Consider the following 72089-nt stretch of genomic DNA (forward strand, 5'->3'; position numbering starts at 1 on the left):
CAGTAATTTGGAAGAAGGTCATTATATTTTTTTGAAGTTCCTGCTCCGCCTTTTTTTTCTGGCAATGTGTTGGGATCTACGGGGTTGTGGTGGGGAGGTGGGGCATTGAAGCGCGCAGGAAGCAGCAGGTGGTTTCACACCCTCCCTCCCACCTCGTGTCTCTCTTGTGGTCAAGCTGCACTTTTTGAAATGTAAACGGTTGCCTGTTCCTCTCCGACAGAGAGCGAGGGAGGGGCGTTGTCGACATATGGGTGGGGAACGAGAGAAAGGCAGGCAGCATCAGAGAGCCAGAAGGGAGTCAGAGGGATAGAGACGCGCGCACTCAGAGATAGAGCAAGATGGAGAGGCGCACTTACAGATAAGAAGAGAAAGAAGGTAGGAAGACGGGAAGAGAGACGGGGGCACAGAGTAAGAGGGAAGCGGAGACAGACGGAGTGAGACAGAGGGAGGCAGGGAAAGGAGGGACGGACGCAGATAGACGTCGATAGAAAGGAGACTGCGGGAGGTAAAACAGGGGTTTGGACAGGTACAGGTAGAGAGGAGGATACAAGGGTGTATATGAAGAGGGACAGATACAGCAGGGCATTTAGACAGTCAGGAGTGATATCAAGCCATACCTCCGCACACTGTACTCAGGAAAAGTTGACCGTCTGCAGGAATGCTCAAAGGCTCAAGGAGGGCCAAAGATGCCTCTGAATTGAATAGGCAGAAGGGACAGTCTCTGTCATCTGGATTGAAGGGCCCTGTGTGAAATGGTGATCAGGGGCGCCAGTCTACGCTAGCCAAACATCAGCACCAGAAACCTGAGCTGGGGCTTCTCTGGACAGGACTGAAAACCGACCCCACATCACTTGTCAACCGACTGGGGAGAGACGGAGGCAGAGGCTGGTATGTGGAGAAGAGCTGTAAATGGGTGGCACTCAGCGTAACCAGAGTTGTAAAGGTAAGAGATGGAACCTGCTTTAACTCTTTGGGCGGAAAGGAGAAAAGTGGGCCCTACTAGGTGGTAGGGGTTTAGAAGGTGTTGTCGAAGGAGCCTTGGCGAGTTTTTGCAGTACATCTTGTCGATGGTACACACAATGCTGCCCCTGTGCGTCGGTGGTGGAGGGTGTAAATGTTGAAGGTGGTGGATGGGGTGCCAATCGAGGGGGCCGCTTTGCCTTGGATGGTGTCAAGCTTCTTGAGTGTTGTTGGAGCTGCACTCATCCAGACAAGCAGAGAGTATTCCATCACACTCCTGACTTGTGCCCTGTAGATGGTGGACAGGCTTTTGGGAGTCAGGGGGTGAGTTACTCATCGCAGAGTTCCCAGCCTCTGACCTGCTCTTGTTGCCACAACATTTATATGGCTGGTCCAGTTCCGTTTCTGGTCAATGGTAACCCCCCACCCTTAGGATGTTAATATTGGGGGATTCAGTATTGGTAATGACATCGAATATGGTCATTGCCTGGCACTAGTGCGGCATGAATGTAACTGGCACCATGAGAGTGGGACTCATAGGGGTGAATTCAGGGCAATATTTCAGACCAATCCATGGCAGGACAAGTGGACGTGGGGCCGCAAGAGCAGGACATCTCTTCGGGAGGGGAATTGGTGGAGCGGAGATAAATATCCCTGTAAGGGGAGAGGAAGAATGGCTGGGTCTTTGGGGTAGGTGTTAAGAAGTGACCACCTCTCCTGTGCCTGTTTAACTCTGTGAACTGTGTTGACCTGGCAGGATTACAGGATCTGTGCTGCAGTTCCCTGATGTGGACCATCTTTGGGGCCACAGGATTTTTCCTGTTCCTCTCTGTGACTTGTAACATTCTCTGCTGTGCTCGGAGCTACAGAAAAGGTAACATGTCTTGCCAAACAGCTTCTGCTATAGGTGGCTTTGGGGGAGTTGAGGAGGGCTAGGTGTGGTTAGGTTGGTTTGGTCACAGGACAAGCAGGAGTGGCTCAGTCACTGGGGCTGAAATGCTTCCCACTCGCATCTAGATTGCGCAGTCACTCAATGTCCTGCTGGGCAAACAGCATGTGGCCTCCCAGTATCAGCTACAGCTCAGTGTGTCAAAGGGTAGTGGGGTCAAGCCCCACCCAACACACAAAATCCAGGCTGACTCTTCTGTTGCAGTACTGTCGGATGGTCAGTGCTGAGGGAGAGCCGCACTGTCGGATGGTCAGTGCTGAGGGAGAGCCGCACTGTCGGATGGTCAGTGCTGAGGGAGCGCCGCACTGTCGGATGGTCAGTGCTGAGGGAGCGCTGCACTGTCGGAGGGTCAGTGCTGAGGGAGTGCCGCACTGTCGGAGGGTCAGTGCTGAGGGAGCGCTGCACTGTCGGATGGTCAGGAATGAGGGAGTGCTGCACTGTCGGAGGGTCAGTGCTGAGGGAGCGCCGCACTGTCGGATGGTCAGTGCTGAGGGAGAGCCGCACTGTCGGATGGTCAGTGCTGAGGGAGAGCCGCACTGTCGGATGGTCAGTGCTGAGGGAGAGCCGCACTGTCGGATGGTCAGGACTGAGGGAGTGCCGCACTGTCGGAGAGTCAGTACTGAGGGAACACCACACTGTCAGAGGGTCAGTACTGAGGGAGCGCCACACTGTCAGAGGGCCAGTACTGAGGGAGCTCCGCCCTGTCGGTGGGCCAGTGGTCAGTACTGAGGGAGTGCCCTACTGTCGGATGGTCAGTGCTGAGGGAGCGCCGCATTGTCGGAGGGTTAGTGCTGAGGGAGTGACGCACTGTCAGAGGGTCAGGACTGAGGGAGTGCTGCACTGTCGGAGGGTCAGTGCTGAGGGAGTGCCGCATTGTCAGAGGTGTGTACCAGAGTAAAGAGTTAGTTTATCTTGCAGCTGCTTGCCTGACACAGTTAACCCTTACAAATGCAGGCATGTATCTGGAATCTCTCGCCTGTAACAGACTTTATGCCCAGGGCTTACTTCTGCGCTGCTCAACCGCTGCAAGTGTGGGTGGGCTCAGGAAATGCTGCAACCAATCCTGGGTGTGTCTGAAAACTGGCCAGGTGGGAGGAGGGAAACCCGGGCTGCCGTTGCCTTGGAATTTGGCCTCGCTCCATGGCCGGAGTCAAACACGGCGAGGGGGAGAGTCTGTGCCCTCTTGAGGTGAGGTGTCTCCAGAGCTGAGCTTACCTTGGACCTGCTGGGGGGGGCCTGCAGTCAGCACCGCTTTCTACTGACAACCCACAAAGCCCACGGTGACCCCAGGCATGTCCAGTGAGGGCGGACAGGGGACATGGAGCAACTAACAGGAGACAAACAGCAGAGTATGGGGAAGGTGGTGAGGGGGAGGGGACAGTGTAGAGGGAGCTTTACTCTGTATCTAACCCCGTGCTGTACCTGTCCCGAGAATGTTTGATGGGGACAGTGTAGAGGCAATTTTATGCCTGTATACTTTGGACTGTGTCAGTATTTACAGGCGGTCTCTAGGGAGTGTGTCAATATTTACAGGGTGTCTATGGGGATGTGTGAGTATTTACAGGGGGTCCCAGGGGAATGAGTCAGTAGTTAGACGGGTCCCCGTGAGTATATCAGCATTTAGAGCGGTCCCAGGGAGTGTGTCAATGTCTACAGGGGTTTGCTGGGGAGGGTGTCAGTATTTACAGGGGGCCCCCGGAGAGTGTGTCAGTATTTACAGGGGGTACAGGGGAGTGTGTCAGTATTTACAGGGGTTCCCCGGGGAGTGTGTCAGTACTTACAGGGGGCCCCCGGAAAGTGTGTCAGTATTTACAGGGGGTACCGGGGAGTGTGTCAGTATTTACAGGGGGTACCGGGGAGTGCGTCAGTATTTACAGGGGTTCCCCGGGGAGTGTGTCAGTATTTACAGGGGGTCCCTGGAGAGTGTGTCAGTATTTACAGGGGGTACCGGGGAGTGTGTCAGTATTTACAGGGGGTACCGGGGAGTGTGTCAGTATTTACAGGGGGTACCGGGGAATGTGTCAGTATTTACAGGGGGTCCCCGGGGAGTGTGTCATTATTTGCAAGGGGTTCTGGTGAGTGTGTCAATATTTACAGGGGGTACTGGGGAGTGTGTCAGTATTTACAGGGGACCCCTGGAGAGTGTGTCAGTATTTGCAGGGGTACCGGGGCGTGTGTCAGTATTTACAGGGGGTCCCCGGAAGTGCGTCAATATTTACAAGGGATCCCCGGGGAGTGTGTCAGTATTTACAGGGTGTCCCCGGGGTGTGTGTCAGTGTTTACAGGGGGTCCCCGGGGACTGTGTTAGTATTTACGGGGGTCCCCAGGGAGTGAACTAAAAGGGTTCTGAAGAAGAGTCATACGGACTCAAAACGTTCACTCTGTTTTACTCTTCACAGAAACTGCTGATTTTTCCAGCACTTTTTGTTTTTGTTTCAGATTTCCAGCATCAGCAGTATTATGCCTTTATCAAATGAGGACATATGGGTAGAAGTAAAACACAAAAGGAGCAAACACACTTTTGGGTGTGTACTATAGGCGCACAAAGAGTCAGGCCAAGATAGAGGATCAAATATGCAATCAAATTTCAGAGAAGTGTAAGAATAATAAGGCAGTAATAGTGGGGGATTTTAACTACCCAAATATTAACCAGGATAGTTTTAGTGTGCAAGGTAAGGAGGGAGCAAAATTCTTAAGTTGCATCCAGGAGAAACTTTTTAGCCAGTACATAGAAAGCCCAACAAGGAAGGGAGTAGTTCTGGACCTAATATTCGGAAATTAGCCTGGGCAGATGGAAGGCATATCAGTAATGGAGCATTTTGGAGATAATGACCATAACTCAGTTAGATTTAGGATAGTCATGGAAAAGGATAAGGTTGGGCCTGGAATAAAAGTTCTAAATTAGGGAAATGCTAATTTTAATAAGATGAGATACAATTTGGCACAAGTGGACTGGGAGCAGCTACTGGCAGATAAAACTGTGTCAGAGTAGTGGGAGGCATTCAAGGAGAAAATAGTGAGAGTACAAGGCAAATATGTTCCCGTAAAGATAAAGAGGGGCTCTAAGTCCGAAGAACCCTGGATGTCAAGGGACATAAAGGTTAGGATTAAGAGAAAAAGAGAAGCTTATGGCAGATACTGAGGGCTCAATATGGCAGAGTCCCAAGAGGAGTATAAAAAGTGCAAGGGGAACTTAATGGTAACTACGAAAGCTAAGAGAGTGCATGAGAAAGCATTGATGGGTAGAATAAAGGAAAACCCAAAGGGGCTTTTTAAATAAATAAAGAGCAATAGAATAACTAGGGGAAGAGTAGGGTTAATTAGGGACCATGGAGGTAATCTATGTGTGGACCCAGAAGATGCGGGTACAGTCCTCAATGAATACTTTGCGTCGGTCTTCACAATGGAAAAGGACGATACAGGTATAGACATCAGGGTGGAGGAATGTGAAATATTAGAGGAAATTAACTTAGAGAGAGGAGGTACTTGTGGGTTTAGCGGCCTTAAAAGTGGATATATCCACAGGCCCGGATGAGATGTATCCCAGGCTGCTGAGGGAGGCAAGGGAAGAGATATCAGGGGCCCTGGCAGTAATTTTCAAATACTCTCTGGCCACAGGTAAGGTGCCAGAGGATTGGAGGATTGCTCATGTTATCCCATTATTGAAAAAGGGAGGAAGGGATAGACCAGGAAATTACAGGCCAGCCAGTCTAACCTCTGTGGTGGAGAAGTTACTAGAAAGGATTCTGAGGGACAAAATATATCTGCACTTGGAGAGAGGCGGATTAATCAGGGATAGTCAGCATGGATTTGTTAAGGAAGGTCATGTTTGACAAATTTGATCTAATTTTTTGAGGAGGTAACCAGGAGTGTTGATGAGGGTAATGCATTTGATGTGGTCTACATGGACTTTAGCAAGGCTTTTGATAAGGTCCCTCATGGCACACTGGTCAAGAGCCCATGGGATCCAAGGCAAAGTGGCACATTGGATCCAAAATTGGCTGAGAGGCAGGAAGCAGAGGGTGATGTTAGAGAGATGTTTCTGTTACTTGAAGTCTGTTTCCAGTGGGATTCTGCAGGGCTCGGTGCTGGGGCCCTTGCTGTTTGTGATGTACGTAAATGATTTGGACTTAAATGTAGGGGCTATGATGAAGAAGTTCATGGATGACATGAAAATTGGTAGGGTGGTAAATAGTGAGGAGGATAGCCATAAACTGCAGGAGGATATCAATGGATGGGTCAGGTGGGCAGAGCAGTGACAAATGGAATTCAACCCGGAAAAGTGTGAACTAATGCACATGGGGAGGGCTAACAAGGCAAGGGATTACACTATGAATGGTAGGACCCTGGAAAGTACTGAAGATCAGAGGGATCTTGATGTGCATATCCAGGGATTCCTGAAGTAGCAGGGCAGGTAGATAAGGTGGTTAAGAAGGCATATGGGATACTTGCAATTATTAGTCGAGGCGTAGAAGAGCCAGGAGGTTATGCTGGAACTGTACGAAATGCTGGTCAGGCCACAATTGAGTACTGTGTGCAGTTCTGGCCACCACATTATAGGAAGGATGTGATTGCACTTGAGAGGGTGCAGAGGAGATTTACCGGGATGCCACCTGGGCTGGAGGGTCTGAGCTATGAGGAAAGATTGTATAGGCTGGTGCTGTTTCCCTTGGAGCAGCGATGTTTTAGGGGGGACCTGATAGAGGTGTATAAGATTATGAGGGGCATAGATAGGGGGGACAGGAAAGCACTTTTTCCATTAGTAGAGGGGTCAATAACCAGGGGGCATAGATATAAGGTAAGAGGTAGAAGAGTAAGAGGCGAGCTGAGGAGAAATTTTTTCACCCAGAGGTTGGAGGAAGTCTGGAACTCACTGCCTGAAAGGGTGGTTGACTCAGAAATGCTCATAACATTTAAGAAGTATTTAGATATTCACTTGCATTGCCATAGCCTGCAGGGTCATGGGCCAAGCACTGGAAAATGGAATTAGTGTAGTCAGATCTTTGTTGACCAGCATGGACACGATGGGCCAAATGGCTTCCTTCTGTGCTGTAAAAGTCTATGAGTCTATGGGGGTGAGAGAAACTGTCATTTACTTGGAATATTTTTGGCTGTATAAGAATATTTCGGGGGGTTGTGGATATATTTAACCCAGCCGTACAATTTGGTGTCTTTCTGTTTCCAGCAAAGTTCACTAACCGGGCAGGACCATGTCGGATGAATCCATGCAATTGCAGTATGCGGTCCAGTAGCTCAAACACTTCTAACTCCTCCAACACCAGCTGCTCTTCAGGTAACTGTGGTTCTATATATCTGTCAACCTGTTTTCAGTGATAGGGCAGGATTTTTCCTATGGCGGGCGGGCTGGTCGGGGGTAGGCATGGAGCCAATCGCCTCCCGCGATCTGCTCCGCACTGCCATTTTACACGGGCAGACCAATTAAGGCCCGCCCAGCATAACACGTGACCAGTAGTGCTCAGTGCTACTTGTGCGGGCAGGGGGAGGAGAGAGAGTCAGGGCCAGTGCTCCTTTGCGCATGTGCGCAAAAGAGCGCAGCAATCTCCCTGAGGCACCGAGCTGCCTCAAGGAGATTGAATGGATATTAAAACAATTGAATAAATGATTTAAAAATGTATTTAAACATGTCCCCTCATGTGACTGAGTAATGCTGCATTCTGTAAATAACTCGAATATTAAGTAAAAATATTGGTGTCTGGTTTCCTGTTTCACCGTCTGGCTTTGGAGTCAGTTGCCATCTAACTCTTACTGTGAGATTTTGTTAAATACAAAATGGCTTCCACAAGGCCATATTCAACCAATTCATTATCAAGTACTTTGGGCTGTTCCTCAGAAAGATGATCAGAGTGTTATATAAACTCCAGCTTTTCCTCCTTAATCTCATTCTCTTTTCCTTCCTAGAGTGCAAAGTCAGATATGAAAGATTGTGGGAAAATTTGAAGAATTTTAATTCCATGTTTCTATCTGTATTCAAAGCAGTTTTCTGATCAAACTTTATGTTATCATTGTCGTTCAGTCTCTCAGTGTCCTGTTTGTGTGTGAGCTTTCATTGGGATTTGTCATCCCTGTGCGTGCTGGAAACTGTCAATAGATTTACTGATCACTCTCACCATTTCCCCAAAACATGTTCAGTAAATAATGGGGTCTGTTTATTTGATGCATTAAAATACATTGGAATGAAAGCTGTCCCATTGTGTTGTGAATGTCTTATCTTACAATGTATTTGTGCTACAACTGGTTAAAATTAAAGTATTCAGGAACTCTGGCATTTTAGCAATAATAGAGAGGTAAAGGAGTTAGATTGCTCCTGAAACGGGGTTGAGATATGGGCGCCAGGCGATGTGTACAGAGCTAAAGAGAGACCGGTGCCAGGACTATTGGAAATCAGTCCGCTGGCCTCCTTCATGTCGGTCCATGAATGATGGGCTTTATCATGACCCCAGAGGCAGCTGACTACCCTTGTTGGAAATAATGATCATAACTGTGCTCAATCTGTACACAGGTTAATGAGCCAATCCTCTGCTATGTTGGGTGCCCCTCAATCCCTCACCTGCTATCTTGCTGTTGCGTCTGCAGCTGAAGGTGGGCAGAAGAGAGGGTCTGTGGTGGTTTACGCCCCCACCCTCCATTGATCGCATGCAACACCATTGGGTCATCTTCAAGATGGCAGTAGAGGCAGGTTTTCAATGGATGAGTGTTTTGGAGGACTTTCAGTAAATTCGCCCCTTTACAGGTGGCTTACACTGAAGGAGCTGCTCTTTCTCCAAACAGTTGGCAGGTCTTTTGTCATTTCTGGTGCCAACTCTGACCAGGAGTCTGCCACCTGCACCCAAAATGTTCATCAGGGTGACAATGCGCCCTGCTTTCCAGAGGCAGCCCCTGGCTCACCACCTAGGCTCGACCTCTCATCCTGAAAGGCAGCCTGCAGCATGTACTCACCTCTTGGACTGGGACTTGAATCCATGGCCATCGGACTCAGAGGTGGGAGTGCTACCGCTGTGGGAAAGAGCAAGAATGGGCCCTTGCAGCTTTAACATGGAATACGTTTCGAAGGCATTTTAGAAAAACGGCGACGGGAGAAGAATGAAGAGAATCTTTGCCAAGCCCCAGCAGAAGAATTGAAGAGGAATGACTGAACGTTTCGTTAGAGAAATCGGTTTCAGATCTTGAAAGGTGGGTTTTGAGGGAGGTTCCATAGCATGTGGGCCGAGGAGGCTGAAGGCAAGGCTGCTAATAGTGGGGGCAAGGGGTTTTCCCTCGATCTTCCCCTCCAGTAACTGTTTCTGTCTACCATCTGCTCTAGTCATGTGACTGAAGTGTCTTATTTTTCTTGCTCTGATGTTCTGTACTAACTTCCTCTCTTCTGCCGCCATTTCCAGCGCTTCCTCATTAGCCTTTCTGTGTTGGGGTCATGCCGAGCATTCTCCCATAAGTCCCCATCTCTAACGCATTCAGTTTATCAATAGTCTCTTGGTTTGTTGTAAATGTCTCTGAGTGATATAACATTGGTGTATAAGAAGCAAGATTCACACTGTTGCTGTATTCTTGAGCAGGAGTTTACTAGTGCGGCTTGCTGAAAGAAACAAAGTTCCGATGCCAGTTACCCAAGGCATGTACTGCCAACCTCCCGATGTCCTGCAACACGAACAGATCCCAGGGATGTGTAATACAGAGTCTTTGGGAATTATGGCCAGGCACACCTCAAAGAAAGATGTCATGATGCAACCCTAATTTCTCAGATATAGTTATACAATAATAGTCCTCTTGTATGTAAGCGTGGACTACAGGACAATATAGATGGGCTGGTCAGATGGGCAGAGCAGTGGCACATGGAATTTAATCCTGGGATGTGTGAGGTGATATATTTTGGGAGGACTAATAATGCAAGGAAGTACACGACGAATGGTAGGACCCTAGGAAGTACAGAGGATCAGAGGCACCTTGGTGTGTATGTTCATAGATCCCTGAAGGCAACAGGACAGGTAGATAAAGTGGCTAGGAAGGCATATGGAATACTTGCCTTTATTAGTCGAGGCATAGAATATAAGAGCAGAGAGGTTTTGATGGACCTGTAGAAAGCATTAGTTAGGCCACAGCTGGAGCACTATGTGCAGTTCTGGTTGCCGCCCTATAGGAAGGATGTGATTGCACTGGAGAAGATGCAGAGGAGATTCACCAGGATGTTGCCTGGGCTGGAGCTTTTCAGCTATGAAGAAAGACTGGATAGGCTGGGATTGTTTTCCTTAGAGGAGAGAAGGCTGAGGGGTGACCTGATTGAGGTGCACAAATTATGAAGGGCCTAGATAGAGGAGATAGGAAGAAACTTTTCCCCTTAGTAGAGGGGTCAATATACAGGGGGCATAGATTTAAGGTAAGGAGCAGGAGGTTTAGAGAGGGTTTTAGGAATGATTTTTCACCCAGAGGGTGGTGGTGTATCTGGAACTCGCTGCCTAAAAGGGTGGAAGAGGCAGGAACCCTCACAACATTTAAGAAGTATTTGGATGAACACTTGAAACACTACAACATACAGGGCTATGGGCCAAGTGCTGGAAAATGGGATTAGAATAGATAGGAATTTGATGGCCAGCACAGACACGATGTGCCGAAGGGCTTAGAACAAAGAAGGCTGAGAGGTGACTTGATTGGTGTGTATAAAATTATGAGGGGAATAGATAGAGTGGACAGGATAAAATTGTTTCCCTTGGTGTAGAATTCTAGAACCAGGGGACATAGATTCAAGAAAAGTGGCAGAGGGTGTTGTGGGGACATGAGGAAGAACTTTTTTACGCAGAGGGTAGTGGAAGTCTGGAATTCGCTGCCAAGTTGGTGGTAGAGGCAGAAACTCTAAACTCTTTTAAAAAGTACCTGGATCTGCACCTTAAGTGCTGTAAGCTGCAGGGCTTTGGGCCCGGTGCAGGAAGGTGGGATTAGAAAGGGCACCTGGGTGTCCTCGGGCTGGCATGGACAAGATGGGCCGAATGGCTTCCTTCTGTGCTGTAACTTTTCTATGGCTTCCTTCCATGCTGCAGAACTCTATGACTCTATGCAGCACCTCAGCATTCTGATGCTAAGATTCAGCTCCAGTTTCTTTGATGTTAAAACATCCTTCATTTTGACAAAGCCGATCTTGGTTCTCTCAATTTTCCTTCAGACCTCACAATCTCATCTCCCAACGCCTGTGATAATCTGCTCAAGATGCATGAACCTTTTCCCTTTTTAAAAATTCTTTCATGGTGTCACTGGCTAGCCCAGCATTTATTGCCCATCCCTAATTGCCCCTTGAGAAGGTGGTGGTGAGCTGACTCTTAAGCCGCTGCAGTCCATGTTGTGTAAGTACACTCACCATGCTGTTAGGGAGAGGGTTCCAGGATTTTGACCCAGCGATATGAACAAAGGGCCAATGTATTTCCAAGTCAGGATGGTGTGTGTTGCTCGGAGGAGAACTTCCAGGCGCCGCTGTTCCCATGCGTTTGCTGCTCTTGTCCTTCGAGGTGATGGAGGTTGTGGGTTTGGAAGATTCTGGGGGAGGAGAGTGAGCGGGGCAAGTGGGGAACTTCACACATGCGTGCAAATGCACACTGGAAAAGCTCCCTGAGGCACAGAGATAAAAACAAAAAACTGCGGATGCTGGAAATCCAAAACAAAAACAGAATTACCTGGAAAAACTCAGCAGGTCTGGCAGCATCGGCAGAGAAGAAAAGAGTTGACATTTCGAATCCTCATGACCCTTCAACAGAACTGAGTGAATCTAAGCAGAGGGGTGAAATATAAGCTGGTTTAAGGTGGGGGCTGGGGGGGTTGGGACATGTTACAAATGAGATGTAAATTTTTGAATTTTATTTTTAATTGCTGTTAGAAACCTCATCACGCCCGTGGATGAGGTTTCCTAAAAAGTGCAAAGGCTGCTTGACCTTTTCGCCTGCTCACCAACCGTAACTTGGACAGGCACTGAAAAATTTAAGTTAATTAATACTTTAATGGCCTTAATAGGCCTTCTAATTGTCAGCGGGCGCACTGCCGATTCCCGCGCGGACCCACCGACCTATCGTTCGAATGCGCATTGGTGTCAGGACATTCGCCTGACGTCATCGCGCGTCATTTCACGCTCGAGCAGGTCAGGCATGTACCCACTCGGGGAGGTGAAAATTCTGCCCTCAGTAAGGGTGACCATGAAATTATCATCGATTGCTGTAAAAATCCATCTGGTTCACTAAAGTCCAAATCTGCCGTCCTTACCCGATCTGGCCTACACGTGACTATTAACTGCCCTCTGAAATGGCCCTAGCAAGTCACTCAGTTCAAGAGGCAATTAGGGATGGGAACAAATACTGGCCTGACCAGCGATGCCTGCATCCCATGAAGGAATACATATTTTTAAAAAAAGTTTATATAACATCTTTCACATCCTCAAGACATTCCAAAACCTTTCACAGCCGGGAGGTTACATTAGAAATGCAGTTCCTGCCGTGACACGGACAAAAGTGGCAATTCATTTTGCACAGCAGGATCCCAGGAAAGGGGAGTGAATGAACCACCAGTCAGTCCTCCTTTCTCTTGAAGGAGGAATGTTGGCCTGGAGATTGAGGACACCTTTCATAGACAACCCACGGAGAATCTTTCCCTCCTCCTCAGACTGCCAGACCTGGCGTCAGCTTAATGTCTGGTCCACAAGGCCACCCTCCGACAATACGGCACTCTCTGGGCATTGTAGTCGAGCCTCAGCCCCCTCCGGGTATATATTCAATGGGATTTGGAACAGTCGGATTGAGAGGTGACAGACCTAACAATTGAACCAGGCACACTCGCCAAAAAAGATCAAGGGAAAAAGAGAAGGAAAATCAGCTCAGAGGAAATGTGCAGTTTTCCTGTAAGTGAGGGGATAAGACGATTCAAGGATTCAATAGGGACAGTAGAGAGAAACTATTTCCCCTGGTGACAAGAGACCAGAACAAGGGGGCAAAATCTTAAACTGGGAGCCAGGCCGTTGAGGGGTGATGTCAGGAAGTGCATCTTCGCACAAAGGGGAGTGGAAATCTGGAACTCTCTCTCCTCCACCCCACCTCTCCACCACAAAAAGCTGTCAAGGCCGCAGGGTTAACTGGAAATTTCTAAACTGAATTTAATAGATTTTTTGTTGGGTAAGGGGATTAAGGGTCACCGAGGCAGGGTGGGCAAATGGAGTTAAGATGTAGATCAGGCATGATCTTATCGGATATCTGAACAGTCTTGTGGGGCTGAAGGGCCTCATCCTGTTCCTGTATAACAGGCTCTAGGGGATGAAAAGCCTCCTCCTGTTCCTGTGTAACAGGCTTCTAGGGGGCTGAAGGGCCTCATTCTGTTCCTGTGTAACAAGCTCCAGAGACTGAATAGTCTCCTCCCGCTCCTGTGTAACAGACTTGTGGGGGGCTGATGGGCCTCGTCCTGTTCCTGTGTAACAGGCTCAACAAAGGGCTTAAGGGCCTAGTCCTGTTCCTGTGTAACAGACTCAAGAGGGGCTGAATGACCTCCTCTTGTTCCTGTGTAACAGGCTCGAGAGGGGCTGAATGGGCATCCTCCTGTTCCTGTGTCACAGGCTCGAGAGGGGCTGAAAGGGCTCCTCTTTAACCTCATTCTGTGCCCATCTGGACCACTTCCCCACAGGCAGTTCCCGTACCCTCCAGCTACCCCACAGAGATCAGATAGGCTGCCAAAAAAACCCTCAGATATGCAGCATTAGATATAGGGAACTTGACAGCCCTTCCAGGAATTGTACAGCGTTGCACAGAGTATCATATTCGCTAAGAGGCATTAGCATCATGAAATCAAAGGCATAGTTAATCCCAAACAAGCGTTACCAGAAACTCTTAGTTCTGTGAGAAATGCAAAAAGCATAAATCAAATCAACTGTGACTGAAACTATGGGGATGACGATCATAAAATAATTCACTGCGCTGGGCCATGGGAGAGGGAATCTGTTCACAGCGAAGCAGGCTTTACCATGGCTCTTTAATTCAGTATCTCGCTTCGTTCTCAGGATGCAGGATCATCATCTCCATTCACCCCAGTGAATCATCGGAACAGCTCTTAGCCACTCGGCCCCTTGAGTCTGCTCCCCCATTCAATAAGGTCGTGGCTGATCTGATTGTGGCCTCAACTCCACTTTCCTGCCTGTCCCTCATAACCCATGACTAGATTGTTGATCAAAAATCTGTCTAACTTGGCCTTGAATATATTCAATGAGCCAGCCTCCACTGCTGTCTGGGGAGAGAATTCTACAGACTGACGACCCCGAGAGAAGAAATTCCTCCTCAACTCCATCTTCAATGGGAGACACCTTATCCTTAAATTGTGTCTGATGAGGGGAAACGTCCTCTCAGCATCCACCCTGTCAATCCCCATTTAAGAATCTGACATGTTTCAATAAGATTGCCTCTCATTCTTCTAAACTCCAATGGGTAGAGGCCCGACCTGCTCAACCTTCCTTCATAAGACAAACTCCTTCATCCCAGAATGAGACGAGTGAACCTTCTCTGAACTACTTCTAACACAATTATATCTTTTTCCAAATAAGGAGACCAAAACTGTACACAGCACTCCAGATGCGCTCTCACCAAGGCCCTGTACAACTGCAGCAAAACTTCCCGACTTTTCTATATTGCATTCCCGTTGCAATAAACACCAACTTGCCACTTGCCTTCCTAATCACTTGCTGCATCTGCATACTAACTTTTTGTGATTCATGCACCAGGACACCCAGATCCCTCTGTGCCTCAGAGTTCCACAGTCTCTTCCCATTTAACTAATATGCTGCTTTTCTATTCTTCCTGCCAAAGTGGACATTTTCCCACATATCCACAAATCTTTGCCCATTTGCTTAACCCTCTGCCTTTGTAGAATATACCTCAACTTACCCTCCTACCCATCTATTCCCCTCACTTGAATGGCTTCCTGTAGCACGGTGTCATGATCAGTTTGCTCATCCATCTTGCAGCCCCCAGAGAATTGAATAGTTACAGCACGGCCAAAGACCATTCAGCCCATCGAGCCCAGGTCAGTTCTTTGCGAAAACAACTCATCTAATCCCACTTCCCTGTAGCCTTGAAATTTTTACTCTTCAGTTGGTTATGCAATTCACTTTAGATAGCCTCGATTGACCCTGCCTGCGCCAATCTCAGGCAGAGCATTCCAGATCCTAACCACTCGCTATATGAAAAAGTTTTTCTCCGAGTCTCCGTTGCTTCTTTTGCCAATTGTCTTGAATCTGAAAACCGAATAACTACTGCTGTAGAGAGGGCTTTAAACTAAATAGGGGGTTGGGGAGGGGTAGGGTTCTGGAGAGGGGATACTTAGGCTTGCAAAGCAAAAGGATATGGCAGCATTGCAGAGCAGCTATTTAGGTAATGACATCCAGAGTGTGACAGGAAGGGACAGTGTGTGCAAACACAAAAAAAAGCAGCAAATAGGGTCAAGGGGAGGGGTGCGGGGGAATGGTTAAAAGGCAAAATTAATGGATTTTTGTTTAACTGCACATAGTATTCCAAACAAAAATAAATGAATTAATGGTACAAATAGAGGTTAGTGTGTATGATCTTATAGCCATGATGGACACATGGTTACAAGGAGATCAAAGCTGGGAACTAAATATTCAGGGGCATGTGACTTTTCGAAAGGACAAGCAGGAAGGAAAGGGTGGCAGGTAGTTTTGTTAGCTTGAGGTGGAATAAGTAAGTTAGCAAGAAATGATCTTGGATCGGGAGATGTGGAACCCATATGGGTGGAGGTAAGAAATAATAAGGGGAAGAAGACATTGGTGGGAGTAGTCTATAGGCCCCTAACAGTAGCTAATCTGTAGGACAGAGAATAAATCAGGAGATAATGAGGGCATGTAAAAAAGGCAGTATATTAATCATGGGTGACTTTAATCTTCATGTAAGTTGGGTGAATCAAATTGGCAGAGGTAGCCATGAGCAAGAATTCATAGAGTGTATTTGGGACAGTTTCCTAGCACAATATGTTATGGATCTAAGCAGGGATCAGGCTATTTTGGATCTGGTAATGTGTAATGAGGTGAGTTGCTGCAGTGCATCTTGTAGATGGTACACACACTGCTGCCACTGTGCGTCAGTGGTGGAGGATGTGAATGTTTGTGGATGTGGTGTCAAACAAGCGGGGTTGCTTTGTCCTGGAAGGTGTCAAGCTTCTTGAGTGTTGTTGGAGCTGCACTCATCCAGGCAAGTGGAGAGTATTCCATCACACTGCTGACTTGTGCCTTGTAGATGGTGGACAGACTTTGGGTGATCAGGAGATGAGTTACTCGCCACAGGATTCCCAGCCTCTAACCTGGTCTTGTAGCTATAGTATTTATGTGTCTGGCCCAGTTCAGTTTCGGGTCAGGATGTTGATAGTGGGGCAATTCAGCAATAATAATGCCATTGATTGTCAAGGGGCAATGGTTAGATTCTCCCTTGTTGGAGATAGCCATTGACTGGCACTTAGGTGGCACGAACATTAGTTGCCACTTATCAGCCCATTCTATGGTGTTTAGGAGAATGAGAAGTGATCTCATGGAAATGTATGAAATTCTGGGAGTGTTTGACAGGGTCGATGCTGAGAGGCTGTTCCCCATCTTTCACCCCCCATTCCCACCTCCAGCTGGAGAGCCTAGACCACTAGAACAGGCGGGGGTGGGGGGGGGGTCAGCCATTTCAGACTGCGATGAGGGGAAAATTCTTCACTCCGAGGGTTGTGAATCTTTGGAATTCTCAACCCCAGAGGATTGTCAGTCACATTTGATATGGAGATCGAGAGATTTCCCGGCATTGAGGGAATTAAGGGATACGGGGGTGGACAGAGAGTAGAGATAAATTTTTGATTGGGGGATTAAGGGATATGGGGAGTGGGAGAAGGAGCGGAGGTAGATTTTTGATTGGGGGGATTAAGGGATACAGGCAGTGGGCGGTGGGTGAAGATAGATTTTTGATTGGGGGATTAAGGGATACGGGGAGTTGGCGGAAGGTGAAGATAGATTTTTGACTGGGGGATTAAGGGATGCGGGGAGTGGGTGGGAAAGTGGAGATAGGTTTTTGATTGGGGGATTAAGGGATGCGGGGGAGCGGGCGGGAAAGCGGAGATAGATTTTTGATTGGGGGATCAAGGGGGACGGGGATTGGGCAGAGGGTGGAGATAAATTCAATAGGAGGTCTCAAAATGGAAATTGGATAAATATTTAAGGGGGAAAAATTTGCAGGATTATGGTGGGGAGAGCATGGGCTGGGGTGGGGATTAATTGGACAGATCTGTCAAAGAGCCAGCACAGGCACAATGGGCTGAATGGCCTCTTTCTGTGCTATGTAGTTCTATGGTTCAACCTCCTTAATCTGGGGGCACTGAGGTCAATGGAATTAGCCATGAAACCTGAATAAAACACTGATTCAGCCTCAACTGGAGTATTGTGTTCAGTTTTGGGCACTGGAGTTTAGGAATGATGTGAAGGCTTTAGAGAGAGAGAGAGAGTGCAGAAAAGATTCACAAGAATGGTTCCAGGGATGAGGGACTTCAGTTCCTTGGATAGATTGGTGTAGTTGTGAGTGTTCTCCTTGGAGAAGAGAAGGTTAAGAGGAGATTTGATCGAGGTGTTCAAAATCATGAGGGTCTCTGGGACAGAGTAGACAGGGAGAAACTGTTCCCATTGGCGGAATGGTCAAGAACCAGAAGGACACAAATTTAATGCGGTTGGCAAAAGAAGCGACGGAGACACAAGGGGAAACTTTTTCACACAGCGAGTGGTTGGGATCTGGAATGCACTGCCTGAGAGTGTCGAGGAGGCAGATTCAATTGAGGCTTTCAAGAGGGAATTGGGTCATTATCTGAAGAGGAAGAATGCGCAGGGTTATGGGGAGAAGACTGGGGGAGTGGGGCTGGATGCATTGCTCATTCGGAGAGTCAGTACAGGCCTCTTCCTGCGCTGTGGCAGTTCTGTAGTTCTGAGAGCTCATGAGTATGAGTCAGTCATCTCCTGTGTTGCTGTGGACGAGGGGGTGACGCGGAGGGAGAGAAGGATAAGGTGAGTGAGGGATGAGTTATTGAACATAGAGAAGGGAAGGAAATTGCTTGGGGGTGGGTGTGGTGTGGTGGTGGTGTGCGGAGGGAGGCTGCGGGAGTGAGGAAGGATCAATTTGACCCAGTTTGCTTCGGAATGGGCGGTTGTCAGTCTTACGTTAATGCATTAAGTGTCTGCTTTCTCTTCCTTCCAGGGGCACACATGTTGCAGGCACAGTTCTCCATCGAAAAATCTCATCACGCAGCAGTTAGCCTGAGGTTTGCTTATGACGGAACAGAAGTAATCCAGTTCAACTACACCACCAATCAGTTCATGGCCACCGAGCCGCTGGCAAAGTCTTTCGCTGAGCAACTTAACAGCGACCAGAAGAAGGTCAGAAGGTACATTCGCTATGGCTCCTTCGCAAATCTGGTGTCAGATGTGGTTTTACGGGCCGCTCACCAACTGATCAGTAAGTGCGGAAAAGAGCGGGTAGGGTGGGGGTGGGAGTGAGAAGTGAGGTTAATTGGTTAGAACTTTCAAAGAGCTAGCACGGGCATGGTGGGCAGAATGGCATCATCCTGGGCTGTGGGGTGCGGTGTGTTACCGCATCAAGCATGTACACACGTCAGGAGGTCCCAGCTGACTGAACTCTATTATGAAGTTATTAATGTATACAATATTTTGGAAAATATTTTTCCTTTGAAATAGAAGTTTAGTCTGCTGGTGTGTCTTAATTGGATTACAGTCAGCTAGTCTGGGTGCTTGGATATGTACTAGTTTGAGATGTAAACAGAGGGGTAGAGTGTATTTGCATTTTTTGAAAAGAGCATTCAAGAAGTGGGGTGAAACCTTGATGCCTTTCTAGCATATACCAAGCAATATGTTTTTATTGCTAATAAAATTGGTACAATGAATGGGGTTTTATTGTTAAAAGGTAAAGTTCAAAGAGTCTGGTGAGACAATGAGAATTTGAATTCAATCAGTGGCGGTAGGTATAACTTCAGTAGTTTTCAGGTGTGAAAGCAGAGGCAATGTGAGATCAAAAGGCAGCTACAAGCCTCCAGCTGGCTCCACAGTGAAAGGAGCCTCATTTTGAATTTGTAAGGTGAAAATGCTTTGCCTGGTGTTTGGTTAAGTCTATGGGTTGCTGTTGCCCTAATGGAGATTAGTTTGGGAATTTGTTAAAAGATGTGATAGTAGTAATTTGTCGCCATGTGTATATATATATATATTCTAAACCTGTGCAAATTAATAAAATGTTTCAATTAGTTTAATGTAAACCCTGAAGAACTGATGGTCTGATTCCTGAATTTAGAGTCGCATCTCGAACATAACACTTAAAATTATAGGTTATGACAGTTGTTTAAAGTTTCCCTCTGAGATTTTTTAAATAACTCCACTTTACCAACTGCATTGGTCATAACAACTCTGCGCATGTAAAGAGTTGTGAGCACTTGGCCGGCCGGCGACGGTGGTGGGGGGAGTCATTGATGTTGTTCACAGCTTGAGCTAATCGAGCAACTTTCTGAACCTTTCTGCGTGTCCCTGCAGAGAGTGTCTTTTGCAGTCTACCTCGCTTCAGGTCCTTCCTATCAAAACTACAACATTTTAACTGTTTGTATATAATGTCTTTAACACAAGAAAAGCATCCCTGAGGCACAACGTGCCAGGATTATGAAGCAACCTTTGACCCTGAGACACGCCAGGAGATATAAGGGATGGGTGACCAAAAGCTTGCTCATAGAGGTCAATTTTTAAGGAGCATCTTAAAGGAGGAGAGAGAGGGAGAGGGAGAAGTTTAGGGAGGAAACTTAGGGCCCCAGGCAGCTGAAGGCACGGCCGTCAATAGTGGAGCGATAGAAATCGGGGGATGCTCAAAAAAACAGGGCTGGAGGGACGCAGAGATCTCGAAGGGTTATAGGAGGTTACAGAGATAGGGTGGGTTGTTGGGGCTGGAAGAGGTCACAGAGGTAGGGAGGGTTGTAAGGGCTGGAGGAGGTTACAGAAATAGGGAGGGGTGTAGGGGCTGGAGGAGGTTACAGAGATAGGGAGGGTTGTAGGGGCTGGAGGAGGTTACGGAGATAGGGAGGGTTGTAGGGGCTGGAGGAGGTTACAGAGATAGGGAGGGTTGTAGGGGCTGGAGGAGGTTACAAAGATAGGGAGGGTTGTAGGGACTGGAGGAGGTTACAAAGGTAGGGAGGGTTGTAAGGCTTGGAGGAGGTTAAAGAGGTTAAATTGGCTGTCTGGCAGGAGGCAGAGAGTGGGGATAAGGGGGTCCTTCTCAGGATGGTGGTCGGTGACTAGTGGAGTTCTGCAGGGCTCAGTGTTGGGAGCACAACTTTTCACGTTATACATTAATGATCTAGATGAAGGAACTGAGGGCATTCTGGCTAAGTTTGCAGATGATACAAAGATAGGTGGAGGGACAGGTAGTATTGAGGAGGCAGGGAGGCTGCAGAAGGATTTATACAGGTTAGGAGAATGGGCAAAGAAGTGGCAGATGGAATACAACGTGGGGAAGTGTGAGGTCATGTACTTTGGTAGGAAGAATAGAGGCATAGACTATTTTCTAAATAGGGAGAGAATTCAGAAGTCTGGAGTGCAAAGGGACTTGGAATCCTAGTCCAGGATTTTCTTAAGGTTAACTTGCAGGTTGACGCGGGTAGTTAGGAAGGCAAATGCAATGTTGGCATTTATTTCGAGAGGACTAGAATATAAAAATAGAGATGTGCTGCTGAGGCTTTATAAGGCTCTGGTCAGACACATTTAGAATATTGTGAGCAATTTTGGGCCCCGTATCTCAGGAAGGATGTGCTGGCCCTGGAGAAGATCCAGAGGAAGTTCATGAGAATGATCTCAGGAATGAAAGGCTTAACATATGACGACTCTGGGTCTATACTCGATGGAGTTTAGAAGGATGAGGTGGGGGGGGATCTGATTGAAACTTACAGAATACTGAAAGGCCTGGATAGAGTGGACGTGGGGAAGATGTTTCCCTTAGTAGGAGAGACTAGGACCTGAGGGCACAGCCTCAGAGTAAAGGGAAGACCTTTTAGAACAGAGATGAGGAGAAACTTCTTTAGCCAGAGAGTGGTGAATCGATGGAATTCATTGCCAAAGAAGGCTGTGGAGGCCAGGTCATTGAGTGTATTGAAGACCAAGATAGATAGGTTCTTGATTGGTAAGGGGATCAAAGGTTACGAGGAGAGATGGGAGAATGAAGTTGAGAAACATTTTATGCCATGATTGAATGGCGGAGCAGACTCGATGGGCCGATTGGCCTAATTTCTGCTTCTATGTCTTATGGTCTTATGGTCTAAGAGATAGGGAGGGTTGTAGGAGCTGCAGGAGGTTACCATAAGATGTAGAAGCACAAGTAGGTCATTCGGCCCATCCAATCTGCTCCGCCATTCAATGAGATTATGGCTGATCTGATAAACCTCAAATCCGCTTCCCTGCCTTTTCCCCATAACCCTTGATTCCCTTATTGGTTAAAAGTCTGACACCTTCCCTCCATGTCCAGCCACACACCAAAGATGCTCTCAGGCGGTGTACTTGAATGATAGAATTTTGCAGCACCAAAGGAGGCCATTCAGCCATTGACTCTGTGCTATAAATCTGCTGAGGCCACTGGAATTTTCACCAATCTGGATTGAGGAAATCTGGGTGATTTTATCTGAAGTCTTTTCTGCTCTGCCGCATTTTCTGAGGAGTTTTAAATCCATTGGCCTTCATCTTCTGTAGCCAAGCCTTCCATCAACATAACCACCCACCGCTTGCACCCTTACTTCTGATCTGCCGTGTGGATGTATTTTATCCAAGAGGCACAAATGTAACCTGGCTGCACAATGGTGATGCGTCAAGCAGGTGGTGTTGAGTAGCAGGATTTTACCAAACACGGTCGGGACATTCCAGGTTTTGTTCCAGATCAGCATTGCTCCCAGGAGCAGTGATACCTACACCTGTCAAGTGGAGCATAGTAGCAGCCCCCGACAAACTAACGGCAGTTTGGGGTAAGTCCTCCCTTGCAATATTTCAAGGCACATATGTACATCACCTGGTACCATACTGATGCAAATGGGCCAGGAAAATTAGCCTCTTGAGATGCTTGTATTGATTTCTTGCTCAGTATAGTTTTCTTATTTGTAAATAAATCTAGCCATTAGTTTTAGCCTGAACGGAATGATTTACTTATGGTATCTACAATGTTTAATGTCAGGAGGAGGATTATTTTGGAACTAAAGGGTGATTGTTAATGTACGAGCTTTCAGGGTGTGAGCAAAGGCGTAGGCTTTGACTCACAGGGCGCTCAAACTTCATTTAAATAAAATGTCATTCTGTCTCACAAGAGGCTCTTCAGTGCCTTTGGTCTACAAAGGGAGGATGGTGATCACTGCCTGCTCTCAGTGCAATTCCAGGTTCTAACTAAGACCCAGGACAGCTCTATAAAGATTTCTCTACTCTGATACTCCAACCCCTCGTAATAAAGGCCAACATTCCATTTGCCTTCCCAACCACTTGCTGCATCTACGTACCAACATTTTGTGGCTGAATTAGTTTCAGTCAGAGAAATCCTTCCGGATTTTTCGCCCCAGTTAGCCTGGGGTGCCACCTGGCTCCTCACCTCACCCAGGTGATGTGTCTGTCAGGGAGAGAGGTGACTGCAGATCCTGGGATGCACAAGCATCAGTGTCCATGGTGATCTGATGTGACACGCTCATTCCAGCAAAATCCTTTTTTTAGGTTTTGTGGAGATTCTCGAGTCTCAGGTAGTTTGCAATTCACTGTGAACGTCCTTGGACCTCGACTTGGCACAGGCAGGAACATCAATGTTCCAGTGCCCTTGGAAAAGAGCAGAATGATTTCAGCAGCCATGCGGCCCCGTACCTTGACGTTTCATTCGAAAAACAGCTCCAGTTACGGCAGTCAGGATGCCACCAATTGTGAACAATATTTTAACAATGGCCGCAGCAGACAGTGAGCTCTTCCTTGGGGGACTTCCAGGGAAAGATCAAGGACACAAAGGGCAGAAAGATTGAAAAAGAATGAAAATAAAACAGTAAATGTCATCCACTTCAGCACAAGGAAATTCCACTTTCCCAAACACTGTTTTTGCACAACTTTCCGATTGTCAGTCAGTGCTTTTCCAGGATAGACCATTGCGCAATCCTGACCCCTTCAAGCACTCCAGGACAGGGTACAGCTCGGGGTTAGATACAGAGTAAAGCTCCCTCTACACTGTCCCCCATCAAACACTCCCCAGGGACAGGTACAGCACGGGGTTAGATACAGCGTAAAATTCTCTCTTCACTGTCCCCATCAAACACTCCCAGGGACAGGTACAGCATGAGGTTAGATACAGCGTAAAGCTGTGTTTACACTTTCACCCAGGGTTGATTGGTCAGTTTTATGAGGCATTGTTTGTCTCCCACCCTCTTTTTACTGGACACATCGAGCTAAGTGCTTAATGCATATATCGAGGGTGATCAGGACCTACCCCAGTTGGTGCGGTGTCCGTCTGGAAAAGTTGACATGCTCCACAAAGCACGTGTATGTGTCCTCTGTCTGGGGTCAATGTTCGTGAATGCAGCCGTCTGGAAGGCCTTCTCACTGTTGGGAAGGATCTGAGTCTGTACAACTTGCTCGTCAATGTTCCCATCATTTTCAGCCAGGTCACATTGAGGGCGCTGGATAGAAGCGCGGACTGTACACTGAAGTTGGCTGGAATGGTCAAGTCTTCCAGGTCGTGGAAGGAGATGGTCACTGAAGGGGACACTGAGAATGGACAGGGTTATTTTCAATTCAGCACTCCCTCCCACACCTGCTCCCAATATTTCCTCCAAGCCCGTCTCCCACTCTCACTGGGCTACTGCCTCCAAGGACGGTGACTGTTCTCTGCTACTTACCTTCATTAGGAACACGAACATGAGGAGGTCCATCAGCCCCTCCTCGAGCTTGTAACACAAGAACAGGAGGAGGCTCCATTCAGCCCTCCTCAAGCCGGTTACACAGGAACCAGAGGGGGCCCATTCAGCCCCTCGAGCCTGTTACACAGGAACAGGACGAGGCCCATTCAGCCCGTCCTCAAGCCTGTTACACAGGAACAGGAGGACACCCATTCAGCCCCACCTTAAGCCTGTTACACAGGAACCAGAGGAGGCCCATTCAAACCTGTTACATAGGTACAGGAGGAGACCCATTCACCCCCTCCTTAAGCCTGTTACACAGGAACAGGAGGAGGCCATTCAGCCTCCACTTCGAGCCTGTTACACAGGAATAGGAGGAGGCCATTTCAGCCTCCTGAAGCCTGTTATGCAGGAACCGGACAAGGCCTATTCAGGACCCCTCTTGAGCCTCTAACACAGTAAGGAAAAGGAATCCATTCTGCATCCTCATGCCTATTGCGCCATTCAATGAGGTCATAGCTCTTCTGTGACCTAATTTCACATACCCCGACTTTGCCCCATATCCCTTAACACCTCTGGCTTGAAAAAACTCTCAATCTCTCTTTTTAGAATTAAGAATCGGTTGCAGCATTAAATCGCCATTTATGAGAGAGTCCCAAGCTCTCTATCACACTTTACATGTGGAATTCCCAGGTCTAGAGACACGTGAGGCAGTCGAAGCACAAGCTTCGGTCGGTTTCCATAGCCAGTTTCTCCTGCAACAGGTTGCAGGAGGCTATAGCTCGAGGACTGCCTCTCCACATCAAGCACTCCTCACCAGGAGACCCTCGTGCCTGCCAAAGGCATAGTGGAAGGATTGACAGGTCATTAATCAACTAGCCTGGCCTTGTTATTGTTTATTGCAAGGGAATTGAATACAAAGGAAGGAGGTTATGCTTCAGTTGTGCAGGGCACTGGTGAGACCACATTTGGAGTACTGTGTACAGTATTGGTCACCTTATTTAAGGAAGGATGTAAATACATCAGAAGTGGTTCAGAGAAGGGTTACCCAGACTAATACCAGGAATGGGCGGATTGTCTTATGAGGAAAGGTTGGCTAGGCTTGTATCCGCTGGAGTTTAGAAGAGGAAGAGGTGACTTGATTGAATCCTTTAAGATCCTGAGGGGTCTTGACAGGCTGGATGTGGAGAGAACGTTTCCTCTTGTGGGAGAATCTAGAAGCGGGGGGGGTCACTGTTTAAAAATAAGGGGTCACCCATTTAAGAAAGAGATAAGGAGAAATTTATTCTATCAGAGGGTGTGAGTCTTTGGAACTCTCTTCCTCCATAGGTGGTGGAAGCAGAGTCTTTGAATATTTTTTAAGCAGAGGTGTATAGATTTCTTGATAAGCAAGGGGGTGAAAGGTTATTGGGGGGGGTTGGTGGGAATGTGGGGTTGAGGTTACAATCGGATCAGCCATGATCTTATTGAATGGCAGAGCAGGTTTGAGGGGCTGATTGGCCTACACCTGCCCTGAATTTGTACGTTCATTACCAGCGTACCTTCGTTGGCCATCAAGTCCTGTGGTGGGACAGGAACTGGGAGCTTTCAGCTCGGTATGGACACTACACGCTTCACCACTGGACCTGCTCTAATGTGTATAGGAATCTTTCCTCATTTCACTCCTGAAAGATCTGCCTCTCACTTTTTAGACTCTGCCCCATCATCCCAGACTCCCCCAACTTCGATTAAATCACCCCCCTGAACCTTGTAGCATTGGAGGCGGTACAGTGAAGGTTCTCGAGATTGGCCCCTGGGATGAGGGGGGTTGAGCTATGGTGAGAGGCTGAGTAAATTGGTCCGATATCTCTAGGGTTTTGAAGAAATGAGAGGCAATCTCATTGAGACATACAAGATTCTGAAGGGGTTTGGCAGGGTGGACACAGAGAGATCGTTTCCACTGCTCGGGGGAATCTAAAACACGGGGCACAGTCTCAGGACAAGGGGCTGATCGTTTCAGACTGAGATGAGGAGAAGTTTCTTCACTCAAACGGTTGTGAATCTTTGGAACTCTCTCCCCCAGAGGGTTGTGAATGCTCCATTGTTGAAGACATTAAAGGCTGGGATGGACGGATGTTTGGTCTCTCAGGGAACTGAGGGAGCAGGTGGGATAGTGGAGTTGAAGCCCAAGATCAGCCATGATCATATTGAATGGGGGGGCCAGGCTTAATGGGCCAAATTGGTCCACTCCTGCTCCCATTTTTTGTGTTTTTGTGAATAATTATTCTAGAGCAGGAACTGTCATTGAATGCCCAGCCTCCCACAGGCCATGAATGCTGAAGGGAGTTCCAGTAATAGTTCACACCACCCAATTTGGGGTCCGCTAACACAGTGCAGTCCTAGAATCAGGGACGCTTCACCAGCAATGCTTTTAACCGCAGGTACTTTAAGAGAATTAAATAGCGCTAAGAAAGTGCAAAGACTTCATTTGCATTGACAAGCTCTTCACATCCATATATCCCTACTGTGGCTACAAGCGCAGGTCAGAGGCTGGGAATCCCACGGTGACTAACTCACCTCCTGACTCCCCAAAACCTGTCCACCATCTACAAGTCAGGAGTGTGATGGAATACTCCCCCACTTGCCTGGATGAGTCTAGCTCCAACAACACTCAAGAAGCTCGACACCGTCCAGGGCAAAGCGGCCCCACTTGATCAGCGCTCTATCCACCAACATTCACTCCCTCCCACCACTGACGCACAGTAATAGCAGTGCGTATCATCTCTTGCTCCAACTGACAGGGCGTTAGTGAGGCTGCATCTGGGAGTACTGTGTACACAGTTCTGGTCACCTTACTTAAGGAGGGATAGACTCACATTGGAGGTCCTTCAGAGAAGGTTCACACAGCTGATTCCTGGGATGAAGGGGGTTTGTATCTTATGGGGAAAGGTTCAGCAGGTTGGGCCTGTACCCATTGGAGTTTAGAAGAATGAGAGGTGATCTTATTGAAACATATCAGATCTGAGGGGAGGGGGTTTGACAGGGTGGATGCTGAGAGGATGTTTCCCCCTTGTGAGGGAATCTAGAACGAGGGCACAAGATCGGGGGGAGCAAGCAGCAGATTGGGATTAAAGTCATGGGGAAGAGATGATCACAGACTCCAGGGGCCAGTGATTTTCTAATCAAGCAGGATTCCTGCTCCTTGTCCCCAACAAGGGAGAGATGCCTCCTGTGTAAAGTCCACTTCTCACTTATCATCCTTAGGACTTCGATTGAAGGCAGAAGCTGGTACTCCTTGTGCAGAATGTGAGCCAGGAGACTATCGCAGGATCGCAGCATTGTAACAGTGCAAAAGGAGGCCTTTCAGCCCATCCTATCTGCATCAGCTCTCCAAATGAGCAATTCACCTAATGCCACTCCCCCGTCCTCTCCCTGTAACCCTGCACATTCTTCCTTTTCCAAATAATGACCCAACTGCCTTTTGAAAGCTCTGATTCACCTTGACCTCCCCCACACTCTCAAGCAGCGCATTCCAGACTAAGCTCTTGCTGCGTGAAAAAGTTCCTTTCTCATGTCTGTCTTGCTTCTTTTACATTTTACCGCATGGCCCCTCCTGCTCCTGTTTCTGAATCATCTTATATTATATTGATATATAGAACATGCACTACAGCAACTTGCTGCGACTCCTTTGACTGCACCTCGGAAATGCACGAGCTCTATCGCTTAAACAAGACTCTAGCACCCTGAATATATGAAAAAGGACCAGGGATGAAAATGCGTGGATCAACAAAATCGAGGAGCCCCAATGTGAGGGCCGCCGATAACCTTACCTTCCCGATCGAGAGTGTCAGCTCCGGCCTCCAGAAGCAGGCTGAGAAAATTGACAGTGTCCTGGATCCCATCCTGGATAATCTTCAGGGCTCTCGGATCCTTGTTCAGGCTGTCCACCTCGTTTTTTCACCGTCAAGTTCTCCGCTGTCAGCCGGCCCGCCTTCGTGTCGAAGCGGGTCAGTATGTTCTTGTTGTAAGCCACAATGCAGAAGCAACCAGTTACGTCCTTCTGAGACACAGCGGCTCGGTCGCAGTCTAGCACTTCTACCACGGCGGTGGGGGGAAGGGACAACAGAAGATAGTTAGTTGCGTCTGATGAGGGAACTGACAGAGTGCAGCAAGGCAAACAGGCACAAAACCATGCTTCAGGCACCAACTACATGAAATTAGCTCACCAAGGCTCTTTTGACAGCATCTTCCAAACCCGCGATCACTACAACCTAGAAGGACAAGGTCAGCAGATGCATGGGAACACAACCACCTGCAAGTCCCCTCCCAGCCGCTCGCCATTCGACTTGGAAATATATCGGCCATTCGTTCACTGTCGCTGGGTCAAAATCCTGGAAACCCCCCTCCCTAACAGCACAGTAGGTGTACCTACACCACACAGACTGCAGCAGCTCAAGAAGGCAGCTCCCCACCACCTTCTCAAGGGGCAAATTAGGGATGGGCAACAAATGCTGCGCTTGGCCAGCGATGCCCACATCCCGTGAATGAGTGAAAATAAAGACATTAAATGACCTGCATTTTACAAGCTACCTAATCTGACCTCGCCAAAAAAAATATACCCCGGCACACTACAAAACTGTTCTTGGCTTGCAATTGTTAAACTTCCCACAGCCAGTGGAACAGAAGTCAGTCTTAGATTTCTTCACAAAGTGAGACACTTAAATGTACAGCTTCAGGCTCGACTATCCAGTGTCTCTTTTGAGCAGAATAAACAACTAATTAAACAAATTAACTAATCAACAGCCCCTGAAAGGGGCACTGTAACAGAAAAATCCCCAAAAATTTAGGTTAACACTCCTGGGGCTGATGACACACTCCAGCCCCTGTGGCTGTTGAATCTCAATCACCTGGCTGAGACACGGGGAAGCTACCCACCCGCTTCTCAAGATTGCCAAGTGCTACTTTGCACTCTTTTAAGTGACCATTAAAAATTAAACCAATTAACAAGTAAACTAAAAGACAGGTTAATGGGGCACTGTCACAAAAAGACAAAAATTTAATGAAAAGTTAGCAACTTAAATTAAAATGTCATTTCCGTGGCTGATGAGGCACTCCAGACCCGCGGTGCCCACTGGCTACAGAAGGCCCTCAAGCGCAACGGGCAGAAAGTGCCTCTTTGTACGTGCTCAAGTAATCATTCAACCAACGCCCTCTGTTTCTATATACTTAAGCTTAATTTACACAATTAACAACAACTAGAGCAGTGCATTCAATCCTGGTTGCCACACTTGAGGAAGAATGTGAAGGTCTGTGAGCGAGTGCGGAGGGGGATTTACCAGAAAGCTCCAGGGATGAGGGATCTGTAGCTCCAGGGTTAGGTTGGAGAAGCTGGGGTTGTTCTCCTTGGAGCAAAGGAGAGATTTGATAGAGGTGCACGAGGCTAGGACAGGTTTGGATAAGATAGGACAAGGAAAAGCCATTCCCATTAGCCGACGGTACAGGAATTGGGGAGGGACACAGATTAAGGTTCTGGGCGAAGAGGGGATGCGAGGAGGAACTTTATCGCGCAGCAAGTAGTAACAGCCTGGAACTCGCTGCCCAGAAGGGTAGCGGAAGGGGAGATGAATGGTTTCGAATGGAAATTGGACAGTTTTCTTGAGGGAAATAAACTCGCAAGGGCTCGGGGGAGAGCGCGGGGGAATGGGACTGATGGGATTGCTTTACAGAGAGATAGCATGGAGTAGATAGACCGAGAGGTCTCCTTCTGTGCTATAATGATTATATGGCTTCACTTTCAGTGTGTTAATTTGAGAAGCAGTGGCTACTGCAGGGCAGTCAAAGCACTGGGTAAAGTCTTCATACAGATTGACCGGTCTTCGTTGGGTCAAATCGTGACCTGCCCTCAAAGAAAATGACACTTAACTGTTCTCGTAAGGGAAACTACGGGAATTTTTAAGTCAACATGAATAAGCAGTTAGGGTCTTGGTTAAACAGGAGTTCCCAGGAGAGTGTGACAGTATGTACAGGGGTCCCCGGGGGTGTGTGTCAGTATTTACACGGGGTCCCCGAGGGGTGTGTCAGTATTTACAGGTGGTCCTGGGGAGTGTGACAGTATTTACAGGGGGGAGTCCATGGGGAGTGTGACAGTATTTACAGGAGGGTCCCGAGGGCGTGTGTCAGTATTTACAGGGGGGGCCCGGGGAGTGTGTCAGTGTTTACAGGGGGTCCCGGGGTGTGTGTCAGTATTTACAGGGGGTCCCGGGGGAGTGTGTCAGCTGCTGCACTGATTGCCAAGTGGGGAATAACATTACGGAGAGGAGGCATGTTCGAGCACCCACTCCAACTGGGGGACGCCAAAGTGCATAAATCACAGAGGTATCATGCGAGTTTGACAAATCCTCCACTAAATCCAAAGGCTTCTCAAGAGTCCTTAAGAAAACAGCCTTTGAGTTCAGGATCACTGCTTCTGGCAATGAAAGAACGGGCCTGCTAGTATCGGATGAATCTCAGCACAGTTAATATTTGAGAAATGTCATCACCTTAGTTTCAGTGACAGTGGATTTGATTTGTGTTTTCAGCCCTTGCTCGGGCGCAAAGAGTTCCTGGTTAGGCTCATTTGAGGTTAATCACACCTCTTATGTAAAGACGCTTATGTAATTCTCTCCAGCAGCATGATACGATGCTGTGCAATTCCAAGAATAGTTCCCCATATCTAATCATGCACATCTGAGGGTTTTTTTTTGGGCAGTCTACCTGACCCCTGCAGGGTGCATCAGCTCGGATCAGAGTTGTGATCGTGGGGTTTAGTCGTGTTAACCTGTCTTGGTCCTGTAAGGTACGGGAACTGCCTGTGGGGAAGTGGTCCAGATGGAGTTAAAAAGGAACAGGAGGAGAACATTCAGCCCCTCACGAGCATGATACACAGGAACAGGAAGAGGCTATTCAGCACCTCTTGAGCCTATTGCACAGGAACAGGAGAAGGCCATTCAGCCCCTCTTAAGCCTGTTACTCAGGAACAGAAGCAGGGCATTCAGCTCCACTCGAGCCTTTTTCACAGAAACGGGAGGAGGCCATTCAGCCCCTCTCGGGCCTGTTGCACAGGAACAGGAGGAGGCCATTCAGCACCAACACCCCCTGCCTCACACCAGCCTGTGAAACAGAAACAGGAGGAGGCCATCCAGCCCCTCTCGAGCCTATTATGCCTGGGGGAGGAATCTGTCTCTTGGCCTCGCGCAGCTGCTTGTGGGACCTTGCTGTGCACAAACAGGCTGAGGTGGTAACAGCAGTGACTGCAGTCCAGAAATCGTCCATGGGCTACAAAATGCGTTGGGACGTCCTGAGGTGGGAAGGGGGCAAGGGGGTGAGGTGAAAGTGTCAGTTGAGGAAGGCTCCTGACTCCCCCACCCCCGCTTAAACCAACGTTTCAATTCCTGACACTCCCCCTAACCCCCTCCCACCTCACATCAGTGAACTGACAGCTTTCTCATCCATGGCATAAACGGAGTAATCTGATCCGTCACAAACGCACTGCGATTCCTGTAAGGAAGTGGATCTGAAAGAAAAGAGGTGTGAGGAGTCCCCTGCCTGAGATAGGGGGGTGGGGGGCTGGGAGTTAAAAATAAAATATTACCCAACTTCATCAGAACTGTGAGCTGCTTTGCGGTCAACCTCCTGTTTTGAGAAGAGTGGAACTGATTTTGCAGGGATCAGCACAGACAGCTGAGCTCACAGCGCTGACACGCGCTTGCTCTCTGACAATTTATTTACCCAGCCATAAACAGAGATGCTGGGGATCTGCTGAGTAAATGCAGGAGAGCAGAAGGCGTTCTCTTGCACACTCTTAACGTCACTGAGCTGTTTTGTGGCTTTTGCCATTTGTAGTTGCATCTGAGGAAGGAATGATTTGTTGAGAGTGAGAGAGGTAGAGAGAGATAAGTCGTGAGCAGGAAAGAGCGACTTTAACTTGCTGGAACATGGGCTATCCAAGGCAAAAAAATAAAGCTGGTTTTCTCTGCGCATTGCTGTTAGCATGGCTGCTGGGCTCCGCGATAGAATGTGGTAAGGTGATGATTTTAATCGATTCTTTAACTCTTTTTAACCCAATGTTAGGTTGGGGCGATGTCAGAGGAAGAATTTGAAATATTTACACACTTCTGTTACATTGAACATTCCCAGGGCACATACAGCATGACGTTAGATATAGAGTAAAGCCCCCTCTACACTGTCCCCATTAGACAGTCCAGGACAGGTAAAGCATGGGATTAGATACAGATTAAAGCTCCCCCTACATTGTCCCCATCAAACACTCTCTGGACAGGTACAGCACGGGGTTAGATACAGAGTAAAGCTCCCTCTACACCGTCCACATCAAACACCTCCAGGACAGGTACAGCACGGGGTTAGATACAGAGGTAAAGCTTCCTCTACACTGTCTCCATCAAACACTCCCAGGACAGGTACAGCACGGAGTTAGATGCTGAGTAAAGCTCCCTCTACATTGTCCCATCAAACACTCCCAGGACAGGTACAACACAGGGTTAGATACAGGGTAAAGCCATCTCAACTGGCACATTTTGGGGTTAATGGCTGTTGGTGAGTGGAGACTGACAGGTCTTTGTGAATTCTCAGCTCAGGTGGGAGAAAGACCAGCGTAGGTCTTGGAAACTGGAGATAGCTTAAGTTGTATTTGTATTTATAGATGTTAGGAATAAGCTATAGCTTTAAGTTTAAATTTAATTTCTATTTCTGTATTTGTTTTTTAAAGGAACCTGAGTTTTAATTTTGTTTTAAACTGATGCCTGCAATTTGAGGGCTTTGTTTGTATACCTGAATTCTACTGAGATTTTATGGCTCTTGAAGTAGGAAAAATTATGCTGTTGCCTAGCAACAGGGGGGTCCACAGAGACAGAATAGCAGTTTTAGTTCATTTGGAAGCAGGTGCCAGGAGAAGCTGGACACAAGAGAGGGGACTGCCGGAAGCAGGTTCGAAAGGATGAGAAGTTCCCAAACCAGGGAGTGGAACAGGAGAGAAGTCCCAGGAAGACAGTGAAGTCAAGGGAGAAGAACAAGAATTTGAACAAGGTCCTGCCTAGTGAAGTTAAACTTAGGAGCAGAAGACAATGCTCCAAATTAAAGAGAGAAAGCTGCAGAGAACAGACATAAAGCAAATTAGGCTTGTTGGAAGGCAAAAGATCCAAGGAGACAGCTGAGGGTCTATAACTCTTTACTATGAGCATGTGAAGCAGGCACGGCTGAGTATCGGAGAGAGAGTACAAGGAAGGCAAAGTTTGAATGCACATGGTGATCCAGAGGAGAGGAACATCAGAAGGAAAGATCGAAAGCCTGGAAGTGGACCCTTGTGGAAGGCGTCAGAGAGAAAACGTCATTTGGGAGAAGATTCTAAAGCAAATTCTTCACAAGTGGAGATTGGAAACCTTCGTATAAAAGATGGAGTTCAGTGAGCCCGGTTGGCTCATGGTGTGACAAGTGTCTGGGGGGAGCTGATGAGAGATCCTTCGCATCCATTTGGGGTGGCACTGTCACTTGGTTACAGAGTGTTGTGTGTCTGACCACAGGTCGATTATTGGTTTACATGGACTATTTACTTACAGTGAAGCTTAGAGTATAGGATAGCTTTTAAACTTGTGTTACCTTTATGAATCTATATATATCTATGAAGGTGTAGTTGTGGGTAATGGAGTATTGTAATATAGTTCATCTTTTCTTGCTTAATAAATGTTTTATTGTTTTGTTAAAAATTCATCAGCTGTCTCCTGTGACTGTTCAGTAGCTGCCCTCCACATTTCTAAATAAAAAATAAAAGTTAGGTTCTATCCAGCTGAGTTCCAACTTGGGATCTGAATTGTCCAGTAGTAACATCAGCTGGGATCGTAACTGACACTTAGTCCGTTTTTAGGTGACAGTGGCCATCACCCTCTAAATATCACACACCAAATGTCATGCTGCACACATCTTAACCATTCTTGCAAATGATTATTTCAAAGCAGAGAGAAAGAGGGAGAGAGAGAGAGAGGAATTCCAGTCAAGCGTAGGAATCAGATGGAACAGTCAGAGAATGGCTGTGGCACAGAAGGAGGCATTCAGCCCATCGTGCCCTCTGCAAGAGCATCTCACCCAGTCCCACTCCCAACCTTTTCCCCGTAACCCTGTACATTCTTCCTTTTCATATAACAATCCAATTCCCCTTTTGAAAGCCTTGATTGATCCTGCCTCCATCACACTCTCAGGCAGCACATTCCAGATCCTAACCACTCGCTGTGTGAAAAAATTTCTCCTCATGACTCCGTTGCTTAAAACCGTAGAAAAGTTACAGTGCAGAAAGAGGCCATTCAGCCCATCGTGTCTGTACCGGCCATAAAGAGAAAAGAAGTTAACCTCTTTTTTAATCCCACTTTCCAGCACCTGGTCCATAGCCTTGCAGGTTACAGTACCTCAGGTGCAGATCCAGGTACCTCCTAAATGTGTTGAGTGTTTCAGCCTCAACCACTAATTTCAGGCAGTGAATTCCAGATGCCCACCACACTCTGGGTGAAGAAGTTTTTCCTCATGTCCTCTCTAATCGTTCTATCAATCACCTGAAATCTGTGCCCCCTGGTAATTGACCCCTCAGCTAGGGGGAAACGGGTCTTTCCTGTCTATCTTATCTAGGCTTCTCATAATTTTGTACACCTCAATTAGGTCACCCCTCAGCCTCCCCTGTTCTAAGGAAAACAACTCCAGCCAATCCAGTCTTTCCCCATAGCTGCAATTTTCCAGCTCTGGCAACATTCTGGTAAATTTCCTCTGTGCTCTCTCCAAAGCGATTATGACCTTCTTGTACACAAAATTCCAGCTGTGACCTAACCAGCATTTTATACAGTTCCATCATTTCATTCCTGCTTTTGTATTCAATACTTCATCCAATAAAGGAAAGCATTCCATATGCTTTCTTGATCACTTTGTCCACCTGTCCTGCCACCTTCAGGGACCTGCAGACATGCACTCCAAGGCCTCTCACTTCCTCAACCTCTCTCAATATCCTCCCGTTTATTGAGTAGTCCCTTGTTTTTTTTGACCCCCCCCAAATGCATTATCTCACACTTCTCTTGATTAAATCCATTTGCCACTCTTCCGCCCACTCAACCAAACTTTCTTTTGCCAATCGCCTTAAATCTGTCTCCTCTGGTTCTCGATTCTTCCACCAAGTTTCTCCCTATCTACTCTGTCCCAGGCCCCTCATGATTTTCAAAGTGGAATCGTTATATTTTATAAGATATTCCAAACCATCTTTGATTAATAAGCTAAAGCATGAATGTCTGAATATGACAGATTGCACCTATGTTATTTAATTTATTAACTACAATAGCTGAGGGAACACAATAGTTCTATTAATATCTAAAGCACATATTTCATTCTGATTATTTCATTCTGCCAGTGTGCAAATAAATCATCACAATTGAATTCCTTGGTGCAGCGTTCCTTATATACGACGGTAACCCAACGGACCTGCACCAGCTGTCTTTATTCTGCATTATTTTCAGGATAATGTGGGTGTCCTTTACCTAGCATTCATAGCAGCAGGGAAACCAGCCAATCCCCTTCCCTTTTCTTTTCTGTTCCAGTCTCACTCAGCCACCCACCCCCCCACCCCCCCCCCCCCCCCGCCCAACCACACCCTCACTTCTTCTTCCAGTACATTGATGACAGCCGCTTCCTGTGCTGGCCCTGAACCGGAACATTTCAATCAACTTTGCTTCCAATCTCCACACTTATGTTCAGTCCACAAGCGTCACCCTGAAATTCTGGTTGCCTGTCTCTTTAATTTTCCACCTCACTCTGACTCTGACCTCCCTGCCCTCGGTCTGCAGCGCCATTCTGATTCTGACCTCCCTGCCCTCGGCCTGCGGCGTTGTTCTGACTCTTATTTCCATGTCCTCGGTCTGCGGTGCCGTTCTGACTCTGACCTCCCTGCCCTCGGACTGTGGCGCCATTCCAATGAAGCTCAAGGAGTAACACCTCATCTTTTGATTAGTCGCTTTACAGCCTCCTGGACTCAACATTGAGTTCAACAATTTTAGATCATAATCTCTATTCCCATTCTTTGGGCGGTGGCTGTTGGTGATGATTCTATGTTTCCCGTTTACACCTCCTCTAGATCTATCATCCGTTTCTATTTTGTCTCATTACCATCTTTTTTGCCCTTGCGCCCTCCTCCCATTTGTCATTTAATCTCTCCAGTCTTCTCTCCCTATTCCAGACCTTCACTTTTGTTCTTCCTACCCCTCCCCACCCCTCTGTATTTCTTTGAAACCTGTCACCTCTCTTTCCCCAGCTCCAATGTAAGGTCTTCGAGCTTGAATGTTAACCCTGTTTCCCTCGCCACTGTCGCTGCCTTGGCTCTGGACCATTCCTGGCGTTTTCAGAGTCCCTTACTTATGCTTGTGTGTTTATTTTCTATTCCTTCTTGGGATGTAAGTGTCGCTGGCGAACCGGCATTTGCTGCCCATCCCAAGTTGCTTCTTGAACTGAGTGTCTCACTAGGGCCACTTCAGAGGGGCCAATTAAGAGTCAGCCACATTGCTGTGGCCTGGAGTCACATGTAGGCCAGACTGGGTAAGGATGGCAGATTTCCTTACCTGAAGGGACAGTGAACCAGATGGGGTTTTTACACCATCCAGTAATCTCATGATTATATCAGCTTTTTAAATTCTGGGTTTATTAATGAATTTCATTTACATCTCCCCAGCTGCCATGGTGGGATTTGAATTCATGGGCAGGATTTTTTGAATGGGTCCCGCGCCATCACCCACAGAGTCAATGGGGACGCTACCTCGCTGATCCTGGCAGCCGTTGAACACTCCATGAGGCTTTCATTGTCTAAGTTTGAGGCCATTACCTCACCACCACCCCCATCCCCCCCCCCCCCCCAAACCTGGGGAGGGGAGCCATTGTAAGGCAGTTGCTGGCCAACCTGATTGGCTGACAGAACTATAGTCCCAGCAGCGCCACGTTTGAGCGGTGCTCACTGCTAAGGCTACAGCCAGTCCTCGAAGAGGAGGTTATGAAGGCCGGTGTTTTTTTTATTCTTTCATGGGATGTGGGCATCGCTGGCTAGACGAGCAACTATTGCCACCCCCTATTGACCTTGAGAAGGTGGTGGTGAGTCGCCTTCTTGAACTACTGCAATCCCTGTGCTGTAGGTACACCCACAGCACTACTAGGGAGGGAGTTCCAGGATTTTGACCCAGCAACAGCGGAGGAACGGCTGATGTATTTCCAAGTCAGATGGTGAGTGGCTCGGAGGGTAGCTCACAGGCGATAGTGTTCCCATGTGTCTGCTGCCTTTGTCCTTCTAAGTGGTAGTGGTCGCGTGTTTGGGCGGTACTGTCACAGGAGCCTTGGTGAGTTGCTGCAGTGCATCTTGTCGATGGTACACACACTGCTGCACCTGTGTGTCGGAGGGAGTGAATGTTAAAGGTGTGGATGGGGTGTCGAACAAGCAGGGCTGCTTTGTCTTGGATGATGCCCATGGAGTGGCCAGGTCAAGAGCCTCAACAGGTCCAGGGGGCCCCACACCTCCACTGCGCCCCACCCACCACCACCCCACCCCCCACCCCTCCATAAGATAAGAGACAGCTCGGAGTGGGTGGGTACGTGGCAGACAGGTCACGTGCTGCATATCACCAGCAGTGCCACCGGGTTCGCAAGTGGGGGGAGCCATAAAACCATGGCTCTGGATTATGAGCCCAGTGACATCCACAGTAAGTTACCATCTCCTGAAGCTGATCCCAATTATTTTTCACTTCTAGCAGAGCAAAGAGTGCGGGGGATGATTTTCAGCGTCTCTGACAGCCGGACCTCCATTGTCACCTCGACCACTGATGACATGACCCTCGCCTACCATAACAGCACCGAGTCCAACAGTGTGTTCCTTATTGAGGCGCTGAATGCGCTCCATGCTGAGTCAAACAATCTCATCCAGAAATACCAGAGCTATCTGACATTGAATGAAATCCTTCTCAACGAAATGGCGAACCGCATCCCGGAGGAACAAAACGGTAATTCGAATAGTCACTTGGTGGTACGGAATATGAGCATTGGTGAAAAAGAGACATGATGTTGAAACTTTTTGTCTCACAATCATCAGGATAGATGGAAGAATGCCAAATTTCAAAGGGGAGAGAGAACAAAGAATGACACTAAGAACTACACCAATGACCATTTTTAAATTATCAGTGGGATTCGCACATGCACATGCTAGAAGCTACATATATTCATATGCAGGGACCTGCCCTCTGCAGACTGAAGGAACATGTCCAGCCATGGCACCTTTTTCGAATTAAATAAAAGTGTGAGGGACAAAAGCTCCCTGGTGCATTCTCCATGGCAACACCTTGACCAATAAGAATTGACTTTCCAGCCAATCAGCACCCTATTCTCATGCAGTATAAATTGTTGCTCCCTCAGAAATTTGGCATTCTTGCTTCTGTCCTGGTGAGTCCAAGAGAAAAAGCTTTGACAGCATGTTTCTTTTCTCGGCAAGCCTCAAATGCTGTACTGTCAGGTGACCAGTCTTTAATTCTATGATTCCTTTCTCAATTACCTCATGCTCCCCCTCATAGAGTTATACAGCACAGAAACAGGCCCTTCCGCCCATATTTGTCTCAGTTTGAGATATCCCATCCACCCCATCGCCTGCTTTATGCTCAGTTCTCAATCCTCCTCCCTTACTTATTGGAACATCCCGGGAGCTCCAAGATGGTGAGGCACTAGGCTCGGGACACGAGTCAAGGAACAGGGGAGGCCATTCAGCCCCTTGAGCCTGCATCACCATTCAATCCAATCATGGCTGATCTACAACCTAACTCCATTTTAGGCCACACCTGGAGTCACTGTGAGCAGTTGTGGGCATCACACCTTCGGAAAGTTTTGCTGACCTCGGAGAGGGTTCTGTGTTGATTGACCAGAATGATCCCTGGATTCCAAGGGTTAAATTCTGAGGAGAGGTATCAGAAACTATGCTCATATTCCCTGGAATTGAGAAGATTAAGGGGGTGATCTGAACAAAGTTTTCGAGATATTCATGGGAACTGATAGCTCCGATTGAGAGGGATCGTTTCTCGCTGGTCGGGGGGGTGGGGTAGTCTGGGACAAGGGGGCAGAGTCTGAAAATGAGAGGTAGACCCTTCAGGAGTGAAGTGAGGAAAAACTCCTACACACAAAGGGTGGTTGGAGTTTGAAACTCTCTTCCCCAAATGGCCATTGATGCCGGGTCAATTGTTAATTTTAAATCTGTGAGATTGAGAGATATTTGCGAACCAAAGGTTTTAAGGGATACTGGGCGAAGGCAGGTAGGTGGAGGTAGGTGACAGATCAGACATGATCTCGCTGAATGGTCAAAGTCTTCCTGTTCTGTCTAGTTGGAGGGGGCGATCTGCTTAATTTTGAAGATGCAAGCTCTGCTGCTAACACCCCCTTTCAAGTTTTTAACCTTGTGCCTTCCAGACGACCCCATAGTGTTGCTTTATCCGGGTGAACCCTTCACCTTAGGGGGGAAGAACACCCTGAATTGTTTTGTGAGTCATCTGTTTCCGCCAGTGGCCCATGTGTCCTTCCTGAAGAGCGATCAGCCCCTATCTGGGCAAGTGAGGTCCTCGCAGTTCACCTTCGACAACAGCTGGATGTTTCAAATCTTGAAATATGTGCAAATTGAGCCTGCTGTCGGGGACAAGTATTCGTGTGTGGTGGAGCTAGTCACCAAGGAGCAGTTCCGAGCCTACTGGGGTACAGTCCATCATTAAAACTGGGGTACACTGATCATTAACACTGCGGTACACTTATCATTAATACTGGGGTACAGACCATCATTAACACTGGGGTACAGATCATCATTAACACTGGGGTACACTGATCATTAACACTGCGGTACACTGATCATTAACACTGCGGTACACTTATCATTAATACTGGGGTACAGACCATCATTAACACTGGGGTACACTGATCATTAACACTGCAGTACACTGATCATTAACACTGGAGTATGCTGATCATTAACACTGGGGTACATTCCATCATTAACACTGGGGTACACTGATCATTAACACTGCGGTACACTTATCATTAATACTGGGGTACAGACCATCATTAACACTGGGGTACCCTGATCATTAACACTGGGGTACCCTGATCATTAACACTGGGGTGCAGTCCATCATCAACACTGGGGTACACTGATCATTAACACTGGAATACAATCCATCATTAACACTGGCGTACAGTCTGTCGTTAACACTGGGATATACTGATCGTTAACACTGGGATAAAGTAATCATTAACACTGGGGTACACTGACCATTAACACTGGGGCACACTGATCATTAACACTGGGATACACTGAACCTTAGCACTGGGATACACTGAACCTTAGCACTGGGATACACTGATCATTAGCACTGGGGTTCACTGAACATTAGCACCGGGGTACAATCCATCATTAACACTGGGATATACTGATCATTTACACTGGGGTACACTGATCATTAACATTTGGGTAAAGTCCATCATTCACAGTGGGATACAGTATGTCATTAACAGTGCGACACAGTAACTGACAGACAAGGCACAAACTGACAGACAGACATTTACAGACTGACAGACAGGCAGAGACGAATGGACAGACATAGACTGCGAGGCAGACAGGTGCAGACTGAGACAGATAGACACAGACTGATGGAAAGATACACAGGCAGACATTGACAGCCGGTAAAAACACACTGAAAGACAGATACACACAGGGCAGACAGGGGTTTCAGACCTATTCACAACAGCAGAGGTGAAGGTAGACACGGTCAGAGACAGACACACACACACACCACACACACAGTCACAAACACACACACACAATCACAGAAACACACAGTCATAAACACACACTATCACAAACACAGTCACAAAGATACACACTGTCATATATATGCACACAGTCGTAAACGCACACACAATCACAGACACACACACTCATAACATGCAGTCACAGGCACACACATAGTCACAAACTCACGCCATCACAAACACATACATAGTCAAAGACATACACAGTCACAGACACACACAGTCATAAACACACACAGTTACAAACACAAACACAGTCAAAGACACACACAGTCATAAACACACACAATCACAAACACACACAGTCACAAACACACACAGTCACAAACACACACAGTCAAAGACATACACAGTCACAAACACACACAGTCACAGACACACACAATCACAAACACACACACAGTCAAAGACATACACACAGGGGGCAGAATTTTACATCTTGCAGACGAGTCCCCGCCCGACGTGATTGGGTGTAAAATAGTGCGCGATGACATCAGGTGGGCATCCTGACGTCATCCTGCGCTCACACGATATTTTGCTCAGTGAGCGCACATGGGAGTCGGAGCCGTGCCCATCATCAATTAGAAGGCCGCTTCAGGCCATTAAAAAGGCAATTGACCAAGGTTTCACGTTGCCTGCGATTTCGCGCTCGTTGCACGGGTAGGTGGGCAGCCAACATTTTTGCAAAACCTCATCCAAGGACGGGATAAAAAGGGTTAGCAGCATTGCCAGTGTGAGGACTTTGGTAGGTAGTTTGCTGCCGGTTCCTTATTGGTACTTGGCAACTTCATCTCTGTCCAGGGCTTCATTGGTAGCATTTCCAGGCTGCATTTGAGGACTCCTTGATGTTTTCAAGGCTCTTGGAGGATTTTGACCGTATAGACCCTTCCAGGTGTGACCCTGGCAATAGGGATTGTGCTCCCCGCTGGAGGCACCTCCTCTGAAGAGGAAGAGAGGGGCAGAAGGGAGAGGAGGCCTGCTAGCCCAATGCAGCTTCTGTGGGGGAGCGACCTGTGGGAGGAAAGGTGCGGGCACAGCGGGCATAGAGCCAGCAGGTATCCCACAGCGGAAGGGGCCTCAGTGGATGCCACTATCCTGCTGCCAGGGTTTACAGGTGGCAGTGCAGCTACATCAATATGTCCGGCTGACCCACTGGTGCCTTGATGGCCACGTGTGTGCAGTCGATGGTACCCTGGATGCAGGTGAACCTAGCAATCATTGCAAAGCCTCTGGCTCACTCAACCTGGCTGGCCTCGTTCGTACTGAAATGAATAACTGTCAGTGCCCACCTGATCAGAGCTTCTCTCACCAGCTTCACGCAACTGTGAACAGCTGATTGGGAGACTCCACACAGATTCCCCACTGACCCCTGGAAAGAGCCAGAGGCATAGAAGTTGAGGAGCACTGTGGCCTTCAGAGCCATTGGCTTGGGGTGTCCACCCACACAACCGGAGATGATCTCAGACCCAATCATCTGGCAAACGGAGGTCACGGTCTTCCTTGAGAGGCGGAGCCTCCTTCGGCATTGCACCTCCGACATATAGAGGTAGCTGCATCACCGCCTGTAAACCCTAGCAGCAGGATAGTGGCATCTTCTGCAGCCCCTTCTGCCTTGGACTACCTGCTGGTCCTGCACCCCCTGTGCCTGCACCTCTCATCCCACAGGTCGCTCCCCTGGAGGCTGAATATCGACACCTGGCCTCCTCCCCCTTCTGCCCCTCTCTTCCTCCTCAGAGGAGGTGCCTCCAGCGGAGACCACAATATCCATTACCAGGGTAACAAGAGGATGTCTGATACCTGGAAGGGTCCGCATGATCTGAATTCTCCAGGATCCTTAGAGACACCAAGGACTCCTCAATTGAAGTCTGGAAATGCTAACAATGAAGCCCCAAACAGAGGCTGCTATATACCAATAAGTCACCAGCAGCAAACTATCTACCAAACTCCCCACTTCTCATGCTGGCAATGCTGCTGACCCTTTTTATCCCGTCCATGGATGAGGTTTTTGAAAAAAAACAGTCACAAACAAACACACACACACACACACACACACACACACACACAGTCACGCACACACACACGGTCACAAACACACTCAGTCACAAACACAGTCACAAACAAACACCACACAGTCTCAATCACAGTCACACACGTACACACACAGTCACAAACATGATTAGTCACAAACACAGTCACAAACAAACACACATATAGTCTCAAACAAAGTCACGCACGCACACACAGTCACAAACACAATTAGTCACAAATACAGTCACAAATAAACACACACAGTCTCAAACACAGTCACGCACGCACACACACACGGTCACAAACATGCTTAGTCACACAGTCACAAAGACGCTCAGTCACAAACAAAGTCACGCACGCACACACACAGTCACAAACACGCTTAGTCACAAACACAGTCACAAACAAACACACACAGGCACAAACACGCTTAGTTACAAACACAGTCACAAACAAACACATACACACACAGTCACAAACACGCTCAGTCACAAACACAGTCACGCACAAACAAACACACACAGTCAAAAATATGCTCAGTCACAAAAACAGTCACGCATGCACACACACACACACAATCACAAGCACAGTCGCGCACAAATACACACACACACACACACACACACACACACGGCAGAATTTTATGACAGCGGGGATTTTACGTTCCCGCTGTTGTCAATGGCATTTATGACCGCCCGCCACATTTTACGGCCCTGTCCCCGTGGTGACGGGGCCGTAAAATTCTGCCCACACAGTCACAAACATGCTCAGTCACAAACACAGTCACGCACAAATACACATACACATACACACACACACAGAGTCAAAATCATGCTTAGTCACAAACACAGTCACGGACAAGCACACACACACAGACAAAAACATGCTCAGTCACAAACACAGTCACACACAAATACACATACACATACACACACACAGACAAAAACATGCTCAATCACAAACACAGTCACGCATACACACACAGTCACAAACATGCTCAGTCACAAACACAGTCACGCATTCACACAGTCACAAACAGTTACACACACAGTCACAAACACACAATCGCAGTCACAGACATACACACACACTCACAAATCTGCTCAGTCACAAACACAGTCAGGCACACACACACATACACAAACAATGCACACACACAAACATGTACACACAGACTCATACAAACGCACACATATTACATACACATACAGAATCAAACTAACTAAATTAAACTAACTAATACCCTTCGATTTACAGAGGCAACAGCGTCAGACAATCATAAAAACCCAGTACAGATTGCAATCTGCACAGTCGGCTTTGTGATTGGTGCCCTGGGGATGATGACTGGCCTCTGCCTGATTTTCTACAAGCAGGGAAATGAGGTAAATCGATCTAATTGTCTCTGGGGGCGGATATCTCTGACCTTCCAGCCAATAACCATTGCTGAGAAATGTGTTTCTCTCCAAACTCCTCTTTGTTAATGAACTATGCTCAGCACCGGCAACAATCAGCACAGGAGAAATTAAACTGTTCACGGTGGAATGAGTTTGAGGTAGTTTGTATTGATTGCTCAAATCTCACACCAGACTGCATGGGGTAGGGTAAAACTTGAACGAGGGCAGTAAAGAACTCTGTTCTCAGTTGAAAATTTGATGGGGACGGTGTAGAGGGAGCTTTACTCTGTACCTAACCCCGTGCTGTACCTGTCCTGGGAGTGTTTGATGGGGACGGTGTAGAGGAAGTTTTACTCTGTATCTAATGCCATGCTGTACCTGCCCTGGGAGTGTTTGATGGGGACAGTATAAAGGGAGCGTTACTCTGTATTTAATCCCGTGCTGTACCTGTCCTGGGAGTGTTCGATGAGAACGGTGTAGAGGGAGCTTTAAACTTTATCAAAACCCGTGCTGTACCTGTCCTGGGAGTGTTTGATGGGGACGGTGTAGAGGGAGCTTTACTCTGTATCTAACCCCGTGCTGTACCTGTCCTGGGAGTGTTTGATGGGGATGGTGTAGAGGGAGCTTTACTCTGTATCTAACCCCGTGCTGTACCTGTCCTGGGAGTGTTTGATGGGGACGGTGTAGAGGCAGCTTTATACCGTATCTAACCCCATGCTGTATCTGTCCTGGGAGTGTTTCATGGGGACGGTGTAGAGAGAGCTTTACACTGTATCTAACCGTGTGCTTCAATACCCCTGGACTAAGGAGGTTTCAGACATCCTGGTTCCCTGATCTCTTTGCCAGTAAGCCCTATCCGTTTGGGACAGATTCGGTTTGGCTACAGTGCTAACTCCAAGGTCGATTAGCCTACCGAGATGTACCACATGCATGAAGAACAGCTGCCAGGGTGTGCTATCTGAGGCCCATGGAAACTACAGCCCTTAAAGCAGCAGGGGAGAATGGCGGGTGGGCAGCATATTGAGTCTGATGGCTGGGTGCTCGGTTTGGAAGACACCCAGCACTACAAATATCTTTTGTCACAAACAAGGTGGGGTCCAGGGATCAGCAAACCATACCTGCAGAGGAGCCACAGGACTCGATGCTGAATGGAGAAGGGGCACAAGATGAAGGGACCCGTGTGGATCGGAGTGATCCAAACCAACCAGCAGAATGTTGAGCCAATCTGTGTCCTAATCTGATCTCACACACACACTCTTGTTCCTCAAAACTGTGTTCCCTTCAAATAAAAAATTACATAATTTCTGCAAACGTGATACTGATTTATTGTTAATTTTAGACTTTGTAAGTAGTGTGTGTATTTATGTATGTGTGTGTGTGTGTGTGTGTGTGTGTGTGTGGTTTAACATTCTGCCCTTCTCTCTCTCCCTGCCACTTTGAGGTTTGGAAGCACTTCCTCATTCCAGGGATGAGGAACTTGAGTAACATAGAATCGTTGGCTGGCACAGCACAGAAGGAGGTCATTCAGCTCATCGTGCCTGTGCTTTCTGTTTGAAAGAGCCATCCAATTGGTCCCCTATTCTCCATGGATAAAATTTTTCCCCTTCAAGTATTTATTCAATTTCCCCTGTTTGACCGTGAATCTGCTTCCACTGCCCTTTCAGGCATCGCCTTCCAGATCACAACAACTCGCTGCGTCAAAAAAATTCTCCTCATTTCCCCCTCTGGTTCTTCTACCAATTCTCTTCAATCTGTGTCCCCCTTTGGTTGCTGCCCCTCCTGCCACTGGAAACAGTTTCTCCTTATTTACTCAATTGAAACCTTTCATGATTTTGGATGCCTCGATTCAATCTCCCCTTTAACCTTCTCTGCACCAAGGAGAACAATCCCAGCTTCTCCAGTCCTTCCACATGAACTGAGGTCCCCTCATCCCCGGGAACCATTCTGGTAAATCTCCTGTGCCTTCCCTGGTACAGGAGATGGTACTGAGGGAGTTCCGTGGATGGATTGGAGAAGTTGGGAGTATTCTCCTTGAGAAGAGAAAGTTGAGAGGAGATTTGATAGAGGTGTTCAAAATCTCAAGAGGATCTGGGACAGAGTAGATAGGGAGAAACTGTTCCCGTTGGCGGAAGGATTGAAAACCAAAGGGACACAGATTTAAGGCGGTTGTTAAAAGAAGCAATGGTGACACAAGGAGAAACTTTTTCATGCAGTGAGTGGTTAGGATCTGGAATGTGCTGCCTGAGAATGTGGAGGAGGCAGGATCAATCAAAGCTTTCCGAAGGGGAAATGGTTCATTATCTGAAAAGGAAGAATGTGCAGGGTTACGGGGAGAAGACATGGGATGGCACCAGTTGAATTGCTCATGCGGAGAGCCAGTGCAGACACGATGAGCCAAATGGCTTGCTCCCCGTGACGTAGCAATTCGGTGATTCTGTTTAACTGCCCAGAGATGCTCACATCTGTGGACGGCAGCTGAAGACTATGGTTGATTCTGCTGCCTTCACATGCGTTTTGAGCGCAGAGTCGAAGACTGAGAACACAGGAGGCCATTCAGCCCCTCAGGTCTATTCCCCCATTCAACAAGATCACGGCTGATCTGTGACCTATATCCAGATACCCACCTTTGCCCCAAATCCCTTAATACCTTTGGCTAACAAAAATCTCTCAATCTCAGTTTAAAATTAACTGACCCGGCATTAATTGCCATTTGGTGAAGAGAGTTCCAAACTCCGACCACCCTTTGTGTGTAGAAGTCTTTCCTCATTTCACTCTCATTTTTGGACTCTGCCCTCTCATCCCAGGCTTCCCCAACCAGCGGGAAACAGTTTCCCTCTGTCAACACTCTCAGTTCCCCTTAATGTCCTGAAAACTTTGATTAAATCACTCCCTGAATCTTCTAAATTCTGGGGAATACAACCCTTGTTTGTATAAATGGATCACCCGGGAGAGATTCTATTGGACCCAGTATCGTAATGGAATTCAACGCCTTCGAGACAGCTGGGGCAGGGTATGCTACATGGATAAAACTGGAAGAAAGCATTTATAAACAATGAGTAAAATATACTGTGGGTGGCTATTGAACAATAAATTGGGAATATCTTGCACATATGAACGTATGAACTAGGAACAGGAGTAGGCCACTCAGCCCCTTGAGCCTGCTCCGCCATTCAATATCATGGCTGATCTGATTATAACCTCAACCCCACATTCCTGCCAACCCCCCGATAACCTTTCACCCCCTTGTTAATTCAGAATCTATCCACCTATGCCTTAAAAATATTCAAAGACTCTGCTTCCACTGTCATTTGAGGAAGAAAGTTCCAAAGGCACTCGAACCTCTGAGAGACAAGATTTCTCCTCATCTCCGTCCTAAATGGGTGAACCCTTACATTTAAACAGTGATCCCACGTTCTAGATTCTCCCACAAGAGGAAATGTCCTCTCTACATCCACCCTGTCAAGACCACTCAGGATCTTAAAGGTTTCAATCAAGTAGCCTCTTACTCTTCTAAACTCTAACGGATACAAGCCTAGCCTGACCAATCTTTCCTCATAAGACAATCCACCCATTCCAGGTATTACTCTGGTAAACCTTCTCTGACCTGCTTCTAACGCATTTACATCCTTCCTTAAATAAGGTGACCAATACTGTACACGATACTCCAAATGTGGTCTCACCAGTGCCCTGTACAACTGAAGCAAAACCTCCCTACTTTTGTGTTCAATTTAGCTCACAATAAATGCTATCATTCTATTAGCTTTCCTAATGACTTGCTGTGCCTGCACATGAGCCTTCTGTGATTCATGCAGTAGGACACCCAGATCCCTCTGCACCTCAGAGCTCTGGGCCCATTGAATGTATGGAAAATATCCGATTGTGCCAGCTGGCCTCATCCTATGCAATAAATCCAGAATCTATTCATCCCTCACCATGCGATGTGTGTTTTGCGAGTTGGCAAAGGCTGGTGAAGGTGTCACCGCCTGCCCCTCACCACCTGCGAGGAAGTAATGAGATGTCAGTTCTGAGCGCAACAGTTCAGAGACCCTCCCTAAACAACGTGCGGAGACACGTGCCTAACTAAAATTCCCCAAGCCTTCCACCACCCGCTGATCAGGTCCAATGTGCCTCTTGCTCGCACGCAGCTTGATTCCTCTAGCGACGAACACTGCTGTCCCCAACTGAGACAAGATCCCACCTGCAATCATTAAAAACTCACAGCGCTGGTCCCACCTTCCTCTATTGTCCGTAACCCTGGAAGCTCCTCATCCTCGAGAAACTGTTCAACTCCCTTTTGAAAGTATTGATTCAGCTTAGGGCGTTTTGTAAGGGACATATCTTTTTATTTCTGTCGGGCTGTTGTAAGGAACATATCCTTTTAGTTTCAGTTGGACTGTCGATTAGAATTACAACAGCTGCAGGTTGAAAGGCATGCCCACTGGGACAGGATGAGAGGTAAATACAATGTTGCAGTTCTGGGACAGAGTGTGTCATGAAAGACAGGATGGTGCCAGAAAGAAGTCCAGGACCAAGGGAGCAGACTGACAATAGCAACATACGGTGGTATAGTGGTATTGTCACTAGATTGGTATTCTAGAGATCCAGGAAAATGCTCTGGATACCCATGTTTGAATCTCACCATGGCAGAAAGTGAAATTTGAATTCAATAAAAATCTCCAATTAAAAGTCTGATGTTGACCATGTTATAAAAACCCATCTGGTTCACTAATGTCCTTTAGGAAAAGAAATCTGCTGTCCTTACATGTGTACATCCAAACCCACAGCACATGGTGGACTCTTAAAATGCTCCCTGAACAAGGGATGGGCAATAAATGCTGGCCTAGCCAGCAAAGCCTGCATGCCATGAACAAATAAAAAACAAATCTACCACCTTAAACATTCACTCCCTCCACCACTGATGCACAGTGGCAGCAGTGTGTACCATCTACAAGATGCTCTGCAGGAACTCACCAAGGCTCCTTTGACAGTGCTGCCCAAACCCATGACTTTTACCATCTAGAAGGACAAGGGCAGCAGAAACATAGGAACACCACCACCTGGAGGAACACCACCCCTCTGAGCCACTCACCATCCTGACTTGGAAATATATCGGCTGTTCCTTCTCTGTCGCTGGGCCAAAATCCTGGAACTCCCTCCCTAACAGAACTATGGGTGTACCTCCACCGCAAGGACCGCAGTGGTTCAAGAAGGTGGCTCACCACCACCTTCTCCAAGGGCAATAAATGCTGGGCCCAGCCAGCAATGCTTGTTGTGATGCCTTGCAGGCCCACTCAACCCGTCCACTTGGCAGTGACAGCAGGCTGAGGGCTGTTCCGGGCCATGGTGTTTACTGATTGAGGTGGAGTGATGCTTCTGCTGAAGGCCCAGGGCAGCCTCACTGTTGCCCAGTGGCTTGCTTAAGAACCCAATCTGAGATGCCAATTAGGGGGTTCTGTACAGTGTCAGCTGGGCCGAGAGGGCCTGGGGTTGGGGGGCTGACGGGTTGGAAGCAAGAAGGAGGGGACTGATTCCTGACTTTGGGGGCTGGGTTTGTGAGGCTCTGTCATATAAAACATCGGCGACTTTATGTATAACACTTAGACCTTGTTATTCTTTCACGCAATGTAAGCGTCGCTGGTGAGGCCAGCATTTATTGCCCATCCCTAATTGCCCTCAAACTGAATGTCTTGCAAGGGCCATTTCAGAGGGCAATCAGAGGTCAACCACATTGCTGTGGGCCTGGGGTCACGTGTAGGCCAGACCGGGTAAGGACAACAGACTTCCTTCCCTAAAGGACATTAGAGAACCAGGTGGGTTTTTCCAACAATCGATGATAGTTTCACGGTCACCGTCACTGAGACTGGCTTCTAATTACAGATTTATTGATCACAGGATGTGGGCATCGCTGGCTAAGCCAGTATTTAATGCCCATCCCTAATGGCCCTTTGGGAGGTTGGTGGTGAGCTGCCTTCTTGAACTACAGGAGTCCATGTACTGTAGGTACACCCACAGAGCCGTGAGGGAGGGAGTTCCAGGATTCTGACCCAGCGACAGTGAAGTAATGGCCGATATATTTCCAAGTCAGGATGGTGAGTGGCTCGGAGGGGAATTTCGAGGTGGTGGTGTTCCCATGTACCTGCTGCCCTTGTCCTTCTAGATGGTAGAGGTCTTGGGTTTGGAAGGTGCTGTCTATGGAGGTGAGTTCCTGTAGTGCATCTCGTAGATGGTACACAGAAATTCACCAAGGCTCCTTAGACAGCACCTTGCAAAATTCCACCAGCTGCCGTGATGGGATTTGAACCAGTGTGCCCAGGGCATTACCCTGGTCCTCTGGATTACTCATCTAGTGATATTACCACTACACCACTGGCTCCCATTGTGATCTCCTGAGTTGGTTACGATCACCTGACGGGTGTTGGAGAGGAATTTTCCAGCCAAATTTGTTTTCCCTTCTGGGTCCTGCCCTTGCTTTTGTTTGCCTCTCCTAGTAGTTACATAGCTCCAGTAGGGGGCGGGGTAAGTGTTTAGTCCCAAAGCTTTTGCCATCATGGTACAGGGCTGGCTTGATGGGCCAGCTAAACCCCTCCTGTTTCGTATGTAATGCAACCCAGGGCCAAGTGACAGAATTTGATGCACCGCGGTGAGACACAATACCAGCAGCTCTGGTTTCGCTCATTCACAGATGTAGCCGCAACCTGACAGGTGCAGCAAGCGATTCAGAAGCCAAATGGAACGTTGTCCTTTATAGCGAGGGGGATGGACTACAGAAGTCGGGAAGACTTGCTACAACTGTACAGGGCGTTGGTGAGACTGCTCCTGGGGCATTGTGTACAGTTCTGGTCTCCATACTTAAGGAGGGATAGACTCGCATTGAAAGCCATTCAGAGAAGGTTCGCTCGGCTGATTCCTGGGAATGAAGAGGTTTCTCTTATGAGGAAAGGTTGAGCAGGTTGAGTCTGTATCCATTGGAGTTTAGAAGAATGAGAGGTGACCTTATTGAAACATATCAGATTATGGTGGGGGGTGGGGGCTTGACAGGGTGGATGCTGAGAGGATGTTTCCCCCTCTTGGGGGGAATCTAGAATGGAAGGGACAGTTTCAGAACAAGTGGTCTCCCATTGAAGACGGAGATGAGAAGGAATTTCTTCTCCTAGCGGGTCATCAGTTTGTGGAATTCTCTCCCCCAGAGAGCAGTGGAGGCTGGCTGATTGAATATAATCAAGGCTGAGTTAGACAGAATTTTTGATCGACAGAGGAGTCGAGGGTTATTGGGGGGCGAAACATAAGAACATAAGAACTAGGAGTAGGCAATTCAGCCCCTCGAGCCTGCCCCGCCATTCAATATGATCATGGCTGATCTCATTTCGGCTTCAACTCCAATTTCCCACCCTCTCCCCATAACCTTTCAACCTGTTACTAATTAAAAATCTGTCTATTTCCTCCTTAAATTTATTCAGGGTCCCGGCATCCACTGCACTCCAAGGTAGTGAATTCCGCAAATTCACCACCCTTTGAGAAAAGTAATTCCTTCTCATCTCTGATTTAAATCTACCACCCCTTAGCCTAAAACTATGGCCTCTCATTCTAGAATGCCCCACAAGGGGAAACATCTGCTCACGTCTACTTTGTCTATCCCCTTTAGCATCTTATATACCTCAATTAGATCTCCTCTCATCCTTCTAAACTCTGGCGAGTAATGGTCTAAGCTGCTCAATCTCTCCTCATAAGACAAGCCCCGCATCTCTGGAATCAATCTAGTGAACCTCCTCTGAACCGTCTCCAGTGCAACTATGTCCTTCCTCAAGGGGACCAAAACTGTGCACAGTACTCCAGGTGTGGTCTCACCAATGCCTTGTACAGTTGCAACAACACTTCCCTATTTTTATATTCTATTCCTTTAGCAATAAATGCCAAAATTCCATTTGCTTTTCTTATTACCTGCTCCGCCTGCATACTAGCTTTCAGCGATTCATGCACAAGGACACCCAGATCCCTCTGCACTGAAGCATTCTGAAGTTTCTCTCCAATTAAGTAATAAGTCGCCTTTTTATTCTTCTGACTAAAATGGATAACCTCACACTTATCCACGTTAAACTCCATCTGCCAAATTTTGGCCCGTTCACCTAACCTGTCCATATCCATTTGTAAATTTCTTATTTCTTCATTGCAACTTACTTTCCCACCTATTTTGGTGTCATCTGCAAATTTAGCTATAGTACCTTCTATCCCTGAATTCAAGTCATTAATATAGATTGTAAATAGTTGGGGCCCAAGGACCGAACCCCATGGCACCCCACTAGTTACAGCTTGCCATCCAGAAAAGTACCCATTTATCTCGAATCTCTGCTTTCTGTTGGTTAGCCAATCCTCTATCCAATCTAATGTACTACCCCTAATTCCATGTGATCTTATCTTGTGTATTAATCTCTTATTTGCCACCTTATCAAAGGCCATCTGCAAGTCCAGATATACTAAATCTAGAGGATCCACTTGATTGTCACATCTTCAAAGAACTCTAGCAAATTAGTCAAACACGATTTACTCTTCATAAAACCATGCTGACTCTGATGGATTGCATTTTGACCTTCCAAATGCCCATTACTACTTCCTTAATAATGGATTCCAACAATTTCCCAATGACAGACATTAAACTAACTGGTCTATTGTTTCCCACTTTCTGCCTCCCCCACTTTTTGAAGAAGTGCGTTATATTAGCATTTTTCCAATCCACTGGAGTCTTTCCAGAACCTAGGGAATTTTGGAATATTATAGCCAATGCATCCACTATCTCCACTGCCACTTCCTTTAAGACACTGGGATGTAGGCCATCAGGTCCTGGGGACTTGTTACCCTTTAATCCCAATAGTTTGCTCAGTACTTTTTCTCTAGTGATGATGATTGTTCTAAGTTCCTCCTTCTCGATACCCTCTGCACTACCTGTTACTATTGGGGTGGTACTAGTGTCCTGCACCGTGAAAACTGAGGCAAAATGTTGATTGAGCGTCTCTGCCATTTCTGGTCCTCCAAGGGACCAACATTCACTTTAGCTACTCTCTTTCCTTTTATATACTTGTGGAAGCTTTTGCTATCAGTGTTTACATCTTGCGCTAGTTTTCTTTCATAATTTACCTTTGCTCTTTTTATTATTTTTTTAGTAACCCTTTGTTGATCATTAAAACTTTCCCAATCTTCCAGCCTGCCACTGATCTTTGCAATTTGCTTTGCCTTAGTTTTTGCCTTTATGTTATCTTTAACCTCCTTGCTTAGCCATGGATGTTTTTTCCCCTCTTAGCAGCTTTCTTCCTCTTTAGAATATATTTTACTTGGGAGGAATTGAATATCTCCTTAAATATCTGCCACTGTTCATCAACTGTCCTACCTTGTAGTCTTTCTGCCCAGTCCACTAGGGCCAAATCTGCCCTCGTGCCTATGTAGTTACCTTTGTTTAACTCCAGAACACTAGGAACAGGCAGGAAAGTGGAGCTGAGGTTACAGTCAGATCAGCCATGATCTTACTGAGTGACAGAGCAGGCTCGATGGGCTGAATGGCCTACTCCAGCTCTGAATTCCTGTGTCCTTATGGTTCGACTGATTCTTTTTATTAAACAACATAATTCATGGTGGGATGTGGATGTTGCTGCCAAGGCTGCTGATTATTGTCCATCCCCTACAGTTGCCCTATCCTGTGCACACACCCAACACCCCCCTCCCCCCATTGCAAAAAGTGCCAGCCTGGATGATGGGCCAAAGCGGGAGCGTCTTAACACCGAGGTGAGGCTGCCCTGTGCGCACGAGCGGAATTGAGGTCGCTTCGAAAAATGCCTCGGCGAACCCGACCAACTGCATTTAGGTCGTGGCCCCAATTCGAGGCACCGGAAGTTTCTACGAGCCTTTTCACCTTTTCTAACCAGCGGGCGGAGCAAAGCCACCAGCTGAGGTTTCCTGTCACCCCAATGGCATCATTCACACTGTAAACTGTTCTCATTTCTTTCAATCCAGTTTACGCATCACTTTTTCTTAAGCTTTGACTTACAGTCTCTCCAATTTCACCAGTAATTTGGAAGAAGGTCATTATATTTTTTTGAAGTTCCTGCTCCGCCTTTTTTTTCTGGCAATGTGTTGGGATCTACGGGGTTGTGGTGGGGAGGTGGGGCATTGAAGCGCGCAGGAAGCAGCAGGTGGTTTCACACCCTCCCTCCCACCTCGTGTCTCTCTTGTGGTCAAGCTGCACTTTTTGAAATGTAAACGGTTGCCTGTTCCTCTCCGACAGAGAGCGAGGGAGGGGCGTTGTCGACATATGGGTGGGGAATGAGAGAAAGGCAGGCAGCATCAGAGAGCCAGAAGGGAGTCAGAGGGACAGAGACGCGCGCACTCAGAGATAGAGCAAGATGGAGAGGCGCACTTACAGATAAGAAGAGAAAGAAGGTAGGAAGACGGGAAGAGAGACGGGGGCACAGAGTAAGAGGGAAGCGGAGACAGAAGGAGTGAGACAGAGGGAGGCAGGGAAAGGAGGGACGGACGCAGTTAGACGTCGATAGAAAGGAGACTGCGGGAGGTAAAACAGGGGTTTGGACAGGTACAGGTAGAGAGGAGGATACAAGGGTGTATATGAAGAGGGACAGATACAGCAGGGCATTTAGACAGTCAGGAGTGATATCAAGCCATACCTCCGCACACTGTACTCAGGAAAAGTTGACCGTCTGCAGGAATGCTCAAAGGCTCGAGGAGGGCCAAAGATGCCTCTGAATTGAATAGGCAGAAGGGACAGTCTCTGTCATCTGGATTGAAGGGCCCTGTGTGAAATGGTGATCGGGGCGCCAGTCCACGCCAGCCAAACATCAGCACCAGAAACCTGAGGTGGGGCTTCTCTGGACAGGACTGAAAACCGACCCCACATCACTTGTCAACCGACTGGGGAGAGACGGAGGCAGAGGCTGTTACGAGGGGAAGACCTGGAAATGGGTGGCACTCAGCATAACCAGAGTTGTAAAGGTAAGAGATGGAACCTGCTTTAACTCTTTGGGCGGAAAGGAGAAAAGTGGGCCCTACCAGGTGGTAGGGGTTGAGGGGTTTAGAAGGTGTTGTCGAAGGAGCCTTGGCGAGTTGCTGCAGTGCATCTTGTCGATGGTACACACACTGTGCTGTCCCTGTGCGTCGGTGGTGGAGGGAGTGAATGTTTGTGGATGGGGTGCCGATCAATCGAGGCTGCTTTGTCCTGGAAGGTGTCGAGCTTCTTGAGTGTTGTGGGAGCTGCACTCATCCAGGCAAGTGGGGAGTATTCCATCACACTCCTGACTTGTACCTTGTAGATGGTGGACAGGCTTTGGGGGGTCAGGGGGGGTGAGTTATTCACCGCAGGATTTCCAGCCTCTGACCTGCTCTTGTAGCCATAGTATTTATATGGCTGGTCCAGTTCCGTTTCTGGTGAAAGGTAACCCTCCCCCTTAGGATGTTAGGATGGGGGATTGAGTGATGATAATGACATGAAAGATGGTCATTGCCTGGCACTTGTGTGGCATGAATGTAACTGGCACCATGAGAGTGGGACTCATAGGGGTGAATTCAGGGCAATATTTCACACCAATCCATGACAAGACAAATGGGTGTGGGGCCAAGCTAAGGAGATGTGAACAGGGGGCTGCAAGAGCAGGACATCTCTTCGGGAGGGGAATTGGTGGAGCGGAGATAAATATCCCTGTAAGGGGAGAGGAAGAATGGCTGGGTCTTTGGGGTAGGTGTTAAGAAGTGACCACCTCTCCTGTGCCTGTTTAACTCTGTGAACTGTGTTGACCTGGCAGGATTACAGGATCTGTGCTGCAGTTCCCTGATGTGGACCATCTTTGGGACCACAGGATTTTTCCTGTTCCTCTCTGTGACTTGTAACATTCTCTGCTGTGCTCGGAGCTACAGAAAAGGTAACATGTCTTGCCAGACAGCTTCTGCTATAGGTGGCTTTGGGGGAGTTGAGGAGGGCTAGGTGTGGTTAGGTTGGTTTGGTCACAGGACGAGCAGGAGTGGCTCAGTCACTGGGGCTGAAATGCTTCCCACTCGCATCTAGATTGCGCAGTCACTCAATGTCCTGCTGGGCAAACAGCATGTGGCCTCCCAGTATCAGCTACAGCTCAGTGTGTCAAAGGGTAGTGGGGTCAAGCCCCACCCAACACACAAAATCCAGGCTGACTCTTCTATTGCAGTACTGTCGGATGGTCAGTGCTGAGGGAGAGCCGCACTGTCGGATGGTCAGTGCTGAGGGAGCGCCGCACTGTCGGAGGGTCAGTGCTGAGGGAGAGCCGCACTGTCGGATGGTCAGTGCTGAGGGAGCGCCGCACTGTCGGAGGGTCAGTGCTGAGGGAGCGCTGCACTGTCGGAGGGTCAGTGCTGAGGGAGCGCCACACTGTCGGAGGGTCAGTGCTGAGGGAGCGCCGCACTGTCGGAGGGTCAGTACTGAGGGAGAGCCGCACTGTCGGGTGGTCAGTGCTGAGGGAGCGCCGCACTGTCGGATGGTCAGGACTGAGGGAGTGCTGCACTGTCGGAGGGTCAGTGCTGAGGGAGCGCCGCACTGTCGGAGGGTCAGTACTGAGGGAGAGCTGCACTGTCGGGTGGTCAGTGCTGAGGTAGAGCCGCACTGTCGGATGGTCAGGACTGAGGGAGTGCTGCACTGTCGGAGGGTCAGTGCTGAGGGAGCGCCGCACTGCCGGATGGTCAGGACTGAGGGAGTGCTGCACTGTCGGATGGTCAGTGCTGAGGGAGTGCCGCACTGTCGGATGGTCAGGACTGAGGGAGTGCCGCACTGTCGGAGGGTCAGTGCTGAGGGAGCAATGCACTGTCGGATGGTCAGGACTGAGGGAGTGCTGCACTGTCGGATGGTCAGTGCTGAGGGAGAGCTGCACTGTCGGAGGGTCAGTGCTGAGGGAGAGCCGCACTGTCGGATGGTCAGGACTGAGGAAGCACCGCACTGTCGGAGGGTCAGTGCTGAGGGAGCGCCACGCTGTCGGAGGGTCAGTGCTGAGGGAGAGCCGCACTGTCGGAGGGTCAGTGCTGAGGGAGTGCTGCACTGTTGGAGGGTCAGTGCTGAGGGAGTGCCGCATTGTCGGAGGGTCAGTGCTGAGGGAGCGCCGCACTGTCAGAGATGTGTACCAGAGTAAAGAGTTAGTTTATCTTGCAGCTGCTTGCCTGACACAGTTAACCCTTACATAATGCAGGCATGTATCTGGAATCTCTCGCCTGTAACAGACTTTATGCCCAGGGCTTACTTCTGCGCTGCTCAACCGCTGCAAGTGTGGGTGGGCTCAGGAAATGCTGCAACCAATCCTGGGTGTGTCTGAAAACTGGCCAGGTGGGAGGAGGGAAACCTGGGCTGCCGTTGCCTTGGAATTTGGCCTCTCTCCATGGCCGGAGTCAAACGCGGCGAGGGGGAGAGTCTGTGCCCTCTTGAGGTGAGGTGTCTCCAGAGCTGAGCTTACGTCGGACCTGCAGTCAGCACCGTTTTGTACTGAGAACCCACAAAGCCCACGGTGACCCCAGGCACGTCCAGCAAGGGCGGACAGGGGACATGGAGCGATGGTTATTAAACACAACCTACAGCAGTCAAACAGGCAGAGTATGGGGAAGGTGGTGCGTGGAAAGGGGTGGTGCTTGGCAGGGGTGGGTGGTGAAGCTGTAACCTAACGCACCCACCGTGCCACACCCACAGTCGACGATCAATCAACAACATGTTTCTTTCTCCCAGGTCACTCCACAAAGTTCCTACCTCGCTTCCGGAGAAGGTAAGTTGAAAAATAATCAGTGCGCTCGCCGATCAATTTGCAGCATACGGATGCTGGTCACGGCTTAACACCCTGACCATTTGTTGCAGCACCACCCTCCCCCCCAGCCCCACGGGGCTGATTGTGTTACAGCTGATTCATGACTGTAAGTGTTGTAGCTCCACATGTCTTCCGTTCACCCACAACCCTTTATATATAAGTATATATAACGTATTTAATTTTCATCCACCAATAACCACGACAGTCAAAAATCTCAGATTTAAGATTAGCAGTCGATGAAGCCTCAAGTGCCATTTGGGGGAAGAGAGTTCCAAACTCCGACCACCCTTTGTGTGTAGGAGTCTTTCCTCATTTCACTCCTGAAGGGTCTGCCTCTCATTTTCAGTCTCGGCCCCTCGCCCCAGACTTCCCCCAGCCAGGGTGAAACGGTCCCCCTCTATTGGGCCTATCAGTTCCCCTGAATATCTCCAAAACTTTGATCAGGTCGCCCCCTGAGCTGTCTCCATTCCAGGGAACACAACCCTCGATTGCGTTTAATCTCTCCTCATGATTTAACCCTTGGAGTCCAGGTAAATCCACACCGAACTCCCTCTGAGGTCTTCCTTAGGCGAGTGACAGGTGCATGAGATTTTCTCATCCAAAGTGTGCCCAATGCCTCTCTAAACAAATTGTCACTGAGGTATAGTATCTGTCTAGCTTTTGCAAGACTGACTGTGGTTTCTAGCTGACTCACTGTGTCAACCAGATGTTCTTATTCATTGTGCCTCAGTTTTAGTTTCAAGTCGAAAGAAGTGGAAGACAGTCCTGTTTATGGAAACATCAACTACATTTACACAGGTAAGAAGCTCAGCCTCCTATTCACACCCGTATTCTCACACCTCTATATTTAGATGCAGGGCTATTGGCCCCAGGGACCACTGACATCCCACCTATACTGACAGCATCATTCATTCAATTCGAGAAATGTGCACTGATCTAACTTTTCCTGGTCACAGCAGATTTATGTGTATAATGATACAGGCACAAAATACATAGATACACACACTCTGTCTCTCTCTCACTCACACTCTCTCTGATGCATACACACACACTCTCTCTCTCACACACACACACACACTCTCTCACATACACACAGACTCATATACACACACTCTCTCACACACATACTCTCATACACACACACACTCTCACACACACTCTCACACACACACTCTCTCTCTCACACACACACACACACACACACACACACACACACTCTCTCACATACACACAGACTCATATACACACACTCTCTCACACACATACTCTCATACACACACACACTCTCACACACACTCTCACACACACACTCTCTCTCTCACACACACACACACACACACACACACACTCTCTCTCACATACACACAGACTCATATACACACACTCTCTCACACACATACTCTCATACACACACACACTCTCTCACACACACTCTCTCACACACACTCTCTCACACACGTACACACACACACACACTCTCTCACATACACACAGACTCATATACACACACTCTCACACACATACTCTCATACACACACACACACTCTCTCACACACACTCTCTCACACACACTCTCACACACACATTCTCTCACACACACACTGTCTCTCACATACGGTCTCTCACACACACTCTCACATTCGCACTCTCTCTAACACACACACTCTCTCTCACATACACACTCTCTCATACACATACATGTACACTCTCACAAGTATTTGCACATGTGCGCATACACACACACATAGACACAGTCACATGCACACTTGCACACACAGCTACACATCTCAGCACACAAGTGCACATACATGCACACACACTCACTTGCACACACAGCCACACATCTCAGCACACAAGTGCACATACATGCACACACACTCACTTGCACACACAGCCACACATCTCAGCACACACACATGCACATACACGCACATACATTTGCACACACACAGCCACTCACACACGCACTCTCAAACACATTCGCCCACACACAACACACGCACATGTGCATGCACATACAGTCACTCTGACACATACACACAGTCACTCTCTCACACACACACACAATCTCACAACCATTTGCACATGCATGCACACACACACACACATACACTCGCACACACAAAGACACAGGCATGTGCACACTTGCACATACAGCCACATATCTCAGCACAGAAACACATGCACACACTCACTCACTTACACACACACACAGCCACACACAGGCTCTCAAACACATTCACTCACACACACTCAAACACACATTTACACACGCACACACATACACACACACACACAGTCACACACACAAACACTGTCACACACACCCAGTCACTCACACACCCACTCACACACATTCTCACAAACACTTACCCCCAGTCACTCACACACACATCGCCAGTCACTCTCTCACACACACATCCCCACTCTCACACACCCCCAGTCACTCGCTCACACACACACACATCCCCACAGACTCACACACACACTCTCACAAACATTTGCACATGTGCGCATACACACACATACACAGATGCACATGTGCACACATAGAGGCGCACACATATAGTCACATGCACACTCGCACACACATGCACATCTCAGCACACAAACACACACGTGCACATACACGGACACACACACTCACTTGCACACACAACACACACACACAGCCACACACTCTCAAACACATATTCACTCACACACTCACCACAAACACACACGCACACGTGCGCACATACACCCAGTCACACACACACACACCCAGTCACTCGCACATATGCGCATGCACACACACTTGCATACGTGCACACATATGCACATCTCACCTCCCAGCACACATGTGCACATGCGTATACACACACACTCACTTGCACACACAGCCACACGCTCATACACACGCATACTTTCAAACACATTCACTCAAACACACGCAAACACACTCACCACACAAACACATGCACGCACATACACACACGTACATACACAAACACACACTTGCACACACAGCCACATATACAAACAGCCACACACACACACAAACGCGCACACAGACAAAACTCTCTCCCAGCTTTCACATCGATTATTACACACCAATCCATTACTCTCCATGCATTACCGCACATCCATCATTCTGCATTCTCCTTCATTTTTAAGTTATCCTAATCCAGGTAACATCACGAGGTGATGTTCACAGTGAACACAACCCTTGACGTACTCATCAAAATTGACTCATTGTCTCTACAGGGATGGAGAGACAGAGCAACGGGCAGTCAGTGGAAGCTGGAACAGGACTAAAGGTTGGTATTGAAGCTGAATTGGATGCCGAAGGTTTATTCTGGTTTTAGCGAGCATTTCCCCGCAAAAACTGGAATGATCAGTCTGTCGTCTCGCTGCTCTTGGCGGGATCTTGCTGTGTGGCAGAGGGCCGCCTATTCACCTACAGAAGCCAGGTCATTGTGCTTCAGCCTGTTGTGTTGCATTAACTCTTTTGAGTACAAACCCGTTTCCATCTGTTCCTATTCAGATGAAGTGACATTGTTTCATAGTTTGCCAATGTGAGATTTGAACTCTTGATCTTGGGGTTACAAACCCAGTAACAATATCTCCTGAGAGAGAGACAGAGGGAGAGAGAGACGCGATGGGGTTCTCCGCAAACACCCGGCCCAAGACCTTTCTCTACCTGAAAGGATGCGTGCAAAATTCTGCGGGCTACGTTTCATGATAGAAAAATGTAAAGTTCTGCTGCACCTGACTGGAACAGGAAACTGGGGTTTTATTTCTTTTTTATTTGCAAATTCAGGAGTGGCCGCCAAGGCTGGCAAATTCTCCACCTAACTCACTGTTGGAAAATGATCTCCCCCAGACCAGCTTAAAACGTGGGGCAGAGGGATTCACTCCCGCTTTCTCATTTCTTTCGTCCTCACGGGATTGAGGGGTTTGGTGTCTGTGAGTTTGCCTGGAGTCTGTGTTTCACTGCCCTCCTGGTGGCTCACAAGGTCTCTCACCAAGCCGAGCTTCCTGTCCCTGACCTACATTACATTCTGCACTTGCACTGTGTGAATGCAGCGGCAGCCAGCGAGGGAGACAGGCCTGTGGTCACGTTCACTGTGCCTAACAATGCACAGAGTACACAATCCAGGTTCTGTCGAAGGGTCATGAGGACTCGAACGTCAACTCTTTTCTTCTCCGCCGATGCTGCCAGACCTGCTGAGATTTTCCAGGTAATTCTGTTTTTGTTCCAGGTTTCACGTGTCAGTTTGGCTGAGACACCCGTTCCCAGTTCTAGGATCTTCCAGCGCCCACTGTTGGCCTGTATGTGTCGTCCACTGCTTGTAAGAGTTCAGATGGGTACAGGTCCAAGCCTGACTTTATGGGGGAAATGTTGCCAGTGTAGAGGGAGATTTACTCTGTATCTAACCCCGTGCTGTACCTGTCCTGGGAGTGTTTGATGGGGGACAGTGTAGAGGGACCTTTACTCTGTATCTAACCCCGTGCTGTACCTGTCCTGGGAGTGTTTGATGGGGAGAGTTTAGATGCAGCTTTACTCTGTGTCTAACCCCGTGCTGTACCTGTCCTGGGAGTGTTTGATGGGGACGGTGTAGAGGGAGCTTTACTCTGTATCTAACCCCATGCTGTACCTGTCCTGGGAGTGTTTGATGGGGAGAGTGTATAGGCAGCTTTACTCTGTGTCTAACCCCGTGCTGTACCTGTCCTGAGAGTGTTTGATGGGGACAGTGTAGAGGGAGCTTTACTCTGTATCTAACCCCGTGCTGTACCTGTCCTGGGAGTGTTTGATGGGGACGGTGTAGAGGAAGTTTTACTCTGTATCTAACCCCGTGCTGTACCTGTCCTGGGAGTGTTTGATGGGGACAGTGTAGAGGGAGCTTTACTCTGTATCTAACCCGTGCTGTACCTGTCCTGGGAGTGTTTGATGGGGACAGTGTAGAGGGAGGTTTAGTCTGTATCTAACGCCGTGCTGTACCTGTCCTGGGAGTGTTTGATGGGAACAGTGTAGAGGGAGCTTTACTCTATCTAAACCGGTGCTGTACCTGTCCTGGGAGTGTTTGATGGGGAGAGTGTGTAGGGAGCTTTACTCTGTATCTAACCCCGTGCTGTACCTGTCCTGGGAGTGTTTGATGGGGACGGTGTAGAGGGAGCTTTACTCTGTATCTAACCCCATGCTGTACCTGTCCTGGGAGTGTTTGATGGGGACGGTGTAGAGGGAGCTTTTACTCTGTATCTAACCCCGTGCTGTACCTGCGCTGGAGTGTTGGATGGGGACAGGTGTAGAGGGAGCTTTACTCTGTATCTAACCCCGTGCTGTACCTGTCCTGGGAGTGTTTGATGGGGACGGTGTAGAGGGAGCTTTACTCTGTATCTAACCCCGTGCTGTACCTGTCCTGGGAGTGTTTGATGGGGACAGTGTAGAGGGAGCTTTACTCTGTATCTAACCCCGTGCTGTACCTGTCCTGGGAGTGTTTGATGGGGACGGTGTAGAGGGAGATTTACTCTGTATCTAACCCCGTGCTGTACCTGTCCTGGGAGTGTTTGATGGGGACGGTGTAGAGGGAGCTTTACTCTGTATCTAACCGCGTGCTGTACCTGTCCTGGGAGTGTTTGATGGGGACAGTGTAGAGGGAGCTTTACTCTGTATCTAACCCCGTGCGGTACCTGTCCTGGGAGTGTTTGATGGGGACAGTGTAGAGGGAGCTTTACTCTGTATCTAACCCGTGCTGTACCTGTCCTGGGAGTGTTTGATGGGGACAGTGTAGAGGGAGCTTTACTCTGTATCTAACCCCGTGCTGTACCTGTCCTGGGAGTGTTTGATGGGGACAGTGTAGAGGGACATTTACTCTGTATCTAAACCCGTGCTGTACCTGTCCTGGGAGTGTTTGATGGGGACAGTGTAGAGGGACATTTACTCTGTATCTAAACCCGTGCTGTACCTGTCCTGGGAGTGTTTGATGGGGACAGTGTAGAGGGAGCTTTACTCTGTATCTAACCCCGTGCTGTACCTGTCCTGGGAGTGTTTGATGGGGACAGTGTAGAGGGAGCTTTACTCTGTATCTAAGCCCGTGCTGTACCTGTCCTGGGAGTGTTTGCTGGGGACAGTGTAGAGGGAGCTTTACTCTGTATCTAACCCCGTGCTGTACCTGTCCTGGGAGTGTTTGATGGGGACGGTGTAGAGGGAGCTTTACTCTGTATCTAACCCCGTGCTGTACCTGTCCTGGGTGTGTTTGATGGGGACGGTGTAGAGGGACCTTTACTCTGTATCTAACCCCGTGCTCTACCTGTCCTGGGAGTGTTTGATGGGGAGGGTGTAGACGGAGCTTTACTCTGTATCTAACTCCGTGCTGTACCTGGCCTGGGAGCGTTTGCTGGGGACGGTGTAGAGGGAGCTTTACTCTGTATCTAACCCCATGTTGTACCTGCGCTGGAAGTGTTGGATGGGGATGGTGTGGAGGGAGCTTTACTCTGTATCTAACCCCGTGCTGTACCTTTCCTGGGAGTGTTTGATGGGGACGGTGTAGAGGGAGCTTTAATCTTTATCGAACCCTGTGCTGTACCTGTCCTGGGAGTGTTTGATGGGGAGGGTGTAGAGGGAGCGTTAATCTGTATCTAACACCGTGCTGTACCTGTCCTGGGAGTGTTTGATGGGGAGAGTGTGTAGGGAGCTTTACTCTGTATCTAACCCCGTGCTGTACCTGTCCTGGGAGTGTTTGATGGGGACGGTGTAGAGGGAGCTTCACTCTGTATCTAACCCCATGTTGTACCTGCGCTGGAAGTGTTTGGTGGGGATGGTCTAGAGGGAGCTTTACACCATATTTAACCCTGTGCTATAGCTGTCCTGGGAGTGTTCGATGGGGACGGTGTAGAGGGACCATTACTCTGTATCTAACCCCGTGCTGTACCTGTCCTGGGAGTGTTTGATGGGGACGGTGTAGAGGGAGCTTTACTCTGTATCTAACCCCGTGCTGTACCTGTCCTGGGAGTGTTTGCTGGGGACAGTGTATAGGGAGCTTTACTCGGTATCTAACCCTGTGCTGTACCTCTCCTGGGAGTCCCCTCCCCCATCCCCACCCCCTTTCTGTTTCCCCCTTCTTTTTTTTTTCCCAATAAATTATAAAGATTTTCCTTTTCCCACCTATTTCCATTATATAAAAAAAAACCCACTAGAGCTATACCTTGAGTGCCCTACCATCCATTCTTAATTAGCACATTCGTTTAGATAATATCACCAACTTTAACTTTAACACCTATGTGTTCTATTGTACTATTGTTGTTGACATCATTTGATGATCTGCTTCTATCACTGCTTGTTTGTCGCTACAACCACACCAACCCCCTCCACCTCTCTGTCTCTCTATCTCTCCGCCCCCCACACACACACCTTAAACCAGCTTATATTTCAGCTCTTTCCTGGACTCGAACTCAAGTTCTGTCGAAGGGTCATGAGGACTCGAAACGTCAACTCTTTTCTTCTCCGCCGATGCTGCCAGACCTGCTGAGTTTTTCCAGGTAATTCTGTTTTTGTTTTGGATTTCCAGCATCCGCAGTTTTTTTGTTTTTTTCTCTCCTGGGAGTGTTTGATGGGGAGAGTGTAGAGGCAGCTTTACTCTGTATCTAACCCCATGTTGTACCTGCGATGGAAGTGTTTGATTGGGATGGTGTAGAGGGAGCTTTACCCCATATTTAACCCTGTGCTGTACCTGTCCTTGGAGTGTTTGATGGGGACGGTGTAGAGGGAGCTTCACTCTGTATCTAACCCCGTGCTGTACCTGTCCTGGGAGTGTTTGATGGGGACAGTGTAGAGGGAGATTTACTCTGTATCTAACCCCGTGCTGTACCTGTCCTGGGAGTGTTTGATGGGGACGGTGTAGAGGGAGATTTACTCTGTATCTAACCCCGTGCTGTACCAGTCCTGGGAGTGTTTGATGGGGACAGTGTAGAGGGAGATTTACTCTGTTTCTAGCCCCGTGCTGTACCTGTCCTGGGATTGTTTGATGGGGAGAGTGTACTGGGAGCTTTAGTCTGTATCTAACCCCGTGCTGTACCTGACCTGGGAGTGTTTGATGGGGAGATTGTAGAGGCAGCTTTACTCTGTGTCTAACCCCGTGCTGTACCAGTCCTGGGAGTGTTTGATGCGGACGGTGTAGAGGGACCTTTACTCTGTATCTAATCCCGTGCTGTACCTGTCCTGGGAGTGTTTGATGGGGATGGTGTAGAGCGAGCTTTACTCCATATTTAACACTGTGCTCTACCTGTCCTGGGAGTGTTTGATGGGGAGATTGTAGAGGCAGCTTTACTCTGTGTCTAACCCCGTGCTGTACCTGTCCTGGGAGTGTTTGATGGGGACAGTGTAGAGGGAGATTTACTCTGTATCTAACCCCGTGCTGTACCAGTCCTGGGAGTGTTTGATGGGGACAGTGTAGAGGGAGATTTACTCTGTTTCTAGCCCCGTGCTGTACCTGTCCTGGGATTGTTTGATGGGGAGAGTGTACTGGGAGCTTTAGTCTGTATCTAACCCCGTGCTGTACCTGACCTGGGAGTGTTTGATGGGGAGATTGTAGAGGCAGCTTTACTCTGTGTCTAACCCCGTGCTGTACCAGTCCTGGGAGTGTTTGATGGGGACGGTGTAGAGGGAGCTTTACTCTGTGTCTAACCCCGTGCTGTACCTGTCCTGGGAGTGTTTGATGGGGACGGCGTAGAGGGAGCTTGACTCCGTATCTAACCCTGTGCTGTACCTGTCCTGGGAGTGTTTGATGGGGACGGTGTAGAGGGAGCTTTACTCTGTATCTAACCCCGTGCTGTACCTGTCCTGGGAGTGTTTGATGGGGACGGTGTAGAGGGAGCTTTACTCTGTATCTAACCCCGTGCTATACCTGTCCTGGGAGTGTTTGATGGGGAGAGTGTAGAGGGAGCTTTACTCTGTATCTAACCCCGTGCTGTACCTGTCCTGGGAGTGTTTGATGGGGCGAGTGTAGAGGCAGATTTACTCTGTGTCTAACCCAATGCTGTACCTGTCCTGGGAGTGTTTGATGGGGACGGTGTAGAGGGAGCTTTACTCTATATCTAACCCCATGTTGTACCTGTCCTGGGAGTGTTTGATGGGGAGAGCGTAGAGTGAGCTTTACTCTGTATCTAACCCCATGCTGTACCTGTCCTGGGAGTGTTTGATGGGGACGGTGTAGAGGGGGCTTTACTCTGTATCTAACCCCATGCTGTACCTGTCCTGGGAGTGTTTGATGGGGACGGTGTAGAGGGAGCTTTACTCTATATCTAACCCCGTGCTGTACCTGTCCTGGGAGTGTTTGATGGGGCGAGTGTAGAGGCAGATTTACTCTGTGTCTAACCCAATGCTGTACCTGTCCTGGGAGTGTTTGATGGGGACGGTGTAGAGGGAGCTTTACTCTATATCTAACCCCATGTTGTACCTGTCCTGGGAGTGTTTGATAGGGAGAGCGTAGAGTGAGCTTTACTCTGTATCTAACCCCGTGCTGTACCTGTCCTGGGAGTGTTTGATGGGGAGAGTGTATAGGCAGCTTTACTCTGTGTCTAACCCCGTGCTGTACCTGTCCTGGGAGTCTTTGATTGGGACAGTGTAGAGGGGGCTTTACTCTGTATCTAACACCGTGCTGTACCTGTCCTGGGAGTGTTTGATGGGGAGAGTGTGTAGGGAGCTTTACTCTGTATCTAACCCCGTGCTGTACCTGTCTTGGGAGTGTTTGATGGGGACAGTGTAGAGGGAGCTTTACTCTGTATCTAACCCCGTGCTGTACCTGTCCTGGGAATGTTTGGTGGGGACGGTGTAGAGGGAGATTTACTCTGTATCTAACCCCGTGCGGTACCTGTCCTGGGAGTGTTTGATGGGGACGGTGTAGAGGGAGCTTTACTCTGTATCTAACCGCGTGCTGTACCTGTCCTGGGAGTGTTTGATGGGGACAGTGTAGAGGGACATTTACTCTGTATCTAAACCCGTGCTGTACCTGTCCTGGGAGTGTTTGATGGGGACAGTGTAGAGGGACATTTACTCTGTATCTAAACCCGTGCTGTACCTGTCCTGGGAGTGTTTGATGGGGACAGTGTAGAGGGACATTTACTCTGTATCTAAACCCGTGCTGTACCTGTCCTGGGAGTGTTTGATGGGGACAGTGTAGAGGGAGCTTTACTCGGTATCTAACCGCGTGCTGTACCTGTCCTGGGAGTGTTTGATAGGGACAGTGTAGAGGGAGATTTACTCTGTATCTAACCCCGTGCGGTACCTGTCCTGGGTGTGTTTGATGGGGACAGAGTAGAGGGAGCTTTACTCTGTATCTAAGCCCGTGCTGTACCTGTCCTGGGAGTGTTTGATGGGGATGGTGTAGAGGGAGCTTTACTCTGTATCTAACTCCGTGCTGTACCTGTCCTGGGTGTGTTTGATGGGGACAGTGTAGAGGGAGCTTTACTCTGTATCTAAGCCCGTGCTGTACCTGTCCTGGGAGTGTTTGATGGGGATGGTGTAGAGGGAGCTTTACTCTGTATCTAACTCCGTGCTGTACCTGTCCTGGGAGTGTTTGATGGGGACGGTGTAGACGGAGCTTTACTCTGTATCTAACTCCGTGCTGTACCTGGCCTGGGAGCGTTTCCTGGGGACGGTGTAGAGGGAGCTTTACTCTGTATCTAACCCCATGTTGTACCTGCGCTGGAAGTGTTGGATGGGGATGGTGTGGAGGGAGCTTTACTCTGTATCTAACCCCGTGCTGTACCTTTCCTGGGAGTGTTTGATGGGGACGGTGTAGAGGGAGCTTTAATCTTTATCGAACCCTGTGCTGTACCTGTCCTGGGAGTGTTTGATGGGGAGGGTGTAGAGGGAGCTTTAATCTTTATCGAACCCTGTGCTGTACCTGTCCTGGGAGTGTTTGATGGGGAGGGTGTAGACGGAGCTTTACTCTGTATCTAACTCCGTGCTGTACCTGGCCTGGGAGCGTTTGCTGGGGACGGTGTAGAGGGAGCTTTACTCTGTATCTAACCCCATGTTGTACCTGCGCTGGAAGTGTTGGATGGGGATGGTGTGGAGGGAGCTTTACTCTGTATCTAACCCCGTGCTGTACCTTTCCTGGGAGTGTTTGATGGGGACGGTGTAGAGGGAGCTTTAATCTTTATCGAACCCTGTGCTGTACCTGTCCTGGGAGTGTTTGATGGGGAGGGTGTAGAGGGAGCGTTAATCTGTATCTAACACCGTGCTGTACCTGTCCTGGGAGTGTTTGATGGGGAGTGTGTTTAGGGAGCTTTACTCTGTATCTAACCCCGTGCTGTACCTGTCCTGGGAGTGTTTGATGGGGACGGTGTAGAGGGAGCTTCACTCTGTATCTAACCCCATGTTGTACCTGCGCTGGAAGTGTTTGGTGGGGATGGTCTAGAGGGAGCTTTACACCATATTTAACCCTGTGCTATAGCTGTCCTGGGAGTGTTCGATGGGGACGGTGTAGAGGGACCATTACTCTGTATCTAACCCCGTGCTGTACCTGTCCTGGGAGTGTTTGATGGGGACGGTGTAGAGGGAGCTTTACTCTGTATCTAACCCCGTGCTGTACCTGTCCTGGGAGTGTTTGCTGGGGACAGTGTATAGGGAGCTTTACTCGGTATCTAACCCTGTGCTGTACCTCTCCTGGGAGTCCCCTCCCCCATCCCCACCCCCTTTCTGTTTCCCCCTTCTTTTTTTTTTCCCAATAAATTATAAAGATTTTCCTTTTCCCACCTATTTCCATTATATAAAAAAAAACCCACTAGAGCTATACCTTGAGTGCCCTACCATCCATTCTTAATTAGCACATTCGTTTAGATAATATCACCAACTTTAACTTTAACACCTATGTGTTCTATTGTACTATTGTTGTTGACATCATTTGATGATCTGCTTCTATCACTGCTTGTTTGTCGCTACAACCACACCAACCCCCTCCACCTCTCTGTCTCTCTATCTCTCCGCCCCCCACACACACACCTTAAACCAGCTTATATTTCAGCTCTTTCCTGGACTCGAACTCAAGTTCTGTCGAAGGGTCATGAGGACTCGAAACGTCAACTCTTTTCTTCTCCGCCGATGCTGCCAGACCTGCTGAGTTTTTCCAGGTAATTCTGTTTTTGTTTTGGATTTCCAGCATCCGCAGTTTTTTTGTTTTTTTCTCTCCTGGGAGTGTTTGATGGGGAGAGTGTAGAGGCAGCTTTACTCTGTATCTAACCCCATGTTGTACCTGCGATGGAAGTGTTTGATTGGGATGGTGTAGAGGGAGCTTTACCCCATATTTAACCCTGTGCTGTACCTGTCCTTGGAGTGTTTGATGGGGACGGTGTAGAGGGAGCTTCACTCTGTATCTAACCCCGTGCTGTACCTGTCCTGGGAGTGTTTGATGGGGACAGTGTAGAGGGAGATTTACTCTGTATCTAACCCCGTGCTGTACCTGTCCTGGGAGTGTTTGATGGGGACGGTGTAGAGGGAGATTTACTCTGTATCTAACCCCGTGCTGTACCAGTCCTGGGAGTGTTTGATGGGGACAGTGTAGAGGGAGATTTACTCTGTTTCTAGCCCCGTGCTGTACCTGTCCTGGGATTGTTTGATGGGGAGAGTGTACTGGGAGCTTTAGTCTGTATCTAACCCCGTGCTGTACCTGACCTGGGAGTGTTTGATGGGGAGATTGTAGAGGCAGCTTTACTCTGTGTCTAACCCCGTGCTGTACCAGTCCTGGGAGTGTTTGATGCGGACGGTGTAGAGGGACCTTTACTCTGTATCTAATCCCGTGCTGTACCTGTCCTGGGAGTGTTTGATGGGGATGGTGTAGAGCGAGCTTTACTCCATATTTAACACTGTGCTCTACCTGTCCTGGGAGTGTTTGATGGGGAGATTGTAGAGGCAGCTTTACTCTGTGTCTAACCCCGTGCTGTACCTGTCCTGGGAGTGTTTGATGGGGACAGTGTAGAGGGAGCTTTACTCTGTATCTAACCCTGTGCTGTACCAGTCCTGGGAGTGTTTGATGGGGACAGTGTAGAGGGAGATTTACTCTGTTTCTAGCCCCGTGCTGTACCTGTCCTGGGATTGTTTGATGGGGAGAGTGTACTGGGAGCTTTAGTCTGTATCTAACCCCGTGCTGTACCTGTCCTGGGAGTGTTTGATGGGGAGAGTGTAGAGGGAGCTTTACTCTGTGTCTAACTCCATGCTGTACCTGTCCTGGGAGTGTTTGATGGGGACGGTGTAGAGGGAGCTTTACTCTGTGTCTAACCCCGTGCTGTACCTGTCCTGGGAGTGTTTGATGGGGACGGCGTAGAGGGAGCTTGACTCCGTATCTAACCCTGTGCTGTACCTGTCCTGGGAGTGTTTGATGGGGACGGTGTAGAGGGAGCTTTACTCTGTATCTAACCCAATGCAGTACCTGTCCTGGGACTGTTTGATGGGGACGGTGTAGAGGGAGCTTTACTCTGTATCTAACCCCGTGCTATACCTATCCTGGGATTGTTTGATGGGTAGAGTGTAGAGGGAGCTTTACTCTGTATCTATCCCCGTGCTGTACCTGTCCTGGGAGTGTTTGATGGGGACAGTATCGAGGGAGCTTTACTCTGTATCTAACCCCTTGCTGTACCTGCCCTTGAAGGGTTTGATGGGGACAGTGCAGAGGGAGCTTTATTCTTTATCTCACCCCCTGCTGTACCTGTCCTGGGAGTGTTTGATGGGGAGAGTGTAGAGTGAGCTTTACTCTGTATCTAACCCCATGCTGTACCTGTCCTGGGAGTGTTTGATGGGGACAGTGTAGAGGGAGCTTTACTCTGTATCTAACCCCATGCTGTACCTGTCCTGGGAGTGTTTGATGGGGACGGTGTAGAGGGAGCTTTACTCTGTATCTAACCCCGTGCTGTACCTGTCCTGGGAGTGTTTGATGGGGACGAGTGTAGAGGGAGCTTTACTCTGTATCTAACCCAGTGCTGTACCTGTCCTGGGAGTGTTTGATGGGGACGGTGTAGAGGGAGCTTTACTCTGTATCTAACCCCGTGCTGTACCTGTCCTGGGAGTGTTTGATGGGGACAGTGTAGAGGGAGCTTTACTCTGTATCTAACCCCGTGCTGTACCTGTCCTGGGAGTGTTTGATGGGGACAGTGTATAGG

General features: G+C 48.4%; 1 protein-coding gene and 1 pseudogene across 2 annotated transcripts; both read left to right on the plus strand.

Annotated features, from left to right (window-relative positions):
• Nucleotides 1-406: 406 nt before the first annotated feature.
• LOC121274209 lies at nucleotides 407-27177 on the plus strand (annotated as a pseudogene).
• Nucleotides 27178-31392: 4215 nt separating this feature from the next.
• LOC121274210 (H-2 class II histocompatibility antigen, A-U alpha chain-like) lies at nucleotides 31393-45459 on the plus strand. 2 transcript variants are annotated; one of them, XM_041181409.1, is made up of 5 exons: nucleotides 31393-31891; nucleotides 37645-37890; nucleotides 39338-39616; nucleotides 44012-44136; nucleotides 45239-45459. In XM_041181409.1, exons 1-5 carry the CDS (start codon nucleotides 31807-31809, stop codon nucleotides 45365-45367), a joined length of 864 nt encoding a protein of 287 aa, XP_041037343.1. In that variant the 5' UTR covers nucleotides 31393-31806; the 3' UTR covers nucleotides 45368-45459. The 2 variants fall into 2 exon arrangements, with proteins under 2 accessions (XP_041037343.1, XP_041037342.1); XM_041181408.1 differs by having other exon boundaries at nucleotides 31401-31891; nucleotides 37642-37890.
• Nucleotides 45460-72089: the final 26630 nt, after the last annotated feature.

The sequence above is a fragment of the Carcharodon carcharias genome (genome assembly GCF_017639515.1).
Source record: "Carcharodon carcharias isolate sCarCar2 chromosome 35 unlocalized genomic scaffold, sCarCar2.pri SUPER_35_unloc_22, whole genome shotgun sequence".
Lineage (NCBI taxonomy): Eukaryota > Metazoa > Chordata > Chondrichthyes > Lamniformes > Lamnidae > Carcharodon > Carcharodon carcharias.

Coding starts and splice junctions, on each gene's coding strand:
- LOC121274210 (XM_041181408.1), top strand. CDS start 31,807: ATGGGCTATCCAAGGCAAAAAAATAAAGCTGGTTTTCTCTGCGCATTG. Junction 31,892..37,641: donor GGGCTCCGCGATAGAATGTG/GTAAGGTGATGA, acceptor TTTCACTTCTAG/CAGAGCAAAGAGTGCGGGGG. Junction 37,891..39,337: donor CATCCCGGAGGAACAAAACG/GTAATTCGAATA, acceptor TGTGCCTTCCAG/ACGACCCCATAGTGTTGCTT.